General features: G+C 40.7%; 3 protein-coding genes across 6 annotated transcripts in view; 2 read left to right on the plus strand and 1 right to left on the minus strand.

Annotated features, from left to right (window-relative positions):
* The first annotated feature begins 6,536 nt into the window (after positions 1-6,536).
* On the plus strand, positions 6,537-46,152 carry klf7a (Kruppel like factor 7a). Its single transcript, XM_086148400.1, has 4 exons — positions 6,537-6,860; positions 27,042-27,663; positions 34,997-35,120; positions 40,861-46,152. The coding sequence occupies exons 1-4, from the start codon at positions 6,759-6,761 to the stop codon at positions 40,910-40,912; spliced, it is 900 nt and encodes a 299-aa protein (XP_086004526.1). The 5' UTR covers positions 6,537-6,758; the 3' UTR covers positions 40,913-46,152.
* A 13,999-nt stretch (positions 46,153-60,151) lies between these two features.
* LOC147233513 (receptor activity-modifying protein 1-like) lies at positions 60,152-66,608 on the minus strand. Its single transcript, XM_086147505.1, has 3 exons — positions 66,321-66,608; positions 64,216-64,354; positions 60,152-60,675 (listed from the first exon to the last, which is right to left on the minus strand). Exons 1-3 carry the CDS (start codon positions 66,370-66,372, stop codon positions 60,420-60,422), a joined length of 447 nt encoding a protein of 148 aa, XP_086003631.1. The 5' UTR covers positions 66,373-66,608; the 3' UTR covers positions 60,152-60,419.
* Positions 66,609-68,438: 1,830 nt separating this feature from the next.
* LOC147233514 (receptor tyrosine-protein kinase erbB-4-like) overlaps positions 68,439-72,089 on the plus strand; it is a 281,545-nt gene continuing 277,894 nt past the window's right edge. For all 4 annotated transcript variants that reach the window (XM_086148401.1, XM_086148402.1, XM_086148403.1 and 1 more), the window contains exon 1: positions 68,439-68,736. In XM_086148401.1, the coding sequence (XP_086004527.1) occupies positions 68,673-68,736 (64 nt within the window). In that variant the 5' untranslated portion in view covers positions 68,439-68,672. The remainder of the gene's footprint in view (positions 68,737-72,089) is intronic.

The following is a 72,089-nucleotide window of genomic DNA, read 5'->3' on the forward strand; positions in this document are numbered from 1 at the left end:
TGTGTCGCTGCAAGGAAATGGGACTAAACCTCATTCCATAGGTTAAGATGCAATAAAAGCAGCACGACATGTGCACATAAGCCAACTGCAGCCACCTTCAGATGATTGCTCCTGACAGTCTAAGAGTAACATTTAGCATTTACATAGATTCCCAGCGTGGATTGTTTTCCTACACATCCCTCATTGAATTCAGCTTCAAAACTGAATCTAGTGTGCGCTAAGCCCTTATACTGATCGCTGATGCGGTGGGCGTGCTGTCAATATTGGCCCTTTCACTGTGAGTGAGCAAATCTCCCCTTGACATGGCCAGCCATGCGAGTAATAGCAAGGATTAAGATAGGAAGGTACACACATGAATATACAAAACGCAGTACGGTGCGGGTGGATCGGAGGTGGCAGCCAAGGGAAATTACCGAGGCCTCAGATGTGTGGCATGCATAGAAACAAGATTGACTAGGAGCCTGGACATGAAAAGACTCATTTATTGTCAGCGGCCCTGATGACAAATGACACTTTTCGATTTGGAGCCATTGTGAATCCATCAAGGTAATTTGGACTGTTATATGATTTGATATGAATGAAAAAAAAACGGTCGCTTTATATGTCTCTTCATGAGATGGTGTGTGCTGTATTTGTAGGTGCTGGATTAAGATAATGTCTTTTGCTGCAAACAAGGTCAGTTGCCTCTCTATGGCTACTGTTGCCATAGCGCCCCATTGAAGAGGTATGATATTCCTGACCTCAAGGCTCCTGTTTTATGCCAAGTCACCCTCTGAAATCCACAACCTCAAATAATCATGCGCTTCGTGTTCTCTTGGTGATGCCGGTTTTAAGAATTACAGCAGAATTTGTATCATGTGCTACAGTGGTATTCTTGGATGTTAAGAGCGGTATTGGGAACACAAGAAAGTCAAGCTTTACATTAATTTATTTTTCACTATAGTGTGTGTTTTTTGTTCCCTATGTAATGGGCTTGTTCATTTCTCAGGTCATCCCTGCTGAGACTTTTTTGACGAGATATGCTAAAGGCATTACACTGGCTAAGGAAGAAACATTAAATTTTGAAACCTTTAGTTGTTTTTGTGGTTGATGGAGCTTTGTGTAAGCTTTGACTCTTTCTGCTTAGAAATGGAAAAAGAAAATCCCAAAAGAAAAACTGGTCTAGCAAATATGCTCATTCAATATAAAGATGGAATGGAGAAAACATGTGGATATCAACTCTAAGTGGGCTGCACAATTTATATAGATGGAGCAGGGTTCCTGTTTGTTTTCCGGATCCTTTTAGTCTGTATATTAATCAAGTTTTCATTTTATAAAATCTATTTTCTACTGCTTTTTGAAACAATTGATTATACAAATCAAGGTGTTTTTTTTTATATTAACTAACCCATGCCATCAATTTGTTTCTTGTTTTGGCCAGGCCTCTCTCTGACTCCAAATCAAACTTAAATAATAGAAAGAGCATATCTAGTGTTCCCTTTTCATTCCTCTCTTGACCAGGTTTGGTTTTCACTCAGATCCTGTCTCCCAAGAGATGTGAATATACAAATCTGAAAACAGAGACAAGTTGTAGTAATTTATCGGTATGACTGTCATCCCGAGGACCAATGGTGTGGTCTCTTATATATCCTTATTTTTTTTTATTGATTTTGATAGACAGTGAAACAGAAATAATAGAATGTACTTTATTAATCCCCAAACTGGGAAAAAAAAAAAATCTGTGCCGCAGCACAACATGCAGAGCACAAGGAATATACTAAACATATTCAAATAAAAAAATGCGGGTTATTCATATAGACATTGTACATATTTAAAAAAAGATACCAAAATAAATTACAATTAAGCGTTATATTCAGTACAGGATGGAACGATCTAGAAATTATATATCTAAGATTTTGAGAAATGTGGACGGTCTGTGATTCAAAATTAGCGTCAAAAACTACACAAGCTCATCTTCCTAATTCTTCCTTATCAGTTTTCTCTGTCATGGACTAAATTCATGAGTGGATTTGCTCGTTAATTGGATGCCTGACACTGGGCATTTTTATTTAGCATAATATGACAAGCTTATACAAAATGTTCATTTCGGCTCCCCTCAGAGAAGGTCAGGGCCAGTCGAATCTTAACCCGTGCTTCCAGTTGCCACTGATGTTCCACAACGGGCCGGCTGGCTGATGGAGGGTAAGGAAGACAGTGACTATGGGGAAACTAATGGAGATGAGGTCATTTACTTTTGAATTTCTGTCTTTCCCTCTTCCTATTTGCAATGTCTTGCGTTTGTGTGCGCTTCTGAAAATGTCTCCTGTTCATCATCAACTAATTGACACGTAACACCCCTCCCTCACAGCTTCCTCATCCCCTTGTTTTAGCTCCCAGTCGCAGGAAGCAAAAAGTTATCCCCTACAATCCTACTCTGTTCCCTTTCCTTCGAGCAATCTAGGGAAGGAGTTTGCACCCCAGGCAGCCCATAGCACTCATTATCACTGTTCTGAGCAGGTTTGTCGCACCCGGCACCCCTCAACCCCTCCTCCCCGTTCAAGTCGCCGACCTACATCTCTACCTTCTACCCGCTCCCAAGGATCTTCTCCCGAGCAGCATGAAGATGTCAGAAATGTGAAGATGTTCTGCATCCAGGCGCCGAGCCAAAGCAGACCGTGCATATGGCAGACATATGGTAGCGTTTTCACAATCTTATCTTTATTTAACCGGGCCCATCAGCCATGGGAAAAAAAAATTCTGTTCAGGTGCTGATGGCCAGGCAAAATGGCGGAGAACAGATGTCTGGGGAAAAAAAAAGGGGCTAGTTTTAGTTTCTTTGAACATAAAGGTTATCATGATATTCTGCTGGAGCAATTGGGGCTCAGAGAAAGTGCACCATATTTTTGTAAATGTTATGATCAAAAACATCTGGGAATTTGGATGTCATATTACAGCAAATGAGAGAAAATTAAGCAGTGTTCAAGGTCCCTTGGTTGCAGGAGACTGATGGATTGGGAGACAAGCCACAAAATACCTTGCTGGAAACATCAGGGTGCTATTTTACATGCATCTCCACTTGTCATGAGAAATTTGGTGGCACCGTTTTGAGTAGCTCTTTGTCAAAACAACATTTTTCATTTTTACATGGGAAAAACAAGTCAATAGAATTAAACAGCCATTAAGAAATGAATGGAAAACTAAAAGTTACAGCAAAGTGAACACAACAATAGAATGTCGGTATGAAGTTTTAAACCTGGCAATGTCAGCTACCCATATTAGCATTCCCACATGGGGAAGGGCTGTGAGTTGGAATAGAAATGGGCTGGTTCAGTGAGCACGGGGAGTAGAGGTCCCATTCGTCTTGTCCTGTTTAAATACACTGGTTAACTCCTGCCAACAGGGAAGCCATTCAGCAAAAGGCCAAGGGCATCTGTCATGTGTTCAGCACATTGATATTGTCCCCCTCCATCTCCCTCTTCCCCCTCTCTTCCCCTCCTTCTCTCCATCATCCCCTCTTTCTTTGTTTATATCCGCTTCTCGCCGTCAATTTCCCGTTTTTGCGTATTTATCCCCTCTGTCTTCCTCTCCCTCTGTCGTCCACCACCTCTCCTCCTGTTTTGATGAAAGAAGTGAATATGCACAGAGCTGACATGATTAGCAGCCTCATATCCGCATGATGGATGGTGCCTGCTCCATTATTAATATAGTAAAAGCACCAAGTGCCAGGTAAGAGCAATGTCAGCATCCACAATATAACGCTGTGTGCCCACGGATAATGGTGAGCACTTATTTTTTATCTATGATATGCATGGGCTTGGGGCCGAGGGGGAGGAGAAGAGGCGGTGAAAACAGGCACTAAGACGAGACTTTCAGTTTTCTATTTCCTGGTGATGGCACCGGGGTTCGGCACGCTGCAAAACAAACAGCATCAATAAGTGAGTTTATTCCGCTGCAGGTTTGCCAATTTCACGGATTTGATTAAAAGATAAGAGACTGATAAAATGGAAAGGATGACAAATTGAAATAGATTATTGATTCATTATTTCTAAAGGATGACATATGTAGTAATATGACACAATTCAAACAGGACTTTGGCCTGAAATCTAATCAGCAATATTTATCCACAACCATGCTGGAATTCGAACACACACAGACTATCCATATTATAAAGTACGCCAACAGGTACATACACGTAAGAGTTACAAGAATGGCAATTGAGGTCGGGATGATTTATACAAAAAAAAAAAAAAAAAAAAAGAAAGGCAAGTAGTGGTGAGTAATTGTGAAGGGAGGGAGACCGCAAACTTGAATGTGTCACTAAAGTTACTCCGGAACAGATCCAAACCATTTATTCAGACTTTTATATTACATATTTCTTCAGTTATGTTATCAGTTGTCTCAAAAGCAAAAGACCAAATTCCAACTCCACGCTCCAGAAACATCCCAGCGCGTTTTTTCAACTTAATAATGGGAGAAGTCAATCAAATGAAGCCTCGCTTTTTCTTTTTCCTTGGTTTTTGCATATGCCGTTGCACAAGCTGAAAAGAGAGCACAATTCACAGTAGGACACAACAAAATGAAGGTCATTTGTTGTTTGGAGACAAACTGCTCTAAATCAATTATGGTAACGCTGTTTTTTTTTATATTTTGGTTGCAAAAATGAATACAGTACCTTTTAGACTTCAGATGATCATGCATACGTAATACTGCTTTATATTGTGAAACTTGTTTTACATTGCTTTGCTATTTCCCCGGCAGAGGCATGACCCCGCTGCCACACTTCACTTGAAAGAAGGGACCACAGTTGCGCATAATAAGGTCGGACCTCTTTTAAAGAAATGTCTAAAAACGACTTGTGACGCCATGTGATGAGAGGGAAGACAGTAACCAACCTTTGACATCACATGACAAATAAACCGCCATCAATTTGATAACGTGTTATTTAAAAAAAAGCTTGGGCAGGAATCAGAAACCTTCAATCACCAATTCAAATCCATTAAACATATACATGCTTTTTATTGCTGTTTCTTTGGACTGAGAGAAAGACTGAGAACAGAAACAGTGCATAATGCTAACAGGATTTAAAAATATTGTATATATCCGCCAGTCATGTGGAAAACAGCTAAATAGTGAGGACACAGACATGACAAATTGTCTGCTTTTTTGTAGTTTTGGTCAGTTGACCGCAGCAAAGCACATGGCAACATTTTGATTGTTGCCTCCGTCATGTGTCATATTTCTTTCAAATTTCCCTGCAGCCTGTCCTCGGCTGCTCAACACACGGGGGGGGTGAAGTGTGATAAAGGATTATGGGGGAAGGATGGTAGCGGAAAAAGAGGAAAGATATCAAGAACAAGCAGATGAGGAATAAATGCAGAGGTGCAATCTTAAAGAGCAAAGGCCAGTAAAGGAAAAAAAAATCAAACCAGAAGCAGAGGCGGGTGGGGGGGGGGACAGCCGTCTGGAACAAGAAAAAGGAAAGAGAGTGAGTTGTGTCAAATGGATGAGCGTCAGCAGGAGCTTCACTGTACATCTGAGCTCTCCCACCCAAAATGCCATCCGTAAATCGTGTCGCCGGGGCCCTCGGCCAGCCTCTCTTTGCTCCGTAATGAGATTACAGACCTCTATAAGACTCTGTGAGTGTGAGTGAGACAGAGCGAATTCTATTGAGCCCGTGTAGAAGTGTGCAATTTTGATGGCTTACAAGCAGAGACCAAATAAGCAGCATTACTCACCCCACCAAACAAGATGTATCAAGGATGATTATGCTACTTGTTTATCGACACACACGGGGCTTTTCTTCAACGATCTTTTCTTACACCCTACACTTGCTGCATAATGTCCACAGGTGGAATTCTGGCAAAGGATGTCACCCGCGTAAACCTGTCATTGGTGTGACATCTTCTGATGATCATCAATATCATTATTTTATGATTATCATTTTTTTATCATGACACTTTTACAAAAGTGAACTTGTATTTGAGTGTGAAAGAGCTACCGTAAGGGAATATCAAGCAAAATATACAGCCTCCGCTTTGGAGCAGCTCTGCAATAAAGTCATTTAAAAAGGAAAAAAAATAAAATAAAATTGTAAACTCATTGCAGTGCTGGAGTTTGTTTCCTTGTTGCAGCTAAACAGCAAACCAGTTTCTAATAACCCACAGCCTCATCCTGTATCTCCTTATTATTAAATATTTACACTGTGGAACGATATAACAGCCCTTGTTTGTGGGCACATGATGTTTACAGCGTGGCTTCTCCTCTCAGATTAGGCTTCCAGACCGTTTTCCAAATCTAATATACCCATCCATAAATAGCTCACCTATCGAGCCCTTATTTGGTATGAGTGACGGAGAACCGGAGCCAATCCTGTCCGGTGATTCTCCGTGGCCCCGCCTCTCCACGGTCCACCGCCGCTTTAATAGCTCCCAAACCGCCCATTTGCCTTAAATGGACAAACGGGGGAGTTGATTGACAAAACAAACCACGCCTTTTCACTTACAGTAGCCCCTCCCCTCCCCTGGCTCCCTATCAGTGTCTATTTTGGCAACACGGTTGCGCATGGATCCTCCATCACTTCCAGTCTCTTTTACGCACCAAGCCCGATAATGCGCCCAGGTACCGGGACACACATCACCTCATACCCAGTCACTATACTCCGCAATTAATCGCCTCTTATGGACTAATATGAAAGAAGTGCACGTAGAGGTCTGACACTGACAAGAAAGGAGGCACATTTCTTGTGGATCATTCTTGTTTTTCCATAACCGAGCTCAAGCATGGATGTCTTGGCGAACCACAGTATCTTTCAGGAACTTCAGCTCGTCCACGACACCGGCTACTTCTCTGCCATGCCTTCACTGGAAGAAAACTGGCAGCAGGTACGTGTCAGTTGAGCGCTCCATCCGCCGTGCATCCATCTCTCAGAGCCTCTCCTCGCCTCTTCGCTCGCCACCTGGCTGACGCGCACACGGGATGCGGGCGTCAACTTTCCCCGCCGCCAAAGCCCGGAGATATAGTTGAGGGAGGAAGTGGTGGTGATGAGGAGGGAGGGGGTGAAATGGCTTTTTATATCACTCATACATCTGACAGTTTTCTGAGAGATTGCAAAGTGGATACGACGCGAACGCACGCCGGCGCGTAATAAAGCTGTCAAGTGCGATTTGGGGAAGATGAAGATCCGAATCCCATTAGAGAGACAGAATTGGTTGTGAATCATACATCCGCATCTCTCACATTACCTTGTTATGAAACCTTCCGCCGCGCAAAGAAAAATCTCCCACCTTTGTAATAACAGATATTTCTAATAAATCTATCTTTGGATCAGTTTTTGAACGAAGCGGTGATGAAAAAAAAAAAGAAAAAGAAATGGTTACGGTGGAGCGAACCACATGGCGATGGACGCGTGGGAGACGCACCGGCGTTTTGCGTGGCATTTTTTATCCCCCACTCTCAGAATCACACCTCCCATTACCGCTGAATCTAACGCTCGTCCACGATTTGCGCACGTTTTTAGGGATGAACTCAGTCATTTCTAGATATTTCAACAGTAAAACTATCACCACTTGTGCGCTATCACAATACTGTAAAATCATATTTATAGTATAACACGCTGACTATTAAAACAGCAGACTTTTAAAACAGCAGCTGAAGGAAAATCTCCTCACATTCCACATTTTTTTAATTTTCTTTTTTTTTTTTTTTTTTTTAGTTATGTGTTTTAAGTCACATTCCCTTTATCCCACCGTCACTGCTTCGCTGATGATGCTTTCTATGCCATGCTGCACTTCACTGACCAGACTAAAAAAAATAAAAAAAATAATAATTCCATGGAAATTTGATGCCGGTATTGTTCTCCCCCTCCTCCCCGCTCCCCTCATGCCCAAAGGGAGGGGGAGAGAGGAAAAAAAAAAAAACGTGTGTATGACGGTGGATCCATTCGTTGTGGCCAAGCAGCCTAATTGGCATCCCACTGTTCGCCACCGACGCATCTTTTCATAACAAGTTTCCAAACTCCGCGGAAATTCACTGTCCGTGAACTGAATATTGCTCAGGCCCATGTGTGCTCCTGCTCCTCAGCCACAGCATGTAATTCAGAATCAATAGGCAATGCAAAGAAAGTGTGTGTGTGTGTGTGTGTGTGTGTGTGTGTGTGTGTTCGCGCGTTCTAAGCTATGGCGAGTGCAATATGAGTTGGTTTTGTTTTTTTTTTCTTGGTATGGCTCAAATGTATAGCGTCTCTGTCGATGGCTTTTATTCTCCTAAACGCAACATACATTTTTAGATAAAAAAAAAAAAAATCACTTAAAAACGCCTGTCATGAATGTTCACCCACTGTTGTTTAGTCAATTTTCAGCACTTTCTGTTAAGGATATCAATGTAATCTGGATGGAAATCATCATATTGAACACTGATTTTGATGTAAAATAAACAAAGAAATGAAACCTCTGTAATGATTGGTTTCTTTCTAAAGATAAACATCAAATCTTGTGAGTTGACTATTTTTTACTGCTCAAGGGTGCATATTTATACGCTGATGCTCACGCAGAAGGTGAAGAAATAACACATTCCTTCCTAAAGAGTAAGCTTCTCCACAAAACCACTCTTACTTGGGGGAAGATTTTTGAAACACTCAGCCTGACATGTTCTTTGAAAACACCCTCTCCCATGCAGAGCTGTGTTGGTCTTTGCAATGCCACACTTTGTTTTCGTTGGAACAACATGAAGATGCCACTGAGTCCCCCAGAATACAGGAATTATGAGTTGCGGCTCGCCTTAAAAGCTCTGTCTCCAGCCGTGACCTACCGTTTGAGCAATCCCCTCTGTATTCCAGGCACAATTTAGAATTTGATGCTTTTATGGGGTCTGATAGTGAGATAGGAGGCCGTTGTTGTCTGCCCTAAATGGCTCCCTGAGATGCGATGGCAAGAATGATGACTGTGTCCCCTGTTGGGGTCTGTGAGACATGATTCAGGCAGTTATAGGGGGATGGGGAGCAGGAAAGGAGGAAAGTGTTTTGGAGGTCTGCAGATGGTACATTTGTGGTTGCTATTTGTTCCATTATTGGGCCTAACTGCGCCAAACTGATATGTGCTGTCTTGTCTCCAAATCCCCGTACAGTTTGGTTGTGTGGGCTTGGAACGAACCGCAGCGCCGAGCTAGATCTGGAACAACCGGAGTTTGTCAGGATTTACTCATTATTTGTGTAGCCCAGATTCTCCTCAAAGAAAAGTATACATGTTATTTTGCATCTTAATGGAGAGCCTTGTTATCTTGGCTTCGATTTACAGGCCTTGTTATGCTCTTTTGTAAGCTTGCGTTTACTCTGATGAAGCCTCATTTGTTGGGCTGTCCAACAATTATCTGCGTCTTTGGTGCACTTCCATGCTCGGACTAATATTTTGAAAAGGCTGATAGAGTAGAATTTCCAGTTGCCTTCAGGGGCGGCTGATGATGCGCCTTCAACCAAAATACTTGACCCTGATGTGCAGGATGTAACGGGACACTGCAAATGAATGTCCGTCATTGACCTCAGGATACATTTCGTATTCCGAAACATATATGTTATTCCTTGGGCATTCAAACATACACACACAGACACAGATACACACACATACCGGCATATATTCATTTAGTCTGGGTCCCTGATGCTCATTCAAGCGAGATGTCTGTACATGGCAATATGACGCATTATGGGTTTCTATATGCGGATTAGGATAGACTGCATATCGCTAAGGTGTTTCTAAATGTGGAAGGAGCAGCAGGGGTGCTCCGACTCGACCTCCACATGCAAATCCAGATGCATTCACTCAAAACCACTTCTTGCTTGAGACTCTGATCGCACGCACATTTCTCAGGCAGCAGCAGCAGCAGCAGCAGCAGCAGCCCCGTCTGGGGGTGGTGGTGTGTGTGTGTGTGTGTGTGGGGGTGGGGTGGTTGGGTGGGGTGGGGGGGGGGGACGTTGAGGTGGAGGAAGTTGCAGAGCACGCACATTCTCCTCGCTGCAGGGTTTCGCATTTCACAGTCCAGTGGGCTTGAAACCCCCCAGGACTGACAAGCAAATGCAGATAGTCTGAGTAGAGTATGGTGAAATGTCCAGAAGAAGTGGGTTAAGAGGTGGTCACTTCTTTTTGGTGTTCTTTCGAAGCCCTGACAGAAAAGTCAAGGCCAAGGAGGAAGGCTGACCCTCACTCTCAAAGAGCAGCAGTTCAATGTGAAGAGTAAACATAAGTACATATGGACACTTCCATATGAAGCTCTGTGTGTGTGTGTGTGTGTGTGTGTGTGTGTGTGTGCTGGCGTGCACGATATGTCTCACTGTGTTATGTAATCCTCGGTAGGCCACAGCTGCTTTCTCACACACAGCGGGCATGATTGGGAGTGCAGCCAACTGGCCCCCGCCTTCCTGTGTCTGTCTTCCTCATCCCTCGTTCCTCCTTCCATTCTCCCTCCCCTCCTTCCTCCCGTTCTCCTCTTATAGAAGTAACAGAGTATGGATTTTTGATCTCCGCAGAGCTGTTGTGTAAGCACTGGACTTGGTGTGTTTTCCCTTCGGTGGCTGGCAGGAAGCAACGTGCTCCGAGCAGCTCCCTGCTTTGTAGCTCACCTGCCCCGAGATTGAATGACGCTCAGCACCTTTTTCCCCGAGTGAAAAGTTAAAATAGGACAACCACGTTAGAAAACACACCTTATACACCCGCCGTGACCTTTTGCTCACTGCGATTCGGTGTAATTTTATGCAAATTAAAATTAAATCAATTCGGTAATGGGCACAGTTCAGTATTCCGAGAGCAGGAGGAGGAAGGACAAACTGGGACTTAATCTTATTTGTCTCAAAGATGCCCTGGGTAGTGTCTCTGTTCTGTGCCGGGAGCTTTATTAAAATGTCACATCGAACTGTAAGTATTGAACATGAAATTCCTGAAATAGAGGTTGGGTTCTTTCCCGAACGTAATCTCATTAATCGTAATTATTTTACCGACGTCCCTTTTGCTTAAAGGCCCGGCAGATGCGAAGCCACCTCAGACGAGATGCCGCGAATAGATATATGGATAATTATAGTCGCTGGTAACTTCTGAAGATGCTAAAAGTATTGAAAGAAGTCTGTGCATCCTCATGATGTTCAGATGTCGAATATAAAATTGATTTCTCGCAGTATTCTTGTGCTCGCCTCTAGCCCGATAGCAGTCAGAAGAAGATCTTGAAGATGGATGCCACGTAGAATCTATTTGACATGGCCTGGCCCATGATGCACTGAGGCATGAAAGGGAGCCTTTGTGCAGTGGTGCACAATGCAGCATCTCTGCTGGATGCTTTTAAGTTTCCGAGCCACAAGGTTATTACTCAATTCATCGATTCTTAGAAGAGATGCACATGTGTTTGTGAAAGAGGGAGAGCGAGATAGACTGTAATAAAAGAATTATGACTTCGACCAATTAGAATAAACAGATAAATGAGCTGTGACTGGAAAAACTCAATCGGGCTCACTGGCAGTTATGTTAACAAGCCGGTCGTTGTTGATTTCTAGCAAGTGGCTGCTCGCGTCACTTTCGCAGGCTTTTGTTTTTCCAAATCGTCTTCGTTTTCGTCTCCGGTGTACAACACGCACGTATATATTCGCGTCTGCTCATTTAATTGCCTTTTTTTTCCTCTTGAGATCACCCTCTATTTCATGCATATATCCACGCGTGACGGCGCCCAGGTTTGTGCGTCTGTGTATGTTGTGTAATGAGATGTGCGAGCGACCCCCTGACCTAGTAACATCCATTCTGCCATAAGAGTGCTCAGTGAACTCTGCCACCTCTGTCTCATCATTCAGGCAGCTGAGAGGCGATTGCCAGTGATAGGTGCCTGCTACTGCTTTATGGGCGCTGATGAAAAGGTGGGAAGCGCTGATGAAAGAGAGCACGGCGGTGGAGGTATTCATTTGTCTGACACTCTGGTGACTTGCCCATCAGGGAAAGAGAAGAAGGAGAGCAGCGCGAGGAGGTGGTGTAGGCAGAGGAGTGGCGAGAGCGAGCGTAGCGAACAAGCACATCTTTTTTTATGGCTTCCGTCTGCGAAACGCTCTGCCACCCCAGGTTTGATTAACAGTGAGAAGAGGAGCCAGTCATTTTTTTCTCCTCACACCAGCACACATGGCTTGGCAATGACTTTCACATCATTTGAGCCGAAATTGTGAAGCCGTTACAGCACCTTACAGTGATCGGACATGCTTCACTGCTGCCATCCGGCTTGGCAACCGCAGGGAGGAGAGAGAAAAGCTCAGGCACTCGTTTTATGCCTCAAAATCACTCTCGCTTACGTTCTCTGTCTTTGACAAATTCTGAGAAGACAGTTTTAACAAAGGCGCCGCTGCCTTGTTTGACTTGCTCTTCCGCAACCCCTATTTAAATTCAGACCCTGCAAACTTCAGCTCGGGAGAGTCGTTCAAATCAAATTTTGCACAACACTAAAATAAACCCCTTTTAGGATGAGTGTTTCAGCCATCGGGGGAAGTTGTGTATTTATATGCATCTCAATAACATTTCCAGGAGGAAAATGCAGTCTGTTGACCGGTTTACAATCAAAATTCCAAATAATTGTGCGTATTATTTTCCCCAAAAAACATTCCATGATGTCTCCTATGCATGAGATGCAATAGTGTTGTTCTTTTTAAAAGATATAGATCACTTTCGCTCTATGCACGACAAGAATTAGTCTTGTTTTTCACGTGTGGCGGTTAAGACCTTTAAGGCCCCTGAAACACAAAGTCCACGACAAGAGATACCTGCTGCACCGCCTCATGTCAAATGGCAAAGTTACGCAGAAAGGCTTTGCCTTGAATCTGTCATTCAAAACATAATAAGAGAAGACCTTGAATATCATGTTAATGTAATGTAATGTTAGTGTTGCAGTCCGTTTCTGGACAAGTCTCATAGTGTTTCAAGGGCTTTTAAGGTTAAACTGATGGTTTGGTAAACTGTGAAAAAAAACATTATTCCTTCTTGACAAGATACTGTTTCTGTTTTGGTCAACTTTTCCCTTCTTGTGCACTGAGTAGTCAATAATAGTGACTTGCCCCCTTGTCTCAGCAGCTGATTCAACAGACTCTGTTGCCGTAAAAAGGACTTTGCTACAGGAAAACAAAGTTCATGGCTAAGACTAGAACCTCAGAAACGGTCTTATTTGTATGTTTGTTTTTATTTAGTTGTAACTATTTAGATTAAAATATACTGAATATATATAATATTTTAATATGAATTCAATCTGGATGAGCATCCCAGGGATAGAGTTTGTATGAATTCAGTTTTGCACTTTAATTTGTTGGCATAGTTGTATATGTTAAAGTTGACAGCTGGGTAAACATTTACATAATATACATAAAATGACAAGACATCTGTGTTTGTTTGTTTGTTTAAAAGGTGATTGTTCAACCTGTAAAGGAAGAACTCTTGACTCTAGGAAAGCAATTTGTTAGTTACTTTGCCAGGAATATCAAGTGAGGTAGAAAGGTTAACAGCAGGCAGACCAAGAACTGAGAATGGAAAGAAATGGTAAGACATATCATTTTCTGGTATTGAATAGCTCCTTTTTAATGTCTTTTTGTAACCTCGCCCTCCCTATTCATCCACTTATCTCATTTATTATTTTTGCCGTCGACATACTTGTACTCCTTTTGCTTCAGTGACAGGTAAATGCAAACCAAATGCTCAAACGTTTCATTGGCATCACTGGTTGTGGCATAACAAGAGTTCCAGCCCATCTTACTGCCTACCTGTTGCTAGGCAGCTTTGGCACACAGAAAGATGAGACTTGGCCTATTTGCTTGTTTAGCTGTCAGTCCAGGATGCTAATCCCACCCCGAGGGACTGCGAGGCTTCCAGAAGCCAAACATTCAGCCATGTGGACCATCTCCCTCCCGAGATTGAGAGGAAAAAAAAATGTTGAAGAAAGAGATGGAAGGAGGAGAGAGACAAGGGCAATTTGCCCTGAGTAAACACCACTGCTTGTTGTCATCTAAAGCCAGTCATCAATCACTGCCTTAAGCTCTTAGTGGTAACAGCCACAAGGACATACCACGCATTGAAGCTGGTTGGATAGTTTATAAACCACGGCGCTCACTTGTGATGATCACAAGCACATTTGAGTTTGAGGTCTTGCTCCCTTTTTGGTTAAGAGCGTGCCTTTGTAAAGAATTTCACTCGCGGTTACTTTCGAGGTGTCGCAGAGTGCAGCATAGACAGAACCTTGTCAGTTATCAGTTTTGGGCAGCCGTGCGTGTGTGTGTGTGTGTGTGTGTGTGTGTGTGTGTGTGTGTGTGTGTGTGTGTGTGTGTGTGTGTGTGTGATTTGAAGATTATGTAAGCACCAGCCAGTTTTTTAGGATTCATGAGAGTGTATGCAGTCAAATGTCTGTCGTCTTTGCATGATAGTCCAACATGCCAAAGCCAATGGTGGACAAGCCCCCTTGGATCCTGTTACTGCCCAAAGCTTTTCCAAAAACACACCAGCTGAATGTGTGCTTGGAGAGAAATTCTACTTTTTATTTCTTCATCGGCCTTTATAATTTCTCAGCATTCTCGCTTCATTCTCGTGGCCCCCCCAAATCCAGTCATTTTATATGACGCCTAAGCTTGATGTGCTTTTCATAATAATGACCGTAGATAAACATAGATTAGTTTTAAATGCTGTATCTACAAATTCAGTGGAATATTAAATTCGGTCTGAGATTACCTCAAAGGCTCTGGTATCTGGAGCCAACTTGCTACGTCATATCATTTCAGTCATTCCAAGACCCCTGCAGGGTAATGTTGTCTGAATAAGATACGACTTGTATCCTCAAAACCAGGCGGATTCAACTTGAATAGGGATTAGCCTACATGTCAAATCCTGGGAGCGCAAATTTTCATCGTGAAAAAATATTATTTTGACACGCGCCCGAAGAAAAAATGGTCACATAAGTGTCAAAGTAGACAGAGAGAAGGAATCAGGAGATTCTGCATCATGCTTAACTCCTTAAAGGGCCTGGGAAGTGTCCTTGTGTGATTTAATGAGACATGTGGGAAGAGTCATTGATCAGCATGACATCACACCTCCGTTTCTGCATTGTTCCAGTCTGGTATGTATGGAAGGCACAGTGTGTTTCAGGCTGAACAATGTTCTGGCAGCACTTTAATTGGATGAATCTCCAGGTGCTGCCAAAAGAAACTTGTGTTCATAGCTTGATGGTTTGCTCCCTCACTTTACCTGTACTGTAGGTGGAAAATGGGATCCTGATGTTAAGACACACTACTACTAGTACTACGACTAACAACAACTATAAGAAAAAGACATGAGGATACACACACAAACACACACATACACAGACACCTGTTATATATGCATATATATATATATATATGTATACGGGGAGAGAGAGAGCAAGTTGTTTTCCTTGGTCATCCCCTCGTCCCAATCGTGACACTGAATTTTTGTTTTAAAACTAATGGCTCAATCAAATGGCTTGTTCCAAGATTTGTTCATTCTGTAAAATCAATCAGATTTTCCTTGGAATATGAACAAAAATCTCCAAGGCTAATCGAAAATTTATTTTCTAAACCCTTTTCTTTCCTTGCATAGATGGTCGACCATATTTCTTTATAATCATGCATCGGCTGTTGGTAGTTAGTAGTTGTTTGTGTTTCCACGTTCAGGTTGTAGTCCCTGAAGACTTTATAAGAACGTAAAAACTTTTTTTTTTTTCAAAACTTTCCATCAAAAACCTCAATGTTTGATTTGTTCTATCGTTCTCTCATATAAAGTACAGAAGTGTCTTCATCTGAATTGTGAAAAAAAAAAATCCATAAATACAAGGTTTTTTCATACACATGGAACAAATCTTTACTTGACTTGAAAGTATTTAAAAGCCCCCGCTCGAGATGTTTTTTTTTTTCAGTCTTAACTAAACTGATGGTGTCACATAAATGTTTCTCTGCCCAATTCCCCCTTGTGTACTTTCAGGGAAAAAGAATTTGATAACTTATGCTAACAAGAACCTAGGCCTCCCCACCCCTCCGCCAAACCCTCCCCGCCTCACATCATCTCTGCAAGGGCTTGTGTGGCGACGCAGCACATCCTCCTGAACTTGAGTTTACTGCTATGTGTTATTCAGTCTATTGCCCCAGATATTATTTCATTGTAAAATGATGCCAATTAGTAAAGCCAGTTGCCGGTGGCTCTGGTCTGGCTCCTTCTTCATTCCGGCGGGGAAAGTTATTTGGGTCGGCAGCTATTTTCAGCCTGTGATGTTGCCAGGAATACTTCAGGGAGCAGCCACTGTTTTATAAGAGAGCACATCAATAATTTTCATTGGTGTGTGTATGTGTGTGTGTGTGAGTATAAGCAAGAAAGAAAAAAGCTTAAGAGTTTATTGGGTTTATACAGTATGTGTGCATGTGAAGTAGAAAAGTGTCTGTTGTTTTCCTATGAATATTCAGCTGAGCAGGTGGTGTGCGTAGTGTCTGTGCTTGCAAACATATGCACATATTCCTCTGCACCTGTCATGACCTCCTATTTAACTTAAGCGCATGACTTTAAAAACCTTTAACCTTAAATCTCAGCATTTATTTTCAGCGTTACCCTTTGGCCCCCAATCAACGGATTTATGAAACAGAATATTGGGAATAGTTGCCAGACGTACCGAAAGACGCTCAAGGCAAACGTCGATGAGTTTGGGTGCTTTTGTTTACGCACATAAACACTCTGTGTTTCGCAGCTGCACATTATCAGGGCAAAATTGGGGTTTGTGCTTCCCGCTGAAAAGTCAGCCACTCAGCAGGGAGGGGGTGAATGGGTTCAGTCTGCCATTCTGCCTCCGCCCATCTTTGTACAACTAAAAACTCACACAACCTCACTCCCTGCACTCTATCTCTTGGAGGACAGCCTGCAGCAGAAGTGGTGGCGAGGAGCCGTCTTTCAATATTTTAAGCGGCTTGGGCTAATCTTTGTCACTCAGGTTTGTTTTGAAAGCATTGCTGCGGGAATAAAAATGACAGCGCTCCACCTCCCGATCGCGCGGTCCCATGAAATCACACGCTCTTGCGTAACTGCATAAAACACACACATGCCAAGGCGCATGTGACCCGTGAGCTAATCCACCTTGGCCTTCCAAGACTGTGCCACTGACCTGCTTTCATTGCGTGTTTTCTGTAAGCTAACAAGCACGCCAAGCCTCGCTATTGCCGTTAAGACTGAAACTGTGGCCTATTGAGTGTTTTGCGAAACAATGATGTGGCACTGCACAAATGCACCAGTTGAGATTCATCTAAGAATGGACCGTTCTGGCTGTTACCAGTGCGGGCACAGCGCCACATTTGCACTTCATCGTTTGTGGACGTGATTGGGGTACCGAACGGCCTTTCTGACTGGCACTGTATGAGGAGGAAGCAGAGTTTTTCCGCTTCACTGTTCCCTTTATCTCTCCCCCCCCCCTCTCCCCTCTGTTATTTTCGGCCCTCCTCCCCTCCCTCTCTCTCTTTCTCTCCCTCTTTCACTGCTCGCCGCTCTTTTGTTTCTCCGTGCCTTTTTCAGCCAAGGCCCCATTCTCTTGCCCCATCATTGTGTGCGGTAATGAAGATTAGCCAGCCTGCCCCACACAATGGGGTCTCCACATCCGGAGCACAGATTCCCCAAATCCTGCTGCAAGCTGCTAACCCCAGTGTAAAACCACTGTTGTCACCGACCCCCTTCTATCTGCGCACCCACACACATAAACATTGTTCCATTCACATGAACGTGTCCAATATGCAGTCTGCCATGTTGAAAGCAAATGGCTGAAATGTCCTCTGATTAGATTAGGCTGGGTTTGACAGCTGAGAGGGAGCGCTTGGCGACTCATACACCGATAAACAGCAGCTCACCCAAATCCAGTTAAAGAGAGACAGAGTTCCCCTCCCCAGCGAGTGAAACACGGCTCCAGTCACTGGGATTATGCCCCTCTTCTTCCCTCCGTCCCCCCGCCACTCTCCCCAGCCCCATCCTGCACTCCATCAATCGTCTTCTTCAGTCTCAAGTGCATCTTCTCTTCTCGCCGCTTCTTTTCTTTCAACCCCGTATCCTCTTTCACACCCACCTCTCCTCTCCTTGTCTTAATTCCAAAACAAAAAGACATTTTTCACACTTTGTCACAAGCGGTTTAGGTGGTGCCACAGAAGTGGTCTTTATACACCACGCACTTGTTGTATCCTGAGCCTCTTAATAATGTCCATATCGCTCTCAAGGTCAGCAGATCTTCTTGAGTTTAATCTGTTCGTATGACATATTCTTTCATCATTTCTAGTTGGTGAATGCAGCTTGGTATGTGTAGAGAGAAAGTACATAAATACGCATACAGATCTGCGCATTAAAGAAATGTTCTTGCCTTTGTAAATCACTTTTATATTTATCCTTTGTAAAGCAGGAAGAGCAAGGAAGGATTTGATTTCATTAAGACTCCAAACAGGAGGAAAGATCTGTCATTTATCATCTCATTATCTCGCTTAACTAGTTTACAAGCTGGAGTTCAAGAAAAATCAGATGTGGTTTTACAGGCAACCATGAATCATTCTGCTTTTTGGTCTTGAAGGCGCCAAGTAAAGACAATAGTAATCAAAAGAAAATCTACTGAGAATTTCATTCACTGTCTTAGTTGCCTGTTCTATAAAATGTCATGATTGTTCAATCAACACATAAATGACAATGGGAATGCTTAGAAACCCGAATCTGCACATATACAGACTAATTACTAATGAAAGACAAAATATGTATTTATATTGCACGTTCACAGATAGGTATCCCAATATGACACACATAAGATGATATGAAACTGAATAAGTTAATGTTTTATATGGAAAGCATGTTAATTATATTTACTGCCCCAGCTAGTACCAAGCTGGACATCATTGTTGCATGGATACCAACAGGTGGGTGACTAAAAGTTGATATGTAAATATCGAAATGTCTGTTGGCATCGATATTAACGTCCGATATTCTCTATCGAACAAGTCCCGTTCATCCGCTAATCACAATTTTGGTTGCGATCCAAACACGGCAGATACCTCGTGATCCATAATCCAAGGCCGTGACAAACACAATGAAATATTCTGCAAACCCCCAATGGTCGCACAGTTGGAATATAAATAATTCTTATCATTGCCCAAGATTTGTGGAGATGTTTTTGATAAGTTAGCCAACAACAGAGACATCTGTCATTCGAATCAACATCGGTGACGTATAATTACCATTTGAAAAATCTGATATTAGAACTGTTTTCCATCCTTGAGCATTCGTCTTTCAAGTCCAGTGTCTTTGCTAATGTAACTGTTTCTTTGTATTGTTCGCATGTTGTGCTATGTGAAGACAGAGGGGATGTCCTTGGTGTCAGGATGAAGTGGATGTTTGCTTTCTGTTGTGTCTGCTGGTGAAAGCAAGGGGAAATGTCTTTCTGGTCCATTAAGCAGAGGTCACCAGGTTTTTGTGCTCTGAGTGCTCCACCATTGTGGTTTTCCCGGGAGATGAAAGGTGCTTTGAAGCCCCGGCATCATTGACACAAGTATAATACGACCAAGTAAGCCACCTCTAACTTAGTGTTTTGCCTCATGAGAGTTAAACTAATCCAAAAAGAAACTAGAGGTTCACTGGCAAAAAGAGCTGAACTGAATTATAGTGTCAACGTAAATGGCTGAAATTTAAATCGAAGCATTATATCGGACGAAACGAAAAAAATAACACGGCCCGCTCACTATATCAAGAGCTCATTGTGCTTATTAGCGAACTCTTCCAACCAAAATTGACTGTGCATAAAGGAGATGTCAGGTTTACAACCAAGTATGCTTTATTCCCTCAAACTCCGTCAGCAAATTGTAATTTAACAACTGCAATGTCTGTTATCAGCTGCAAGCCCACACTGTGTAAAAGCGCCTCAAGGTGCTGCGTTGCCAGGCTTTGACAGAGCGGCTGACGGTGACTCTGATTATTTCTGCGAAGCTAATGTCGTCTGATAAGGCTGTGTGTGTAATTAAGCTGTTTCCACAGTCTGCTATCGCAGGCTAGGTGTGGCTCCAATAGCTGAGAGAGAGTAAGTGGGGAGTCGCCGAGGAAATAGACTCCTAGCTGTGACAGTTTCAGCCCTTATTCTCCGAAAGGATTCTGACCCCTTAAATGGAGGGTCCAGGGTTGTGTGTCTCAAGAAATGATTGCAACATATTAATGCTGCACAACCCATATTTAAATAGGCATAGTGTTTTCCTTTAATAAATTCACGTTTCTCGATCCCCGTTCTGAATAGTTTTGAATATTTTCATGACTGGCAAATTTTCTTGGTTTCTTAAGTCAACCTCTGTCACATTTTACAGGATTGCCCATTTTTTTACATTTACTTTTTAATTACATGTCTAATCATTTTCTGGGTCTTTTATGCTTACATGGCCAAATGTCTAATCATTTTAAAACTGCATTTCTAAAACTCACCAGACCCCAATGGCTTTATTAGGATTCCACAGGGTATTTGAACCCTTCTGTGGGAAACCTTGTTCTGCAATATTCTCCAATATCAAACTTGTGTATCTGTTTGCAGGAATGTTCTCTCACATTTCTGGCTGATCTTAAATCGCAGCATGTTATTTCTTGATGTTTTCTAATTTTCGATCTAATTTAGCTCTTCCCCCAAAAGCCCGATTACTTAACCTTGTTTATCCCCAGTAGCTTCTTTGTGTCTCTGTTTCCGCCGTCTCTACCTTGCTTCTTTGTAATGGAGGCCCATTGGGGCATCAGGAGCTCTAAGATCCCTCCTGGACAAATACAGGACCCCCTGCCAGCACCTCCATTGAGAATAGCAGGGTGATGCAAGGCCGCTTTGCTGTTCGGATCAGTGTCGAGGAAAATGAGGCGTTATCTCCCCTCTTACTCACCACTCCACCCTTTTTCCTCCTCCGGGCCCTGTAGGCAGGTTCCCTACTCAAATGGGGTCCACTGATGACGCCACCTTGCCCTCCAAGGACTCTGAGATCTGCAGCTCTTCGTGGTTGCACGCGAGGAAGGCGTAAGAACCCTGAAGGGGAGCTTAGAGGGGAAGGGGGGATATATTGGAGATAATTGTGTGTGTCTGTTGGTGCAAAGGCGGGGGTTGCTGGGTAAGTATTGCTCAGTGAAGCTATACATTACTGTCTCTGTCAGCTGCGACGGCCACCACTGATGAGCTCCAGCGTGGTATCATTTGGTATCGATTAAGCACTGAGACTCAAACACACACACACACGCACGCACACACACACACATACTCACAAAGGCTGTTGGTGAGATGGCCTACGCTTTAGGCTACTGGTCATTTAGCTGTCACCTCAAAGTGATGGCTTTGCCTGCCGTACCAGATCAATGGGAGACACAGTCAGTAGTACAGACTTTGGCGGAATTAGACACACACACACACACACGCACACACAACTTAAAACTTTCCCTTCTATGTAGGAGTTGCTGAATCATTGAAAACATGTCAAATAATCCGAAAATTAAATCGAAACCAAAGAGGCACAATTCAAATTTTTGCTTTTCATTCCATGTTGATGCTGATGTGATTTTGCAGCAAGAAGTTGGGCAAAACAGAATGATCTTTCAAAAGGATTTTAATCATAGCTTGTTTTGCAACACATTCCCAACCTACAAATCAAATAGAGGAGCATTTTTTTGTTGTGACCAACAACAATACACGATTTAAAAGGAAGCGTGCAACAAGCAATAAACCGACCGTCAGTCAAATGTTAGAAAATAAAGACAGAAAAGTGCTGTTGTGAATCCACAGTTAGACATCCATGACATGAATGTTACTGACTTTCAGAATGACTAATCAAGCCACGGCAAGATGAAAATGTACGGGCCATGTGATTAACATGTCATGCTGGCACTGAAAGGGATTAATTTTCCAGTTATGTGTCACACATTACAATCGAAATAAAGTGCATGCTTTGGTGCATTCAAAGTGGGTACCCTAAATGTGCTTTGCAAAACATTATAACAGAAATATTCTGTTGCGGGTCATTTTTATATTTCACAAACACATGTTTTCAGTATTTTGGGGACATGCCTATATGAGAAGTCAAAAGTCTTGCAGACTTCAAATGCTTTTTTTTAATACTTAAGGAAATGCAAATCTTAAGGTTTACCTCCAGTAGAATAATTAATAGTTTATCGATTGTTGTTCTTATCAGTGCAGAAGGCAGTTCAGAAGCATTTGGATGTTGTGTCTCTTCATCAAAAAAGGTACTTGTAATCATGTCTTTTGTTGACATTTTTTAAAACAGAAGTGCAGGATGGGGGGTTCTGTAATCAGAATTCTGTACATCAACAGTTGCAAAATGTAACTATTGCAATAAATCTAATTTCTTTCTTACTGCACTCTACATCCCCTGCCCATTATTTCTGCAGTACTTTTTTTTACTCTTTTTTTAACACTAACCGCTAGATGTAAACTTACCATTGCACAGTGCAATGAATAATGCAGAATCAATTGTTAATGTGCAATAAATATTTGCAAGAATAAAATCGTTATATTCAGATTTTTTTTTTTTTCTCTGCAGGGAAAGTGCTGCAGATTTGCCCTGGGCCCCTTCAAAAAGCTGCATATAACAGCTATGCAGTATCAAATCTTTTCACGCCTGTGAGGATTAGCCCTGAATATTATTCACAGCACCTTGTCTCTATCATGGCATCTGTAAAAACTAAACATCCTAAAATTAATGAGCCATATCCATCCCATTATATTTATCTGGTTAGTGGTGTTTTGGGCACTCCTTAAGGGCATTATGCATGCTCCTCTGTTCATATTTATAACCCAGGCTTTTTATTAGTGGCGTAGTGGGGTGCTAACAGTTGGGAGGCAGCCTGTGCTTTGATGGTGATGGCAGACAGCTTGGTGTAGGCCAAATGTGAGGGGAGGTGACCGGGGGTGGGCTGGGGTGGGGTGGGGGAGCATCAGCTGCCAGGCCAAGGGGCCCTAAGAAGCAAGGATGTAAGGGTGAGGCGGACAGGAGAGGAGATTTTTTTTTTGTAGCGGTTGAAGAGATGGATGCAAGACTTGCCTCCCTGTCTGCTTGACATTGTGGCAAGAGTGTCTTATGATCAGTGAATGTTTGTCATAACTATTTTAAGCTTCACTTACTGTACCTGTATGTATTTTGGGCCTACCAAGAGGTATTTTTTTTCCATATGTTCAATGATAAAATAACAAAATGACTCATCGTTCACGTGCCCCCCCCACCCCCACGTTATTAGCTTCTGAAGAGTTTGATGGATTCATCTGAATTAGCCACTGCATGAATAAAGCAGAGTGAAATAGACTAATAAGCTATGTTAAACTGTGTAAAAAATAAATAAATAAATGAACAAATACATTGGAAAAAAAAATGCTTGAGCTCATGTAAATATAATGCTAAACCGGACTTAACTGTGCACTTATTAGAATAAAGGAATGACTGTGGCAGTAGATACACGACTTAAAAATCAAAGCATTGCAGTCATTAGTTAGGTCATTTTTAACTTATCAAAGAGCAGCTAAACCTCCAAAATGTATATTTAATTTGTATAATACTCGAGGATTGAATGAAGCCCCAGGTCCAAATCATCAAGGTAATTAATATTTTTGCCCTGTTACACCATCATCTCCTGCTTGAAACAAATAATCGTGGATACAACATGGAAATAACGAGAAAAAGATATATGTAACATGGGCAAATCATTTCTCTGATTATATCATGGGCATTTGTTAATTTCAGCTTGTCAAGTCACATAGAGTACAAATTAGATTCATGTACAAACAGAGAAGAGAAAGGGTTTTAGTGTCTGATCACTCAATGTAGTACCATGGCAAATGTGCGAATACTAAAATGTTTACATATCACCTTCAGAAATGTAAATGATGACCTCAAGTGAAATGCTGTCCATTGCATTTTTTTGGAGACCACTTCCTTCTGTAATCACGTGAGCTGAAAGGCATATCTTGAGAGTGGAAAAGTTAAACCATCACTTATTTAAAAAAAAAAAGACCCACTACTGATAATAATCATCAACCTTGGTGTCATTTTTTTAAGTCATTTTGCTTTGAGAACAAGGAAAAACTATTGAAGTTCCACTGGATTCAAGAAAAGGCAAACCTCCCTACAGCCTATATCTCCATGTTTGTGTTATAGTATTCTGGGTGAACCAACCCTTTAAACTGTATCCAAACCATAAATGTATCATTTTTCACTGTTAGAAAAGTGATAATGTACTATTCTGCTTCAGAGATGCTTGAAGCCAGAATCTGGGTTAAAGGACAGTCACTGCAACACCCATCATAATGTGATTACCTCTGGTTTGGAGGTGGAGGTAGCGGTGGTGGTGTGGCTGCTGGAACAGCCATCAGATTGTTGCCGCTTATCCTGGCTTGTGTGAAGGAATCATCCCAAAACCCCTTTAGGAAAATGGACCCTGGCTTTGTACGAGTTCCAATTGATGTAGCCTCTCCAAATCGGCGTCCGTCCAAATGGATCCGAAGTATACCATGATTGTTCTTTTATCTTGGCTATTTTGCAACGGTTTTGGCTGTGGGTTCCTTGATCTCACACACACACACACACACACACACACGCACACACACACGTATACAAATGCATACATTGCAAGCTACATGCTTACTTTAGGGCAAAAGATCAGCCAATAGATTTGTTTATGCATAAGCGTAGGCGTTCACACAAACACAAGAACTGCATAATTACTCTCTGAGTAACCATAATTATGCTGCTAACACATAAACATGCACTTGCAGTTTTATGAGCGCGCACTCGCAAACTTGCATAATCACATGCAATAATGCAGCCACGTACAGTCCTCCCACACTGCTTGACTGTAGACACACATGAACCACTGATCCACTGCATGACCTTCTCTCAAACAATGTTAATGTCACCACCTGGGGGAGGACGGAGAACAGGGGGAAGGGCCTTGATGGAGTGACGGGAGAAAAGAAGGACACAAATTGAAAGAGAACGGCACAATAGGCTTGTCCTACCTGCCGTCCAATCACTGTTCATCCTCCTTACCTCGTCAAACATACCGTATCTTGGGTGCAAACATATACGTAGACCATTCGCACCTCATGCAGTGTCCCTGCCAACAGCCTAGCGCATCACCATGGGTTGTAACCTAACATTTACTGTGATGAACTCATGTTTTGTGTGTGTGTGTGTGTGTGTGTATGCATGTGCGCATGTGTGTCTGCACTACCCGCTGACAGGATCCGCTTACGCCAAATGTCACACTTCCAAAAAGGATTCACCCCCCTCAGAGAAAATGAAGTCAAGACCTTCCCTCATTCCTTCTCCCTTTCCTGGCTCCTTCACCTTGTCCCTCCATCACTCCTCCTCACCTTCCACTCCCCCACCACACACACACACTTATCCATTTCTATCCTCTTTTCTGCTCCCTTGAACTATCTCTACCTCACACACACTCACCTTGGTTTGCAGTCCTCAGCGTTTTGCTGAATAAAGTCCCCTTTAACGGGCTGTTTTAAGCGGATAATTAGTCCTCGCCTTCGGAAAGGAGCAGCCGACAATGAGATGGTAAAAGAAAAATAGGGGGAGAAATGGGCAATTTTAGGAGAATCGATATTGGTTGAGGCAGAACAAGGGAAATGGTGGAAATGACTGAGAAAGAAAGTGATATGGAGCAGGAGGGCAGGCAGAGTTGAGAGATATAACCAAGCATATTGTCAACCACTCGATCGCCACTCTCCATGTCATCGGCCGGCGCGTGCCATTTCTTTCAGCATGTTTTGATGGGGTTGAATGTTTAATTGTGCTGTGAAAAACCTTTGAGTTCATGATCGCGTGGTTGCAGCCTTCAAGGAAAGAGTAGAGACTTTGCATTGTTTGCGGAAGAAGTTATTTTCTCGATCCTCCACGGAAAAAAAAAAAGAGGAAAAGCAATGTAGGCATGTAGCTTAAGGAGGTGGCACGATGCATTATCTTCCCCCTCTCACTGTTGATCTAGTCCTGAACAGCTTTTTAATTTGATGTCAGTATGCAAATACTATAAACAGTCAAAAAAAGAACAAAAACCCAACAACTCTGAATCTCTTTTTGTTCCTTGAAGACAACAACTTAGAACAGAAATCACACTCCCTGGCAACAATCACCATCCTCCAAAAAAGAAGAGAAATAAAAGCTGATTTATTTTTAGAAGGTGCAAACAAGGAAGCGAGGGTTGGGTGGGGTGGGTGGGTGAAAGATTGTAAATGTCTCAGATGTGTTCAGTCTGTACAACCTTATTCCTGATAATGGAACTAGCTACTCAGTCTGTCAGTGCCTATTCACACACAAATGAAGTGGCGAGTACCACACACCCACTGGAGCTTCTAGCCTCCATCTCAGCTGTCAAAACGGGTTAGTGGCTACAAGCAAAACACAACGATCCCCGGGATCAAACTGGCGCCGTCCATTCAAACGTAATAGCTTCATCCTTGGACACGCGGCACCACTTTCCCTCTCTGACTCTCCTCTTAGAACCTTGCCGGCTTGTTGTAAAGTAATAGACTTCTCAGAATGCCACTTCACACAAATCAGGGATGCACCTTTTTATTTGTCCTCCCTGGATACAGTTGTTAGGAATAATAAGAACGAAGCAGACCGTAACTACACGTGAATATATCTTCCTATCTTGGCTCAGCAAAAGCGGGTGCCCAAAGGGCGGCACATCCGAGCTCCGTAAACATTTTTCTGATCGGCGTTACGTACGGTACTTCCTCTATGCTATCCACTGGCTATGCTCTTGTTCCACACTACAGTTGTTGTAATCAATAAGTGTGTAATCAGCTGTCTTGCTGGATCTGTCAGGTGTTCTTGGCTGTCTCTGTGGCTATCAGTGTGTGCTCTTGTGACAGCTGGCAGGACTGCTAAGTTGTCTCTCTGGGTGAGTGGAGTGCACCATGCAGATTTTCTCTCCACAGTGCGTAAAGGCGTATCGGCTAATCTGATGGCTGTTGAAATTGTCAAGTAGGATTTAAGAATGAGGTTTCTCCCTTTTCTCATTTTACAGACTTGCTTAGAACTGGAGCGTTACCTGCAGACAGAGCCCAAGCGCCTCTCTGAACTCTTCGACCAAGACCTGGATGGTCTCCTAACGCCGGCCTACCTGAAGGAGGATGGCGAGGAGGAGTTGACAGACGGCTTGCTCCCCAGCCTGCCCAGCCTGCCCGAGCCCCCAAGCCCCTCAACGATGATCCTCTGCCCAACAAGGAAGAACTTCCCCTCCACGGGCTCAGTGAAAAGAGACCTCAAATCCAAGGGCCAGGAAAGTGTAGAAGGGATGGAAGGGGTTCATCAGGCTCAGCTGAGCGCGGTCACTTCCCTGACCCCGCCCTCATCACCTGAACTAGGCCGACACCTTGTCAAACCCAACCAGTCACTGACGGCCTCATCTGACGGAACGCTCACTCTGAAGTTAGTGGCCAGAAAGGTGGGGCTTAGTGCAGCCCGACTGGTGGCGGCACATGCACTTCCTGTCAGGATGAAAGATGAGGAGGAGGGAGCTACCTGTGTGACAGGGGTGGGTGAACTACCAGAGAACAAGAAAAGGATCCACCGTTGTCAGTTCAATGGCTGCAGAAAGGTGTACACCAAGAGCTCCCACTTAAAGGCCCATCAGAGGACACACACAGGTGAGAAGCTTGCAGATAAATTCACAAATCATTGTTTAAGTGGACGTTCTGACACGATAAATGGCAAAACAATTGCTTCTGATTGCATGGGTGCTACACACAAGTTACTATTGTCATATGTTGACACTATAAATATATATAAATAGATAAAATAGGTCCTCTGTTTTTTTTTTTTAGGTAAAAAGTGACAACGGATCAGCTTTTTGATACACGTTCTGTAATTTTTGACTGACACTTGAGCATTTGAAATTACTGAGGCAAAAGGACTCTTGCACACACTGGTCCATTTTTATTGTGTTACTAAAGGGAAGAAATTACAAGAAGACAGAGAAAACAAAGCATGCTGACCTTGTTTGTCACTTTGATTGTGCGAAATCAGTCCATTTTTGTCGCTCTCTGGTGTGATGGTTTGTTTATTTGACTTTCATGGCGAATAACCAAATGGTAAATTGTTTAAGCTTTTCCCCCCAAAGAGGTAAGGCTAAACATGATATATCCTTATAGGAGGTGCTTGTTGGCGTTTGCCATTTCACATTGGATAACATAAATACACCCCATCCAATCAATCTATTGAAATTCTGACACAAGCGGTAATTGAAATAGACGCACAAGTTTTACATTGTTGGAACAAGTAAACAGTCATGAGGCCTGTAACCTATTGTATCATCAACTAAGTGAAAAAAACAATGATTTAAGGGAACTGACTTGTCTCATCTTGCTGTTTTGACCTAAGTATTTCCCCGTGCCCAACTAGGCCTCCCTTGTCAAGGTTCTTCTGAGGAAGGAAGGGGGAGGGTTTAGAAGCTATAACTCTCTCACTCTTCCATCTCAATCCCAAACCACTCAGACCCCTGTCGGGGAGCTGTCCTCCGTCTGAGTAACTGCACAGTGATGGATGGATTGACCTGGATAGGGCTGCCATTTCCCAGGTTTATTTCAAGTACTCCTGTCCTCTGTGCATCCTATAAGTCTAGGTCAGTGGTTCTCAATCTGGGGTTGGAGATTTTGCAAAGGCTGTAATAATTTTAAGGCCAAGAAAATATGTTACTGACATAATACTCTATCTTAGCAACGGAGCTGCACCATCTTCAGTAGCCTTTCCAATTAGAAAACAAAAGCTCTTGTTGGCATCGGTGCTGTTCGTAATTTCAGGGTGAGGGTTCAACACTTTTGTTTTTAGATTGCGTTCATAATAGATGTGTTTGGGGTGTTTCTTTAAGGTGTTTGCGCTCTGCTATGATGCTGGCAAATTCAAGTCTTCCCCCCCTCGAGCAAAATTACTCTATAATGAGATGTATATTGACATCTGATAAACAGCCATTGGTCATGCTTGGAAAGACAAGAACAGCACATTAACTGTATGGCAAACAGCTGTCCGGACTGCGGGTAATGTGAGGCTTGTTTGCGTTTTAACCAGCAGGTAGAGTGAAAAGCGTCCATCATGTTAAATGTGTTTACAGTGACTCGAATAAGATTTGTTGAGGGTTGACGGATTACCAAACCTGTCCAAGACAGATGCTGCACATGACTCGTTTGCCACTTCCACCTCAGCAGTATTTAGGGAGTGTGAATTTAAATACAATTGAGCCGTCAGCTGTAGGATTAAGAGGGCAGGCTGTATTTATGATCGCACCCTCAGTGGTGCACGTCAGAGCTAGCCCGGAACAAAGATTAAAAACATGCTTTCAGTGATTTCCTCAGTGAAGTGAGTCTACAACCCATGCGGTGTAACTTCATGGCGACTGAGCCAGCTGTGGGAGTCCGATGGAGCTGATCAGTCCAGCTAGGATATCCGTGGAAGCAACAGCCCCGATGGGATGTCACATAGAACTAAAGTGTCTCATGTGGTTTCTGATTCTGATTTTATGAGATGCAGATAGTGAGATGAATACATTTCTCTAAATACATATACATTGGGCTACATAAGTGGCACCAGTCTCCTGGTATTGTTCAACATCAGTAAACAAATTTAGGATCTTTTTATTTATATGAATACACAGAGAAAATATTCATTCAAGTTTTTCAGGGCATTTCAAAATTGCTGACAGAAACGTGCCAAAATACTTAATGCTGTGCATGTTCCAAACGTGACTTCCCGTACTGTGCCAATCCCTGTCTGGGGACACTCAGACAGCAGTTGCTTAATTTAACATTATTTCAACACATTGATGCGTTCAATAGCAGAAGAGTTTTTACTGAATATGAAAGGTTGGAAAACATCGTGATATGGTCATTATTATGTGTTGCGTTACAAATGACAGTTATCACATACTGACATACTGTATCATCAATGTGGACATCTTTGTCTAATCTTAGTATTGTTGAAAAAGGCCGTTCTTAACTAAAGTGGCATCTTTCCTTTATGTATGATAAATGACATAATGAGTGAATGACACACAATGCTGTCATCCAAAAGAAGCCCTTCCCCCACTGAGCAGATCACTGTCATGTAAGGGTGAGTGGGGAAAAATGTATGTGCCAAGAGAATATCTTTCTTATTATTCCAAACTGCAAAGGTAGAGGGATAAATGTGGAAATGTTCCCTTAAGATGACAGGAGAAAAAACAAAAGCTGAAGATAAGAGGCGAAGAAGTAGAGGATAGAGTGACAAGGAGTGAAACAAAGAGTGGATGAAGACAGGAGAGAGGAATGGGGGAGGTACAGTGGAGCGACCCTCTTCAAAAAAAGACAGCAGTGCCACAGGCTCCCTCATTCACTGAGCCATTATCCTGACAAGTTTAAAGATGTCATTACTCAAATCCTCTTTTTCTTAGTTGTTATTTCCATAAATTACAGACGGAGAAAAGGCTACGATTTAATCTGGAATTAGACAGGCTGAGTTGAAATGACAGTGCCCTGTAGAGCTTTTTCTGAATAGGCTTATGGCAGATAAGGAATGTTACAATTAGATTTTGAGCAGGTTGAGGGAACGGGTAAAACACGAGGCCAGTTGGGTTATTCTGCCTTCGCTTCACTCTTCCCTCATGGTTTCTCATTTGTCTCTCTCTCTCTCTGCGCTTCTAATCTCTCCCTCTTGCTCTCCTTCCTTCCTACGATGTCACAATTCTTTTTGGCAATATCTCACCTCTCCCTTCTGCTCACTCCCTGCGCTTTTGCTTCTATCTCTTCGGTGATAACAATTTTAGGAATTTGCAATTTGATTTAATTTCAATTAATAAAAATTCGTGCCTGTTTTAGCTTGTATGGCGTAGGATGAGGCATATACCTGCACACACAATCCTATGCTGTATCTCTGTATCTCTCCTATAGATAACTGTGACTTCACCCTTTTTCGTCAACAATGCAATTCTATCACTGACTCTTTGGAAAGACCTAAAGGCAACATATCTTGAGTCCATATACTTGGATTACAAAGATGTCAGTTTGTCAGTTTAATGTGGAATAAGCCATACATTTTGTATCCCCTTAGTCACTCAATTGAAACACGCATGGTCACCTGTTTTCTTTGGCTTCCAGTATTATTGATATATAACTGAAGAAGTATTATTTGTAAATTATATCATGATCAACTTTGCATATGTGAACATGTGACATTCTTTATATTCAAGTAAACAATTTGATTCATGTTACATTACTATCAAACTTTCAGTCCAGGAAAAAAAAATGCTCTGCTTCATAGATATTAGATTTTAAACCTCAAATAAAAAACTTAAAAAAAATAGGAAATAAATTCAAACAATACCTTCAAAAGTCCAGTTTGCTTTATTGCTTCCACAGCACAGAGTGGGAGCTGTATTTTTGTAGCCCATTGTACATTAAGTAATCAAACAGATTCTAATTTTAATAAAAATGAATGTATATACCACAGAATTCTACAATAATGGTATGGTGTAATGCTATTAAAAATGTGTGTCTGTGTGGGTCTCCTCCAGGTTCTTTGTTTCCTCTCATTGTTCAAAAAGTGGGTTAACTAAAGAAATAAATGCCTAGATGTGTGAATGAGAGAGTTAATGGTTGTATGCCTCTTGACACGGTCCTGTGATCGGCTGACGACCAGTCCTGGTTGTCCCCCACCTCTCGCCAAATTTCAGCCAGGGTCGGCTCCAAATGTACTTTCAAAACACTGTAATATTTGTCCTTGACAACAAAAAAGGAAGTGTGGTTCCACACTGGCATTACTGATATTTATGACAAAATACCAGACACCAGAGACACACAAAACAATACTTAAGTGGTCAAAAGCGAATACATGTCATGATGTACGAACACGTTGGCAAGTGAGAATAGATTTATGCTTTCAGGCTCCAATATCTGCCGTAAGAAATACCCACAACTGTTACTTTGGTTGATTAATTATGATGAAAAAAATGCTTAAGTCTGTACAGACACATATGTGTACTAGTGAGACTCTGCATAATTAACATTTTAATAGTTATGCCATTTTTGTAAAGGTCATCCTCATGATTTTTAGTTTTTTTGCTGTCATATTTATATATTTATGCACCTGTATATATATGTATGTATGTACAAGTGTATATATGTATATATATGTGTCTGTGTGTGTCTGTACGTGTGTATGTATATATATATATATAGAGAGAGAGAGAGAGAGAGAGAGAGAGAGAGAGACTCATAATATAATAGAGAAGTGATGCACTTTTGATATACATGTTAATAATTTAGCCATTCTTCTTCAACATATGCTTCTGTCTAGTGTTCTTCACTATCAGTTCCCCCATCTATCATGTTTCCCACTCCAACCCAATGCTCTCCCTGTTCATATCAAAGGCTGCAGTGCTCGTTTTGGGCAGAAGCCTATAAAGCTTTCTCCAAGAGCCCCTCTAATGACCTCTGAGACCCAGATGCCCTGCTCCAGCTCCACTTAATGGAGGGAATGCAATTAACTTCAACACTGGCACCTGAGAGGCTGGAGTATATTTTGTATATGTGTGTTAGAGAACATTAGGAAGTAACATATTACACATAATGGGATTACCTTGGTTCAGGAAACACCCAGTAATCAGATTAACAGTGAAGAATGTGTGATGGACTGTTCCAGAATGAATAAATAGAATAATTTTTTTTTTTTTTTAAAAGGATCACAATTTGCAAAAGATGACTGAATGGCATCTGCTCTTGTACTTCTCAGCAGATAATTCAGAATACAATAGCTTTTAATAACACCATCACGATCCCGATTCCAATGAGAAAAAAAAGTAATCCACTTAGCCTCAAAATCTACATTATATGTTTTAGAGGCAAAGTAATCCAAAAGTAACAGAGCATAATCAGATTATGTTGCCGACTTTGGGCTAATCCGCTGGATTAGATTACTGATTGCCATTTTAAACTGCCAATCAGTCCAAATTAATACAATACGGAATTTTGAGAGTTGCCTGTCTAATAGTATGTGTTTTTGAAGGCGAGTGGGTACCTGCTCTTCTTGCCTGTTTGTGCGAGGGCATCTTGAGGGAGAGGATGGTGGGGGAGGAGGTGTTCTGTTGCTAGGCAGCGGGGGCTGGGATGGGGGTGGGGGGCAGTGTATCGTTGGAGGAGTCGGTAGCTGAGTGGTTATGTACTGCTGCAGGCTCTGGTCTCCTAGTGCACCCCCCCCCCCCCCCCCACTACTACCAATACCACCACTCCAGCACTGCCACCCCTCTGCTTGCCCTGTGCAGCTCTACATTTACCGTTGCTAGGCAACTGCCTCCGTGGTCTGCCGGCGTGCTTGGTAATTGGCCGGTGGCATGGCAGCATGCCGCTGCCAGATCCAGCCAGCTGCACTGACTACTGCCTCCTCATGTTTCATGCACCCAACATCCACGCACACATACATCCCGCCCCCTTTGTCCCGTTGCTAGGTAACCCAGTCAGGCATCCTTTTCTCACGGGAATTTCATTGGCCAGAGCCGGATGGTCCAGACCTGCTGCTCTGGGTATTTCTGGGACTCTTCACACCCGAAGTAAGGCAGCACAAAGGGATATGTGTCCCTTCATGTCCTGGACAGGCCTCAACAAATCAATGGGGACAATGTCTTCTATTTCTAAATTGAATCTACATCTTCTATACACCAGCATTTGTGTCAAATCTATTTGGTTGTAGTAATGAATAGATAAAAGCTAATATTACACTAGAATCTTCCTGGGTAATCCATTTTTATTAATTGAGTTTGTTTTTAATTCACATTCCTACTTTGCTTTTCCTTTACTCTTGTTCTTTTACTTGCTGCGGTGACTAATGAACCTCTTATTTCTCACTATATAAGCTCATTTGGGGTTTTCTGGAGCTAGTGATGTGTTATTGAGACCATTTCCTAGGAACAGTTTGCATAACAGAAGATGTTTTTCAATTTGATTTGTGCAATTCAATATTGGATTTCAGTGTTAAATCCATCCATGTCCCTTCCGTGCGAATTTATTTCACAAACTGAAAACTTTATTAACCGGCCTTTTGAATTTTGTATATGTGACATTGTATTGACATTTTGTGCTTTCTTCCCAGTAAACAAGTTGTAAAGAAACAATGAGTGCATTTCTGGGCACCCAGTAGAGATAATAACACCGAACACCATGACGGGTCTTATACAAACACTGTTTCATAATGATTGTCTTCACAGAACATGTGATCTATTGATTGTGCCCTTTTTGATTATCACATTTAAAAAAAAAAAAAAAAAAAAAAATTAAACAAAGCCTGTTAGGTTGCCAAAACCGCTCATGAAGAACTGGTCAGTGTGTCAGTGTGCCTTTATTCAAGCATGAGAATCAGTCCAGATGGGATGTGACTGATGCAGGTGACATGCTCAGAGTTGGACACAGCTGGCAGATTCTGTTTTCCTCGCCATTATGCTGTGAGACTGGCCTAATTATCACCCCTCCTCCCCCCGCTCATATCTGTAGCCTCCTCTGCCTTAATCCATGTCTGCAGCTCTTGTCCCAACTTCCCTCTCCTGGTTTCATCTCATCTCTTCTCCTCACCCTCATCTGACTTTTTCTCCTTGCGTCTAATCCTCCCTTCCTCTCCTCCTCACATCATCCTCCGTTTGTTTCCGTCTTCTGTAACTCAGCACAATTGCCTGCACTCTTTCCAGATCCTAAAAATGAAAAACAAACAAACAAAAAAAAAAAACAAGAAAAACAATCAATAACATTGAAAGGTGGAACACAAATGTTTTTGGAGAAATTAAATTCACATCAACATTTGCACAGTAGTTTAGATAAAGCAGAGCTTCAAACAACTGACTTGAGTTGATGACTTTGCAGCAACTCAGTAACTGGTTATTCACATGACCATAGATGATCAAGAACAAAAAAAAAGCATGTGAGGGTTGGATGAGCTGTGAAACAGGTGTGTGTTTCTTTCATCTCTCAGGTGAGAAGCCGTACAAGTGCTCGTGGGAGGGCTGCGAATGGCGATTCGCCCGGAGCGACGAGCTGACGAGGCACTACCGCAAACACACCGGCGCCAAGCCTTTTAAGTGCAACCACTGTGACAGGTCTGTCAAAATGCCACTCTGCCTCTCCCTTGTATTTTTATCTTCTACTCCGAGGGTTGTTTCATGCACTCACACTCACAGTGTGCTCGTATTGTGTTTTGTACACACTTTAGTTTAGCAAAGAAGTGAGAAAAGATGCTGGTTACACACCCAAATGTGTTTGGTACTGACCCACTTTGAAAGTGTGCTAGCAGGATTACTAATGTGCTGCTCTGCAACACCAGCTAGTCGCAACCTGCTCAGTCTTGCAGTGGGATTCCAAAGGTTTCTCAAACAGCTCCAAGAGGCCCTGTGCAGCATATTAATTGTGCATCTCTTCACATCCCTGTGTTAAGGAGGCTGCTTTTGCACTGGGCCAGAGGTGTGTGACGGTTGTGGAAGCCAGGCATTCTTTCAGTCACCTCTGATCCCAAATGTTATTATGAAAAGACCTTTCAGATTTAAGGTCATCATTTATGCCCCCTTTTTTTTTTTCCAAACTGAACGGGCCATTTCACGGCCAAGTCACTATCGATACTCACACACTTCCCAAGTGGCCTTTTCACCCAAGTTTCAGACAATAACAAACATGCCAACAGTTGAGGTTTCAGTCTTCAATCTATCAGTTAAGAAAAAGGAAAGTGAGAACTTGCAGAGTCCCTTAGTAAGAGTTAATAACAACCATATCTTTTTCCTAACCATTACTGATAAGACGAACATATACTTCTACTCTCACTAAATTGGCCAACAGTCCCCCAAAATAGTTGGTGTTAGTTGTTTGTTTTCACATGTTGTCTCCCAGAACCCAAACACTGAACAAATTAATCTAATATTGACAGATGGCGGGCTACGTACTTGTACCTTTGGTATGTAATCAGAATAGCTAAGCCTTCATTGACACTTGCGCATTATATACACCCATAATTCACATAAACAAGCCACACTTTAATTCAACTTACGTAACTATCATTAATAGGTAATAATAATAATAGCAATAATGATAATTGTCATCCTAATTTCATCATATTTGTTATTATTATTATGCAATTCAAATATTTCAGGAGACTGAACAAGTACTTTTTTTTATTGCCTCGTTACAGCATGATAATATGGATTCTGTCAGCTTCAGCATGAAATACTTACCGTTATAATTTATTGATCATTTTATGAACCATTACTGCAAGCCATTTGTTCCAGCTCATAAGCCATTAACAAAATACTCTTTATTTGAAAATGATACTAGTTTATAGATACCAAACAAGGTAAGACAAAAAAAAAAAAAAAATCATTTATTTCAAAATATCAAATATACAGATTTGTGGGTAGCTGTAAATCATATTTCAAGCTAGTAAGACTTCCCTGTAAACCTCATGATTTCTGATCTCATCTTGGGTGACCTCTGTACTGAGTGTCCTTGAGCAGAGCAAACCAGCAGGCAGTTAGCAGTACCCTGCTAAATATTTAATCATATAGAAGATGGGTCTGTGAACTGGAGCTTTTATCTCTTTTTATTCTCTGCCTAATCTTTCCCATCATTCTCTTTACAAACTTGGGGCGTCACAAAGACCCCCCTTCATCTTCAGCAGAGGTGCTTTGTGAGTTTAAAGAGTTGATCCGATGTCAATTGCCAGAAACTCTACTTGTTAATTAGTCACCACTGCTCCTGTTTAATTATGAAACACAGCAAAATGTTAATTTTTTAAGGTTCCAAAATGGGACTCAGCTGACAAAGTCCTCCAGCATCCAGTGGCCATTATTTGCTATAAAAAGATCAGCTTGACTGGGACAGAAAAATCTTTACTCTAATCTTTACTTTTAATTACAACCTCCTGTCTGTGATCCAACCCCACTGACACCTCTGGGATCTCATAGCAATTTTGTCCACAAGTATAAAAAGGCTAGGGACCAGGTGAATGATTTGATGGAAAGATAATTTACTTTGTCCATATATGAGTCAAATCATAAGAAATTTAGTACCCTACTGTGCTTTTTTTCCTTTTTTTTTTAAATAACCACTTTTAAAGTGGTGAGGTGGTAATAATAAAGATTCATTGCAAAAGGTTGACAAAGCATGACTTCAAGTGACATCAGACAAGATTAGATGTTCGATCAGCCTTTCATTGTATCAGTAAGTTTAAGTGTGACAGATTTTAGAGATAGATATTTTAGGAGACCAAAGAAAGGATAGTGAAACACATGTAAAAGATAAAAAAAGACAGATATATATAAATGTGTGCGTGTGTGTAATATACCAGGTGCATGATTTTTGGTCTAAATAAAGCTGGTCTTTTGTTTGCAGATTAGACCAAGGAAGACAGAAAAAGAAATTTCAAATGGCAATGGTGTGATTTTCTTCCCCCGATACCTTACAGTAGAGTTCAAATGATGAATTGATTAATTGATTTGTTGCGGATGGTGAAATCGATCAGCAACTAAATTGATGATCAATCGTCAGCTGAGAGATATTTTAGAGATGATAGAAATTGCCTCTGATTGTAGTTCATCGTCTTTAATTATATTTCAATTTCTTCATGTATCTCCTGAAATGAGTTTTTAACACCTTTGGGAATGAGGCCATCGTACAGCCTGTACAGTCTCTGATATCATGTGGATCAATCAACTAATAGATTAATTCAGAAAATAACTAGCATATTAAATCAATGATGAAAATTACTGTTAAGCAGCTCTACATTAAATAGGCCGGAAGATAATTCTAAAGGTTTTTTGTTTCATAACAATACACATGGGAACCTCCATCAGACTTTACTTATTGAATTTGTGACCTTTTGAATCATGTATAGGGTCATTATGACACGACAAAAAGAAGCCCCTCTTCACCTTGGGCACTTTTCCTTAATGTTTATGAAAGAGTATGTGTGTTTCTTGGTCAATGGTGCATGAGTTTATGTGTGTGTGTGTGTGTTTGTGAGGTTGAATGTGTGCGTGTTCAAAGCAGCAGAGGGCCAGGCAGTGTCAACTTAATCAGGTCTCAGCTGGACAGACTGTAAATACAGTATACCCCCCCACCCCTTCGTTTCTCACTTCCCCCCACCAGCAGACTCCCCTGCAGGCACATCCCTAATTCTGGCCCACCTCTGTCATGTGTCACAAGGCGCCCAACCCCTCCAGCCCAGCACGCGTGAACACACACATGCGTCCCGCTGAGATGAAGGAGAGGGGAAACAGGGGAGACAGAGAAGATGGGGTAAAAGATTGAGGATGGGGGAGTAGGGGGAAGGAGGAGACAAACCCACGGTGTGCCAGCTGGTGTCGTGCCCCCAAGTCGTGACTCATACTTTACCATCTGTCTCGCTGAGCACACACACACACACACACACACACACACACACATGCATGCACAGACACACACGCAACCACGGCTGAACATCTCCCAAACTATTCATCAAGCCCATGTGTTTGTTGCCGTGCACATGTGCCCCAAAAGCAGAGTGTAGAAACACATGCAGGTGTGTCAGCAAGACAGATGACTGGTGGCTCATCACTGTGTAACTCCCCCTCTCGGCCAAACACTGATTCATCTTGACATCCTAGACAGTTGCTTCTGTCTCAGGGAAAAAAAGGCATATCAAAATCAGTGGTAGGAAATAAAACAACAAGAGAAGTTAAAATGAAAAAAAAAAAAAAAAAAAAAACTGTCACAGAGAAACTGGGGAATTTTGCAATTTGTAACGAGTAAACTGGGGCTTGTTTTTACTAGCCATCGATTTACCTAAATGGGAAGTGCAATAGATGTCCTTACTCTCTTTTTTCTTTTAATGGACCCGAAATTACAGGATTTCGGACAGTCTCGGTGAAAAAAAGGGGACATTACTACCTAGACAATGGCATCGCTATGGAAACAATGTCCATATAAATCAATTAAGACACAGTCACAGTTTTAAACAATGTCACGTGATGGAAGGCTTTTCACTCCTGTCAAGCTCCAGACTTTGCAGCAGGAGGCAGTTGTTTGAGTGCCATTCAAGTCTTACTTATTAAACCATCTTTCATAAAATCAAGCAGCCATGTTATCCATAATATTAACCGCAGGATGACTTTTGTAAGTGGGAAATTTGCAACGTTTCTGCCCCATTCAATTATTATTTACAACCCTTTTTTTTGGGCTTCATTCTATTCTTTATAAATGCGTTATAAAACACTTGAAATCATGTTGTGAATTCCTTTCAAGATAGTAATATGTTTAAATATATTTCTATAACTCTTAAACACAGTGATTGTCACACATTATATTCATACTGTATGCTCTATTTTCATTACAAAAGGATTCTAATCGATATTGATTGACTATATGAACTTAGTGTTGTCATTTGATCGTGAGCTGCCATTTAATTTTGACAGATGCCATTTCACCAATGCATAATGCATTGTGAGGATCATTTCCATAAGTTCGGGCTGATGACATGGCTTACTTCAGTTATCTTTACTTGGTTGCTGACACCAAGCAAAGCAGCCCAAGAGAACACTGTTAAATGAATGTTAAATAAAAACATTTTCTTCAATTTGACACAGAAACACTGCATAAAGAGAGCATAATGCAAATACAGAAACATAAAAATATGAGATGAAAAAAACCTGCAAGACGATAACACAACAAACCTGTTTCCCAAGGACACCTTAAAGCGATGCATGTATTTAATGTAATGTAGTATAATTAAATTAATCAAATGTGCCTTTTTATTAAGCTTATTTCTCATGATGGGTATTTAAGTGCATCCTGCTTTACTCACAGGTTGTTTTTCTTCCCTGACACTTTTTTCCACAATGGATGTTTTTTTGAAGTTATTGAAGATAATCTTATCCAAAAAAATTGAATCTGTTCTATAGTCTATATTACATGAATCTGGAGGAAAGAAAAGCTCTTTTTAATTCTATAACAACCAGAATTAATTTACTCAGTGTCGCTGCATGTGCATTTGTTCATCCTCGGCTCAGATATTGTTCAAAGCATTTCATTCGACATGGCTGACAGGATATTTTACAGTTTTAGGGCACTTTTTTTGTGGAGTGTTTTTCTTATTGTTAATTTAAACGGAAGCACATGAACAGCATGTAAAAAAAAATGCCTCCAAATATTTCCAGACACACTAATCGCTAAAACATACAGCCGGCAATTACCTAAAACAAAGCATGGTTTGCTTTATGCACAGCGAGCCTCATGGGAATAGAACACTCGTTCTGCGCACATGCAACCGAAATGCTGTTGAGCTGGTAAAAGAGATACTAATGTAGGCCTAATATAATGGGCGCATCTGTATGCAAGCATACATAGAATGAAGAAAACATTTATTATGTCATTTTGTGGCTATCAGGTTGAAGTAATCAAACATTTCTAAAACTTGTATGGAAAGAGGCTGGTGCACTTCCAGTGTAATTGAATTTTTCAATGTGCAGCTACACCCTGGCAATTCTGTAAGCCTGACTTCAGATGAGAGGCAACGATTCATCTAATTTAACTATCGTTTTACAGCACATGTTTTGTGTGTTGCCCCCCACCCTCCTGCTGCAGTGTTTCAACGGATCCATCTGCAGGCTCTCTAGTAATTCATGGCACAGCTGAAGTCATTAGGAGTGCTGCTGAAAATGCTGATTATGAATTAGTTACACATATACTAATTGCATCTGCATTAGTGACTCACTGGCTAAAAGCAACATTTAGCTCAATTGACAAAACAAACTTCTTTTCCCCCCTGCATTGGTAAGACACTAACAAGCGGCTCTTTGTTTCTCTCGTTGGTTGCAGGTGTTTCTCGCGGTCAGATCACTTGGCGCTACACATGAAGAGGCATATCTGAAGAATTTGAGAGGTCAGCGGGAGTGGAAGGGGATAGAGGCAGAGTGGAGACAAAAAAGGAACTGCAGAAAAATAACACCATGGATATGAGAGGGAGGCAGTGGGATGGACTCAGAAGATCATCAGTCCTTTTCTAGACTGGAGGGAGCAGCACCACACAGGGACGCTGGCTACAGACAAAAACAAAAGTAGGCAGACAGATGGATCAGAATGGACTCTCTCAATCTGTGCTCGACCAGCACCATGATTTCCAACATGACATACCATCAACTCACAAATTTCTCCTAGTATTGTCCCGTGGACCTCACAGAAGCGCCATCCCGCCCGTCTTATACATCTCAGAGGGGTTTTAAGTCAGTGAATGGTGGACTGCGTGCCTGTAGTTTGCAGCTCTTTATTGTCATTCTTTTTGCAATTATCCTTCAATAAAAAGAAAAAAAAATGTCAGCCCTGTTCATGCAGCAGTGCACCAAAAGCCAAACTGGACCAGTTGTGAATTTAGCACACTAAAATCTTTATAATGCAGTTTTCATCTTCTCTATTAGCTGAGGAGAGAAACTAATTCCCAGTTGTAACTCAACTTCAACTTAAAATTTGCCACAGCCTTTACAATTTGTCATAGGAAAATGTCACTATATTTCATCTGACCTCTCACATCTACCAACTGGATCCATTTCTGAACCATTCCGGTTTGATGGCATCAAAGCACTTGTTTGAACAGAGCGTCAGATTGGATTTCCGAAGACTTGGAAGGCGGCAGTACGTAGCACACGTGTGCTATGAAGACTGATTGGGGTCATCCAGAGTGCTGGTTTGCTTTATGATCATCCGTTGAGGGTTTCCACTGAATGAGGTTTACCAATCTACTCTGGGAAAGACTGTTCATCTCCGAGAATGTCAACTGAAACCAAGGATCTCAAGAGATGCTCCTTTTCTCTCTGGGATCGTGGCTCATATGAGTTGTTGTCAGAAAACTGTTGCACAATTGACTTTTTGCAAACCTTTTGTAAAAAAAAAAAAAAAAAAAAAGCCCAAATATCTTGAACTGGGCTGCAATTTGAGAAACGCTGGCTTTACATGCCGTCAGAGCATGGATGGCCACATGCACATGTCGAAGCAGCTAGCTGACTGCAATAGCACATCGGAAATAAACAAGATCACTATGTATGTAAGGCTATATTGTTTCTAAGAAATATTCCCCGATTTGTTCAAAAAGAAAATTAAAAAAAAACAATTTTGAAGAAAACATTGGGAATTAATCCAGCCAAAAAAAAAAAAAGCATACGTGTCTACTTGAGATGCCTGAAATGATCTCTACGGCTTTTGGGAGTGATTGGCATCAAACTAGCCACTGTGTTGAGGATGTTAACATCACCTTTGCAGAACTCTTCCAAATAAAAAGTTCTTAATCTTCAACATGCAGCATTCAACAGCTCTGCTATTCGGACCCTATGCATATCCAAGAGTACTCCTGCTGATGTTCTGACTATACACATGTAGGCAGGTAAAAAAATTAATGGAAAAAAACACAACGGGACATAAATGATGTCGCTCATATGCTACAACCTTTTCAGTCACCAGATTTCCATTAAAATTGAAAAACGAACAATATTTCAGACTGATTATGCGGCCACCATTAAACATATTTGGATATCGTCTAGAGAATGCTAAAATACATGAATGAATCAATGACAATTGAAAAAAAGAAAAATATGCGAAGGTGCATTGACGCAGTTCCGGTTGTCCAAACCCTTGTTGAGACTCTACAAGTTGGTTTTTCCATTAATTTTTCACCTGCGTGTTCTTCTGGTAGCAGGTTTCTCACCTGCTGGACATAATATGACTTGTTTGAGACACAAATTCAATCAATTGGGTGGCTCTTCTCTGAGCGAATCAATGTGAATGTATCTGTTGTTAGTCTGTACGTGTTACTGAGCCTATGAAATCACTCGGATGGGGTTTTGATCACAATCCATGTGACATCAAGTGTTTTTTTTTGTTGTTTTTTTCACATCAGAAATTAACTTGTAACTAGCTAGTCAATGCAGGTGGCTCTCGTCACATCACCACACATAGTACTGGTCGTGCTGCACCAGCATGAGGTCACAAGTGCAGATTTCCAGTGGGTGGTTAAAGGAGGTTAGGGGGAACAGATCTGCTCAGTCAGCAAAGATAACTGCCCCATCAGCTCATGAAACTGTAATGGAGTGAAAGCCCCCCCCCCTCCACACACACACAGACAGACACACTCACACACACACATACACACAGACTGACACACTCACACATACAAACTGAAAAATAATGACACTGACACCCTGGAGTTAACATTTTTCCTCATTGATGGAACTGCTGTCCGATGTAACAAAGATACAAAAGTTCCGGTTGCTATTCTTTGCTGCGATATGGTAAAAAATAGCATCTTTGAACAAGACAGAATGAACAAATGATTGTCAGGTTTCCTGATTTGTTATAATGTTTTCCTTCTCAAAGCTATCAATTGTTTGTGGCGCATTGAAGGTTGTTTTTCATCAGTCAGGAAATGCATAAACCTCGGTCAGTTCGTAATGCTACAAGACAAATGAACTGTCTTTAAAAATGTAAAAAGGAAAAAAAAAACTTTTTTTTTAACGATAGGCCGAACTGACAAGGAAATCTATGTGCAAAGGCAAGAGAAAATAAGTGATAAAGGTTTTAAAGAGACCAGATTGCAGCTTAACACCCTCAAGTTTTTGTGTTTTGTTTTTTTTTTTCTTTGAGTGAAAGTCCCAGATGCTGACAGAGATTTGTAAAGTGGTTTGCAAATCTGATGGCTTTGAATGCCGTGGGAGTTTTTTTATGAAAAAGGAAATCAATTAATTAATAATGTCTTCAAAAAAGGAAAAAAAGGAAATTCCAGTCCAGCATCTAGGTAAAAATGTACTATTTATTTATGGCAGCTTTACTTTTTCTTTTTTTAATATATCCAAGATGGCGCCAGATGCTTTCCTGTTGAAATGGATCATTGCAATTTTGTGAGAATGTACAGCTTCGGAGGGTTTTTCTTGGCCTTGTCCTGTACAAGTCACAAAGAGCTGAGGATTTTTTTTTTTTTGCCAATTTCTTAAAATTTCATTTCTTTCTTTCTGTATTTATTTATTTATTTATTTATCGTCTCTCCTATTCATCGACACTAAAACGAAAACAAGACCTTAGATAATCCTCAACTTTCCTTAGAAGAAACTGAAATGCAGTACATGTAATTGCCCAAAGGCTTGGTGTCAGTAGATTCATTCAACTCATTCCATAAAACAATATGTTTGATCAGTTGTTTTTACAAATCAAGATACTGTGTTGGTATTAGGTCAGAAGGTTGGGAGGGGGTTGACCTGGACCTAACACTCACCCTAGAGCCGGTGACTGCTTCGTAGCAATTACAAAAAAGGCTTTCCTTTCTCTGTTAAAAAGACAGTTCTACCTAAACTCATACCCTAAAACAAGGTATCCAGATATTCACGATCAAACAAAGATATGTCTCTCAAACGCCTCTGAAATAAGTCAAATGTTGAAACGCCTTCAAATATCAGTGTAATTCATGACTATTTTTGATTTTTCTCTATGAACAACTTATTTACATTCGTTTTGAACATCTTTCACATTACCAAACAATTACTAAATAGAAATTGACTTCTTAAATTTAGCTTAATCCTTTTTTAGCAAGGAAATGAGTTGCCAATGAGCAGAAGATAGTCACAAAATCGCCAACAAAAAAAAACTGAAAATAAAATTGCCTGTCAATATTCTAAATGTGACTTGAAAAAATACAAGCTAAAGCAACTTTTTTTGGTTGTTTTTTGTTTATGTTTGATATATCCAAGATGTTGCACAGAATAATTTTGGTGCAGACATTGTCTCTGGCTGTCTTTCAAAAACACGCCGGCGGCAAAATGGTTCAAAGTCACCACAAAGTTACTTTTGAAAATAAAGTGACTTTTGTGCTTTTGACACATTTGAGACATCTGCTTGTTTGCTGTTACAATCCTGTTTGACTAGCACCTACCCTTACCGTTTTGTTTGTTGTTGTTTTTTCTCTCTTTTTGCCCAAATTTAACAAAGTCTAACTTTGTTGTGTCCAGAAAGGCTTCTGTGGGTGGTACCACTGGTCATCATGTGACTCATTGGCAAAGGACCAGTTCTGAGCACATGTTGAAATATTCCAATAATAGCACAGTTGAAATTGTTCTTACTCTGATGAACTTTACATCCACGTACATTGAGTGAAAATGTGAGGGATTTTTTTTTTTCTTCATTGTCTCAGAGGATAAATTGTGTGTCATCCTAATGAATGATTGTCAATTCTGCTGTGCCTGTGTGTATCGTTTGTTTGTATTTGCACTCTGATTTTTGTTTTTTTAATTAACACAACTACTCACATTTCCGATGTTTTCTGTCCGCCTGTGTGCTACACTTCACAAACTGATCCCTGAGTGATGGAACACTGATCACAGAGTCTGTACAGTAGCTGTTTTATACACAAATCTACACGCATATGCATGCATACATGCAAAAACAATCTTGCCGACACTCCATGTACACACACATTCAGACATGCAGACAAACAGAAAACAAAAAATCTGCACATGATCCTGCACAAGCACATCCCGAATCCATGCAGTCACAGATACACAAACACACATGCTCTCTTAGTTCTCCTTGTGTGTTTTTTCACTGTTTTCCATGCCACCTTGTGAGAGTCAGAGATCCAGACTGCAGCTTTTGCTCTCCGCAGAGGAGGAAGCACACATTGCTATGTGTGACACCACCTCTCTTTCCACCAGGTCTGAATTTCAAATCAAACGCACTCCCCTTTTCTACCAGCATCCCACTCCCACCCTCCCCCATTCCACCCAACCCCACCCTTCCATTTTCTTAGATATGATCCCTTTCAACTCCACTCCTCTGTCCGACTCCTCCGCCCCTTTTCCCCCCTTTCCTGGTTCCCTGTACTGCACCTTTTTCCTCCGTTGTCTTTCTCCTTTCCTTTTGCTGTACAAAGTGTTTCAAATTTATCATTTGTATATTATGACGTATGGGTACGATAATGTTCTTTATTATGGAAAAATGAGAAAGATTTATTTTTGTTACTGGTTTGTTTCATAATTCCTTTTTTAAATTGGTATTGTAATATCTCTATGCAAGGAACTGTTCGGTGAATCGTTTTTATTTAAGAATGTAATTATGTGTAATAAATGGTAGAAGCAGTTTGGCATGGAGTATTCATGGTTCTTGGCTGGTCTGTTAATGGCGATTTAATCGAGCAACAATATACACATAATCATCTGCTCATAGGATATTTAATGACTTCATATCAAGACTCAATCACTGAGCCATTCAGTTTGCTAACAATGAGTGCCCAGAGTGCAGTCACATTCACTTTTACTATCACTGACCAGAGGGCATTTGAAAATTCTTTTTTTTTTTTTTTTCTCCAGCAACTCCTGTGTGAGTAAAACTAGGCAACAAAATACATTTTTAAACTGGCGGAAAAAAAGAGACAAAAAAAAAACCCTCTGATTTACTGCTTCTCTCGATCAACCACAGGAAATCGGCCAACGTGCCTTTACCTTGCCTGAACGTGTTCTCTCTAAGGGAACGTCGGCACGGTAATTACATCTGTTACCATCCAAGGTGATGACTTATCTGCTATTCCTGCCTTTTGACCATGACTAGCTGATAAAAGGGTAATCGAATAACTAATGGCTAATTAGCGAGTAATTACTCCCCAGTAAATGGTCCTATGCAGTGTATTAACTCTCCGCGGATCTCAGAGTGTAAAACTCCCATAAGGTTTTTTGTTTCATTTAATGCTCCTTAATTGAAATGGGCACACTCATCAAGAAGCTTACTTGTATCTGTCCAACTTAATGTTCCATAATCTGTAATTACAGACAGCCACATATTATCTACCTAACTACACCTACTATGTCAATCTCATAGACAAGGTGTGGAATTAGAAGCGATGGAGTCATTTTTCAATAAAGGTCGCACATCCCATGAGTGCTTTTCGATCGTCATTTTCATGGGACAAGATGCAAATGAGGTAGTGCGTGAGCTCACAGGAAGCTAAATGGCTTCATGGACCGCATTGATGTGTGCATAACAAAATGATCAACCCCATCAACATCATGTCACATAATACATATTGAGTGTTAAAACAAAACATCTATCCGCAGTGTTTCTTGGATGAGAACCGCTCTCTTGACCACTGTGACAGAATCTAAGCACGGACACTGGATTTGTTATCCAGCTAATTACACTGGGGATCCAAGCAGAATAATCTGCAAATAATAGAAAGCAGAATTGATAAACACAGCTGGGGACTGCATTGTCACATTCACTCAATAAAACCCTGCCCTGCACTTGTTCCCATTCATGTGCATCACATTACAACATCTAAATGTTGTAGTTTGAGCAGATGAAGCTATTCACTGCTATTATCGCATGGTGTTATTCTACACCATGCTGTTGTATTTAAAAATTAATTTAGCATCAAATATATGTATTTATTTATTTATTTAGCCCCCTTAGCACTCAATTTAAAGTTGAAACAAATACAGAAAAGAGCAAGAAGCATGAGGCAACAAAACCCTAATTTTAACTTTTTGTTGACCCAAGTTTACAGGAGCCATGTTGTAGATAAATCTGGTTGATTAAAACTGACAAACTTAATGAATTAAAGAGACAAGACTGGAGAGAGTGAACTAAACTTGTAAGACTGAAAAAAAGGGTCCGATCAAATAAGAGTCAAATCAAATAAGAAGACCACAATCTCATGTTGATTCCATGTCATTAAGAAAGAGCAAATGTTTCTTTTTTTTTAATTATCAGTCTTTACCAAATAATGAGTAGAGGTGTTATGTTTAAAAAAAAAAAAAAAAAAAAACACAAATAATTTGGGAAGGAGAAAATAAAACCATAAGAGCAAAGAACGTTAAGCCAGAAATAGGCACTATTTTGGTTACTGTATGTTATCATTTAATGTTTGCTCTGCACTTTGCTTAAGACCAGCAGATGCACAGACCACATATCTGAGAGTCATCACAGTGGTTGCCAATGTTTTTTTTTTCCTCTTTATTATCACAGGATTTAAATCCCCGAATGGTCTGGCACCAGCATGTCTCTCGGACTTGATATGAAGATTTATACCCAGCAGGTCCCTCAGATCCTCTGCAGCTGGCCTTCAATCAGCCACCAAAGCTCAACAAAAACACACAGGGGGGGCTTTTTTTAGCCACTTTGGCCCAGGTCTCAGGAAAATCTGGTTGGTTGGCTATTAGACACCCCTTCTTTGGACTTATAAAGAACATAAAGAAAAATGTAGAGGAAAATTGACACCGGATCAGCACTAAAACATATAACCCCTCCATCAAATTTTAGGAAAACCTGTCTGGTAGTGTAATGCATTCCTGCTGACAAACAGATGAGCAAACAACAAAGAAAAAAAAACATAATCTGCCTGCCGGAGGAAGCAAGAATTTAAATTCGACTGACATGTTGAGATGATACTGAACAGGTGGATGGACATGAGGGAGTCAAGCTCTGTTGACAAGGGAATAGAGCTGAGCTGAGAAAGCCTGACTAATGGACAAGCAACAGGTGAATACACAAGAATGGAGAGAATATCAAACAAAAGTAGTACAAAAGAGGCAGAGAGGGAGAGAGAGAGACATATGAGACTAGTTTATTCACAATGACAGGTGTTTCCAAACTTTTCATTCTCAATCCCCAACATTGAGACTTTTGACCACCATTGCCCCTGAGCGGAGCTCACAATTGTTCTGGAAAACCTAGTAAATATATTAATAGAGAACTTGTTTTTAATCATTTACAACACAAAATGAAATGAGTAGAAATAGAGAGCACGTCACAAATTGTTATCCAAATGCTTGTTTCATTCCAAAAGATTATCCAAACCAAATCAGCAAACTGCCATTTTTTATTAATTAAAATCATCTTGATATTTTCTTCTTTAAGTCCTTCGCAAGACACTGAACTCTAAGTTGCTCTCGATGGCCTGGTTTGTGCCTCACATGGCGGCTCTACTGCCGTCAGTGTGTGAGTGTGTGTTGGCGTCAAAGCGCTCTACAAGCTGAGACCATTGTCTTCATTCACAATGTCATTAACATTGTTTTTATTTATGTATTCTTTTATTTTCTGCTCCAAATTTGCTTAATATTTGGAAATCATCCTGCAGCCCCCAACTTCCCATAAGGAACCTTCGGCATGTGATCAAATGTTATCAAAATTCGCAACACAAAATCCACAACTGGAAACTAAATTACAGGCTGAAAAACATTCGGTTCCAAACTAAGCCACAATAATACATAATGTCCTAATAAGATAACGTGTGTCTCAACCAAATATTCAACATTCAGTCGGTGGCAATAAAACATTGAGGGCATTTTACCCGCAGACTTTTCAAATATTGTTTCTTTTGGTCTCTATCATCTGCTCATCTGCCTGTCCTTGAATCATCTATAGTCCCTGCTCCTCTATTCACTACTGAAACACCTGAGCACATCTAGATCTGTTTTTGTTTCTCATACAGTGATTCAGCCAGAGCTCCTGCTATTGAAAGAATGAGCAAAGTGGTGTGACGGCACTGAATTGAGGTAACTGTAATAAAAGAAAGGCTGATTCTTTAGTCAAGGCAGTGATTCACTTAATCAGTGGAACATAAAGCCCTTGTTTTCATCTGGTTCCTGCAGTAGAAGATTTCACCCAGAGAGCTGCCAATGCCTGTGGTTGTCTTGTAGGCGTTTGGCAGCCGTTTAGGGATGTTATTGTCACATCTGGCAACGTGGAGATGTCAGTGCACTGTGAAGCAGAGCTACAAGTTGAAAGCCTCCCTAAACATATCTTATTCCATGCTCAGACCGTCAGTGCATACGGGTACTGATAAGAAGAACTCCTTCCCAAGATTATATAGAGCTACTTAGCAAGTGATCTGCAATCTGAAACGCCACAAAATCTCCTGTTGCACTGCCTCCACTGAGCAGAGTTCATCTAAAATGAGAAAGGGCCTTGTCCTACAAAGGATTGTGAGCCATTGATTCTTTGGTTTCATGCCATGAGCAGCCAAGTGCTTAGATATTTCCAATTATAGGGAATATGTCGAGGTGGCCTCCTGTAATTAAAGCCTAATCATCCTGGTGGATTCAGAGAAGCATCCTCATCAAGCTTTCATTTATCTTCCTCCTTGTAATACGCAGGCAGCAACCCACTCCCATTTTAGTTGGTTGCAGAACAAAACTGAATATTTGGTGTGATAATAATATACCATTAAAGGCATTTTCAGAGCATTTGAGGTAAAAATAAAAAAATAAACATCAAATAAAAATCCACTCTGAGGCTTTTACAGAGACACAACAATTCCTCTTAAATCCCATTAGATCCCATTAGATCCCATTAAAACATATTTCAAAAGTATAGACTTAAGAGTAGAAAAACTCATGGCTGTGCTAACAGAGTAAAGATACAGTTTATGAACTAGAATAAGTTTGCATCGGAAATACGTTGCATAATTTAGTCCAAGACTAAAACAAATGACCAAAATGAATGGAATTAAATGAATTAGAGGGGAGTAGGGCTGAAACACCGCGATGTAGTATTAATGACACTTTACAATGTGTCACAAAATAAACACCAAAATGACTTGCAAGTTATTTTGACTCGAAAATAAAAGTGCCTGTTGTGGAGTCTGAGGTTTTCCAGTATTGAAATGGTTTCCTGTTTTTTGTTTTGTTTTGTTTACTGAACCTTATTATTTGTTTAATTATGATTTTAACATCTTATCTTAACATCATTCCATATATCATATATCGATGTTGAGAGGTGAAATGTATTTTGTTTTCACTGCACGGATCAAAAGGCGGTTCCCAACCCTTAAAAATATGCGTGTGCATGTGCCTCAGGAGCATTACGTTTTTAATGTGCCTCCCTGTTCCACCTGGGCGTGACGCATAATGTGCATTGGTACTAGTTTCCCTCACCATCTTCTGATAGCTCTCATAGTTGAGAGGAAAAGGAAAGAAAATGCCAGCGGGATCCTTTGTGTGCAGAGGTGACGTGCACCTGGATAGACTGGCGGTCTTATGCTGTGAGACACACCACCTGGCTCTCCTATTCGCTGCCTGTTTGATCGACAGCAGACACACCTGGAAGCCCGGTGAGAGTGCAGTGTAAAAGCCACCGCCGCTCTACAGGGCCATGCATTATGCAGGAACTCCCCTGCCCCCTGTTCTGCAGTAAAAATAGATCAACAGACCTAAGAATTCAGCTCTTTTTTTATGCTTCTCACTTTCACTTGGATCTCATCAGGTACTGTGGCTGCCTGTGTGAATCTCTGTATATTTGTGATATTTGTGGACATGTGTGCATATCAGCCACGGTTTAAGTGTTTCATCAGTTTGCTGCTGCATCAGGATTTTAATAAAAAGCGGAATATTGGTCTGCCAGTGCTGTTTCCTGCCATTATATTCTATAATATGGTTTCATGGCACAATCATTCACTCAGTGGGGGGGTACAGTTTGTAAAATGCACAATAGTATTCACATCAAAGGAGTCTAGACACTTCATTTTCTTCAAGGATTTGGGTGTGTGAGGCCATTATTTTCTACCTTACCCCTGTTTTCTCACAGATGTACATTTTGATAGTTTTTGATGATAAATAACTTCACTTCCCTTCTCAAACGCCTGATTTAACCCTGGATGAACTGAAACACTTCTTGCAGAAACTGAGCTATTCCCGCTGGGAGCCTTTGCAATGTGCTCTGCCTGATTATGCGTATGTGTTGTCATTTTCTCATGAAATTTTCTGAGAAGATTGCAAAGTAAGAAAAAAAAAATCCTGGTGTGAAAAAATACATGATCATAAAAAGGAATTTAATCACACAAAAAGCAACATATACTGCTGCACACTTTATACATATGCACACTTCCTCTCTTCCTTTAGGCTACTCCTTTCAGGGGTCGCCACAGCAAATCAACCTCCTCCACCTACTCCTTTTCTCTTCTCTCACACCAACTAACTTCATGTCCACTTTCGCTACATTCATAAATCTTCTCTTTGGTTTTCCTCTAGGCCTCCAGCCTGCCAGCTCCAACTTCAGCCTCCTTCTACCAATATATTCACTATCCCTTCTCTGTACATGACCAAACCATCTCAGTCTGGCTTCTCTGACCTTCTCTCCAAAATGTCTAACATGTGCTGTCCTTTTTATCTGTATGCACAGAATACATATGAACCAAATTATTAAACACCATCCACTCCGTGTTTCCTCATTAAATAATCCAAAACGTGTCTCATGCATTTAACCCCGGGGGAATTATAAAGTTAGTGCTTATCTTTATCTCTTCAGAACTAAGTAGATGAACAAAGTCAACCAAAACAGAAAGTAACGCTCAAAGTATGTATAAGATGCATGTGTAAGTATGCATCGGGTTAATGTATGCACAGCGTATGTGTAAACGTCCCCTGTTGCTGAGTGCCAAGGCTCCCCGAAGACCATTGATCCATGTCTATGAGCGCCGAGGTCCCCGACACATCCTTGATTGCCACTCTGTTGCTAATTAAACAGTCCTGGTTAATGACTTCACATTGCTAACAAGGTTGGAAGGAAAGGTCAGCCTATCATGCTCACTTCAACTGGACACCGTCAATAATGACCCTGGCAGAGGGAGACAGGTACATGTGTGGAAGGATCATTAGGAAGGTGGGGAAGATGCAAAGGATACGTGCTGATACGTCCAATCTAGTCTTCACATCTTTAAGTTTTAAGATGCATGTCATGCCATCACAGTTGAACTACATGTGCCGCGCGGCACAAGTCGCTGTGGCTGTAGGCATTGATAACATAAATTTATGGCTGCTATTTCGATCCAACCACTAAAAAAAGGTAATCGGCTTTTAATTTTTTTTTTATTATTATTAATTGACGCCACACTGGCAAAAGGCATAGCATTCCACCTTACAGTGAGTAGGTTTCTGGTTCAATTCTGACCGGTGGCCTGTCTGTGGGGAGTTTGCATGTTCTCCCCTTGATTTTGAGGGTTTCCTTTCACAGTCCAAAAACATGCAGTAGATAAATTGGAGACATCTAGCACCATCATGTCCCCGACTGTAGGATAGGCAGGATAGATAATGAATGAATGTTTCATTGTGTCCTAATCTTTTCTTCTTGTCTGTACCGTACTTTGATGGAAGGCACATTATAAATACATTTATCATGATTATTATTCATGTTGTTACTATAATGTAGTGAGTTGGATATTATTTTGATCTGTTAATTACAATTGAATCTCTTGGGAGGTGATGCTTTTCACCAGCAAGCCATCTGCTGACTGAGGCATTATGTCAATCACTATTATGGTGTGTTTGTGTGTATTTGTGAGTGTGTATGTTATCCCCCCCCCCCCCAAGAAGCATGCACAGGTAGCAGCACTGTAAGCATTCTTACTTTAGGTCGAAGAGCAGGTGAAGAGGTGTGTTTATCTTTTGATACTTGAAGTTTTGCATTGTTTCAAGCTTCCACTAACCGTTTATCTCAACACAAAGGCTCTTACTGAGCATTTTTTTGCTTTTCACACCCAGTTAAACTGAGGACATGTACTTGAAAATATGAACGTGGACGATAATTCAGTAGTTCATAGGTAACTCCTCCGAAATTCTTTCAAATGTACTTTTCGTTCAACTTTTCAAGGATGAGGAATATTTAAGGGGTTAGCTGCAAAATAAATGAATAAGTAAATAAATAATCCTATTTTTTTCAAAAAAGTTAATCTGTGAAGTGGAATTTGATAAAATTATACTATTGCTAGTTTTTGTTATACTTGTTCTTCAGCTCTATGCAACCAAACTCTATATTTGATATATACTATTTGTACTCACTTCATTTCTTTCATTTTATCTTTACAAAAATGAATTTATTGAATAAAGAATAAAGAAAATGCACATCTAAATTTTAAGTCAATGCAGCAAAAGTGCTTCTTTTGCCATATTTCCCAAGTGAGCCTCTAAAAGTGTCCACAGAAAAACCCTGAGCCAGATACACAAACACACGACCTATATATACTATCTGGTCCTCTCATCATTTATCTTACAGCGGCAGAATCAGGATAGATTGGTTCAATTAGACTGGCCTTTAATGTAATCTGTTTAATCCATTTCTATCATCAAACCCAATACCTAGCACTCCCCTCCGAGAGCGGGATTAGTCCGCAGAGTGCATTACAGAATGAGCGTCTCGACTACACAAACGCAGCCTCGCAGCCACTAACATCTCCTTGATATTTGTACTTTACAGCTGGCTGTGGAGATGACTGCAGAGTGTCTCCGGTGAAGTTTTTATGTCTAAAGATTTAAGGTATTCATACCCTAGCAGAGATTGTAAACTCTGTAGGGCACAATGCACAGCACCGACATAAAAAAAGAAAAAAAAACACACTTTGTTTTTTTTTCCCTCTATCTTTCCCTTCAAAGATGGCTGAGCTGATCGTTAAAATGATTGTTTTTTCTGTTTGAAATCATATATAAACTCCAAATACACATAAAACATGATGAATTTTGTTCTTTCTTCGGGGAGACAGAAGTCAGTGTAGGATTACAAATGTAACTTCCAAAGAAAATTTCAGTGCATTGCACACAGTGAACAATCCCATGTCCAATCCGTTTTAAATCCATATGACTTCATTCAGATGCATGTGTGCATTTCAGTGGACTCATAACACTTATAGAAACATACGTTGCAAACATGAATAAGAAGCAAAATATGAAAAACTAGTCAATTTTGGATTATGGTTTGGTTTTGGGCTTATATCATTCTGTTTCTATGCTTAAATGAATGTGTTTTGAATGATTGCATTTATATCCATTTTTTGTGATGCGGTATGTGGCAAGTATTCAATACACTTGTCCCTTTGCAGTTAAATTTCAAATAAATGGAGCATTCAAAAGAACTATTTGCATGAAGTGGATTCAACAAGCAGTAAAGAGCTGGTGCGCATATTTTGAAAAGAATTAATAGGGAGATGAAAAAGTGGGCAACATGAACAACTTTCTTTTTTTCCTCACTTTTTAAAACCATTATCTTCACCGCCATATTTACAAAAAGTTCATGAACCGTCAAGTTTGATACTCTGGCAGCACTGTGATATTTCTACAACTGCCTGACTGTCTATTTTTGCAAATCACAGAGGAAATGATCAGAAAAAAATCAAGCCTGCCCTCAAAGAATGTTGCCTTTCCATAACCAAATATATGCCTTACTTTGACGGTACAATATTGGTTCAAATCAAGTAATAACATATATTGTAACAATATATTTTTAAAAGCATATTTTCACATATTTGGATTACAATATACAGTGGACTGACAGCTACTTAACCTAAATCACCAAACACTCATCGGTTGCACAGAACATTTTTTTCTGTGATTACATGTTTAACTTTTTAAGATACTTCAGCAGTTGTCATCTTTTGGATGTTGTATTTGTAAGTCATCCAACCTACTACATGCAGGGAATTGCTGGTAAATTAACACAATTTAATTCCATTTCCTATTATATTCACATATAATACTTGTTTTTTTTTATCTTAACTGTATGTCGTTAATGTCTTCCCACATGCTTGTGAAAGTCTTTTCAAGGCATGAAACACAGCACCTTAAAAAAATATGAGGCGAATGTACAATTTTTTCTTTTATGGATTCCATCCAACAGTTGCACTCTGCTTTTACCTGCCTAGATTTCCAGTGGGAAGTAGGATTTTATTCTCAATACCCATCTATCCTTCCCCCTACCCTGCATGTCTTTGTACTCGCACTGTCAGGAGGATGAAGAAAATTGGTGTGCCTGCATTTACAACTGCAGACATATCTATTTTAGGTTAAAAATATTTTTTAAGATGTGTGCTGCATATTCCTACCGTGCTGAATAGCATGTTCTTATGGTGAGTTCTATCCTTTTCCCTCTTTCTAGTCCAACCCATTCGGAATGTCTTCCACTTTTTTTTTACGGAGGGGAATCAAGATGCCTCCCTGCACTTTGATTCCTTCTTGAGGAAAAAAAGAAAAAGGAAAAGACAAAAGAAAAAAAAAAGTTTAAGCACAATATTTTTACTCCTAGGATGGATTACCTATGTGATTGCCTTTCAGGAGAATTCCCCTCACAGTATTAGTAGCACTGCTCGTCACAGTCGATGGAAGCAGTCCCATAGCTCTTTTTTATTGTAGCCAGAATGCCTGCAGATATTAAAGCAATACGTGAGGCTGCTTGTCTTAGTCCATTGACTTTGTGTTTTTAATGGTGTGTGTGTGTGTGTATGTGTGTGTGTGTGCATGTGTGTGTGTGAAACAGAGAGAGAGAATGTTTGAGGACCCTGTCATCAGGCTTGATCGTAAATTGGTTATGTCTAGTATGACACATGCATGCAGGAAACACACATGCTCATACAAAAATGCAAACGCACACCTATACAAACACACACACACACACACACACACACATACAATGCAGCAGAGTGGTATGACTTGAGTGCAGCTGACAGCTTTGATCAAAGCTGATTGATTAGATGACACAAGGCATGGCGGCACAGAGCAACACAGTGGGGTTAAGGGTTGGGGCTCTTGTGATGTTTGAGGACAGCGCCCACCCCCCTTTTGTTAACACACTACCTATTGCAAACCATATAAGTATTGATCGGATGAATGCAAAGGATCAATGCATGTTGATTAGGGAGGAAACACATGGGCTACGACTGGTTGCCGTGATACAAGAGTATAATCATAGAATATATTATGTAAGTTTTTCTCTCGAGTTACAAAGAGATTTTATTTACTTATTTAAGAAGGAATTATAGAGATGAAGAATGAAACATTTGCATCAGGATATCGTTCCTGAATTAATCAGGGTCAATTTTTTCTTCATGTAGAAGTTTAGACAATACATCACTAACATATTCACAGCCATTTTACCTTAAAATAAACAAGGTATAGTTTAAAATTGTGTTTTTCATTTTTAAACTTTGCAAGAACATTGAGGAGAGGAAATGCATGTGTGTGCATGTAAAGTATGTACATAATTGGGCTGGTGTGTGTGTGTGTGTAGGGGGGGGGGGGGCATAAAGCACCAACACTTGTGTGGTCATTTTTATAATATAGACAATATGAGTTCAAAATTTGGAGAACTCTTACGAGTTTGGGGTCATGATTATTTGTAAATTGAAATATCTAATTATGCTGTGTATATCCAGTTTTTGACAACTAAACTCCATTTGAGTCATGCAGGTTTGGCCCACAAGTGGTTTCCTCTGGCCCCTGTAAAGTGACACTGAAAACAGTCCATGTTTGACCCTAAAACCTGGTTCCTCTAGTCCGCACCTGGCCCCGGTCACTCGTGAGTGCTGTGCATGCCTGAGTCTCAGTGTAGGAACCTGGATGTAAAGGTTGCATGGGAGAGGAAGATAAGGGAAGCCACTTATGACTGCAGGGTTGCAGGTTCACTCACTATACTTGCTGAATAAATCTAGCCGGGGCTGGTGAAAAAGCAGCCTTTAACCCTCCCTCATTATCACCACTGCCTTTCAGCAAGGCCTTTAACTCCCTCTGCTTCTTGGTGTGAACGTGATAAGAGTACCTCTAAAAAGGCAACACTTCCCTCCCTCGTGATTTAATAAATGTCAAAAACATAATGATCTGGATAATAGCTCGGTCATTCAGATGGTGTGTGACATTTCATTTTGTGAATGGCGTTCACAGTTCAGTTTTACCTTCACTTTTTTTGATGATCATATGAGTGACTAAAAATTCAGTGTGCAGAGGAAACATAAAGCAACAGAATGGACTGGTGAGCTCACTTAGTGCACACGAGGAATAACAACTAACGCAATTCATTTCCGTGCATCTCCACTCTCAGGTCCCTTGTTTTACCTCAAAGTATCACATGTGTGCTTACTGCCATCTGTGGCCTGTTTTTAGAAAGTACATCTGCTACAAATCCTTGGAACAGGATTAGTCATGGTTGTTCATCTTGTAGATCGTCTACACCTGTTTCCATCATTCTAGCATTTTAGTATATGGGTTTAATCCCTTGGTGGGTCTCATGTTTCCTGGTTTGGACTGATTCTCTGTCATGCCATGTTCATGTCAGAGTCAGGTATGTAGATTTTATGGTTTTCCGCTTGTGACTTTTTCCCATTGAGAGAATTTTCCTTTGGTCCTTATTCAATCCTGTTAGGTTTTACATTGGCCCTGAGTCATGCATTTGGGTTCTATCTTTCTAGTTGAGTCACCCTCCTGCTTTTAGTCTTTACGGCGACGCTTTCGGAAATACTGGAAATACTATTTGTATCCCAATCCCAAACTTGGTGTCAATAAGCAATTTTTTTTTTGCTCTTATTAATAGCACCTATTGCTGTGGTTATTGGAAATCAATCTAATTGCATTTTGTTACTCTGAAGATTTTCATAAAGCATTAAAAACTGAATTTCAACATGCTGTGAATACAGTACATACATACAGCTGAAAAATATGTCAGTAACTCCAAAAACGATTTGGTCAGTGCCCATGGACCTCTTTTGGTACACTCAAACTTTTCCATGTTTTAAAATAATTGATTCCTATTGATTATTTATACACACATATACATGTTGTCACTAGGTTGAAATTAACAACAAACTGACTACAAACACCAGACACAGTGGCTACTATGACTGTAACGTATTCCTACTGACTTGCAATTTTCAGGGGAAAAAACATTTTTATCAGTCATTTTTAAAGAAAAATAATCACAGTACATGCATATGTATATATGCATAACAGTACTTTATTTATTTATCTGAATATGCAAAGATCAATTTCAGTGTTTATATACTATCTTCCACAAAGGTACGCTGCCCTGTGTTCATATTTGGACAATAGATGGCGCTACATCCTCAAGAATGGAAGCAATCTGTGACTGAAAACTTTCACAGTCGTCAGTTTCATTGGATTAAAATCAAATTATTATTTTTTTTGAATCGAATGTTTTCATGATTTATTTAAAAAGTGACCATAGCAGAAATTTATGCAATCAGAGTTTTGAAGTGATGATAGGTTGACCTTGTGGCACAATGTTTTTAAAATGTCATGGAGGAGGTGGAGGAGACTCAAACTATTTTGGCTTGTTCTTCTACTTTAGATACTCATCCTATTATAATTTTCTGGTAACTTTCATTATTTTATGCAAATTTACAAGAGACTTCATGGATTAGTTTTTCAAAGTAAACAGAGGGTGGCGTTTGAGGTGTTTTGTTTTTCTAGCCTTCAGCTGCTTGACTGAACACACCAAATACAGCATTTAAAATTGAGGGTTTGCCCTTAATCCTTATTCGATGACCTTCATTTTGTAACTCTTTTCATCGCTTGCGGTGAATTACAGTTCATGGGGATATGACAAATTTTGAGGATCTAGTTATTGTCTCAATCACTTGGTCCCACACAATGCCTCATGCCCATGGCCGTTCATCCAACGTTATATAATCCTGGGTAAATTTCCATTATGTTTGTCATTTCATTCTTTCTGTTATTTTCCTTGGTCACTCTTCACCTCTGGCCTTAATTTAGAGCAAACTTTCATCCAGGTCACAAAGGCCTCCCTGAGCGTACAGTTCCTCACAGCTATTTATACATTCACAGATTGTTTTGGGCAACAGAAACAGATGGTAATTAACATGCATGGCCTCCAAATCCCCCCAGCAGAGGCATTCTAGTAGGTTTACTTATCACTTTGACACTTACACTCCAAACAAATGCTATTTTATTTCAGAATTAACATTCATTAGGAGAATTGTTATGTTTCTTGCCTGTAAGCTTTCTTTTTGATACATTTAAGTCTCAACACAACTTTGTCCAGGATAATCTGTGTTTTGTAGTGCTGACAATAGAAGTTCTTGTTGAAAATGCACAACATTTTTAATGGAAACAGCTATCAATTTCATCTCCAGTTGAGTGTTTCTTTTACTTGTTACTCTCCACTTGGGGTGCTAAAGCAGATTGAGATAGTTTATTCAAATATATGCCCCTATCACTATTGATTTTTCTTGCAAACTTATGATCTTTCAGAAAAAAAAAAAAAAAGAAATATATATATAACCAAATCAGAACAGAAGACCACAACAGAAATAGCAAACCTGAAAGTTTAAGAGTTGTTTATTTTTTCAACTCCATGTTTATTGTCAACTAAAATCATGGCTTTTTTACAGGTTACTCAAACAAATAGCAAAACAGAAAAATCAAAATGTAATTTTATCAGTTTCTCTGAAAAAAGTTAATACTATTTTTGGTTTAAAAAAAAACAACACATAATATAAACCAAAAGTATGCATTTAAATATTTATGAAAATCGCCTTCATGTAGTCACCTTGGCACATTGAAAGTCAACCTCACAGTCCAGTGTGTGTGGGAAGAAAAAAAAAAAGGTAAGAAACCCTGGTACTATAACACGCCTTTAGTGCGTTTACTCCTCCACACCACCAGGGCAGTCATGAGAAGCGTGACGAAGATAGGGACGGCAATGAATGGCGCAAGGATGCTGACGGGCGGATCGTGGATGAGCCGCCCTGTCAGAGGGCAGTCATGAAAGTAGTTTTGGTGAATGTGCATGAAGAACTTGTCAACTATCTGATTGGGCCAGAAGCAGTCCATCCTTGAAGCAACTTGGAAGGTGCAGTTGGTGACTCCCTCATAAATCCTGCAGAGGGTGACAAAACAACAGAATGACTCTTTATCTAAAAGCTATGGCAGCGCTGCGGTTAACGCTTCCACCTCACAGCAAGAATGTTGCTGGTTGGATCCCAACAGGGGTGCCCTTCCATACCCTAATGTGGGTTTGGTAGAGTGGTGACTTCTGAATAACGATTACTGATACTTTGGATCTTTGGTTATTGAATTGCAATTTTTGTAAGTCGCTTTGGATAAAAGCGTCTGCTAAATGACTATAATGTAATGTAATGTGGGTTTCTTCCAGGCCCACATATTTTCTCTCATCATTTCTCAAAACTGTAGTAAGTTCTCTGCAGGCTTTTGACCCCGTAGCATCCCTCTAATATTATTTTTAAAACTCAGATCTAGTATATGTCCAAAAAATTGCTCATTGGGATACTAAAAGACACATTATGCAGATAAACTACTATAATTACAGAGTTCAAAAGGATTATGTTAAAAAGTGACATACACCTGAAATGGTGACATAAACTCCTAATGAAAAAAAAAGTTTCATTATAATTTAAAAGTCAAAAAAGTCATAATGTCATCACTTGAAGATGACAAGTCAAGATTAAAAGATGGACTCTCATGCTGATCAGATAAACAGTAAAACTTCCCCATGAATCAAAAAAATCAACTATGATTGAATATAAGGGATTCGATTTGCAAATGTTTTTTTTTTTTTTCTTGTACCAATTGAAAAGGCCTCATCTTGTTATAATTTACTCCATTTCCCATCTTATTGCTCAGTTTTCAGGAAATCATTTTATAAATTAGTATCTCAAATCTCACAGCGCCTTTGAAATCTCCTTTCGGGGTCATAGCAGAGGGAGGGTTGCTGTTGGTAGGAAAAAAAAAAAGGGCAAAGGGGCGTCTAGAATTACCAGTAAGCTTAACGCAGCTAAATATAACGGCTAGGTGGGAGCGGGCAGGAGAAATAGAGATGCATACCAAAAGCACAGTGAAGCAGTGCAGTACAGATTCTGCTCTGACGTGCCTTCCACTGTTTCATATGACACACTTAAAGACAAAGTCCACCCGCGCCGGAGAGTCGTGACTTCAGTTCCGTGCCGATACCTAATCCTGGTTAACAATATACTTTAAAATTGTTTCCACATTGATTGACTTCGATACTTGAAATCAGCTTATGAAATAGTTGGTGCTCCAGCTGCCACCACTGTGACCAAAATGAATATCTTATTAAGACTAAAATTAAAATTTGGTAGTGTAAGCCAAAATATTTTGCCCTTAGCAGCGCCAGAGGAAAAGTTAGCTCGGATGTCAACTTATTGTGGGTTTGCATGAATGGCTACACAGAATTCATATAAATTGCAATGGTATCGTACTTTTAAGGCTAAATTCTTTTATTGTTGAAGAGGTTTGTCAGTTTACCGTCACTGCCACTGCCAAGGCTAAGTAAGGATTCATCTCATTGCGATGTGGGTAAAGTAACAGGTAAAGTATCTCCTCCAAAGCCAAGGGTGAAGCAAAGGTTACCTTGACAACAAAAATGATCAAGGTGCAGTTGTTTATCGGCTAAGGTCACGCAACACCGCCACCATGAGTTGAGTTTAATTTGTTTCTTTATTTTGTGGTGATTAATCCATATTTTAATGCTGGGGCTGGTCTCACCATATGGGAATTTTCCACCCCAACAAGTTCTCCTCCGGCACTATTTTCCAAGGACATTGTTGCTCTATCCTGGGCTTGGTGCCACAAAAGACAATTGTGATTGAATTTCAAAAGAAAATCTTAAAAAACAAGGTCTCAGTATAACCTTTCTTCTGTCTAAGTTGCAAAGTCATTCAGTAATGTCTGGTCTGGCTATGCAGACCATAACAAAATGGCCAATAATAATCTTTCAATTAGACTGAAAGTTCAAAAATATGTTTGAATCATTTCATACATACACTGGTACAAATGTATCTATGAAATGCCAAAATTAGTTGATAAATCAGAAAGGCTTAATTTAAAGGTTGTGACTAAATCCATGATGACAAAATAATCTTTGATCTCTTGTTTCTGGGTGAAACAACAACCTTTATAATCTATTTTTCTATGCAGCAAAGCTTTCATTATTTTTGCCCCTTAACTACAAACACCATGTTTGCCTTTACAAGTCTGTTAGGAGGATTTATCTCCACACACACTCGCATTGATTGCTGCCATGACCACAAATCGGCCAAATGTGGAGAGTGTGTTGAGACAGTGAGCCGGAAGGCAAATCACACAAATTTGACAGCAGCGGCTCATTCAGGCTTCCAGCTCTCCTGACTTACCCTGAGACTCAGTGACACACAAAAAAGTGTCAAACACATCCAGGCCATGGACAAGTTGTATAGATCTGGTAACGGCCGAAAGCCAAACAGGCATGTTGGAGAGGTTTTAACCAGGAAGAAAACTTTTATGGGAACATAAGGTTGGGCTAAATGTGTCAAAGAACAAGTTCAAGTCTAGTAGAGATGCCACTGGGCAGAGATACAAAACAAAACATCAGCAACTTCATGTTTTTGACTGTTGGCCTCTGACAAAATATGACTTTCTGCCTTGAACTCTTATTCTGTACTTTTTCAATGCTTCACTTCTTTTAATTTTTTTTAAATCATTTTATGCTGTTTTATCATCAGAATAATCACCATATTATAGGCATTATACTATGTTATTGTAGTTTTCCATTTTCAAATTCCCCAATATCAGAACTCCAATATTACCCGTGGACATAGACCTTTTAAAAAACAGTTTTATACATTTGACGGGGCGATGTGGGGGTCAATTATTAAATCAAGTAGAAATGCAAAAAGAGGTAAATCAAAACATAATGTGTCTCTAGTGCCAGCCATATGGCTGCTGATTAATGCCCTTTTCACAAACAGATTGTGAGGGTTGTTCTTTTTGTTGCTCCTATGATTACACATATTTTACACATTGATAGTGAGACCGTTTGTGGATGATTATTTTTGTGTTACATGCAGATGACACTGCATGTACAAGCTGACAGAGAGAGGGTGACACTGAATATCAGGTTAAGTTGATCGGTTTGGCTGTTACATAAAAGCCCACTGAAAATGGCAAGAACTTTGAAGCAGGCATGTTCAATATATTGTCCTTTATTATTTTCCTCAAGAGCACTATTTTGAAGGGCTCACACTGATTTCCAGGTATGGATAAAGTACCCAAGATGCTAAGTACCTTTCCATTCCCAATCCAACACAGGCAACCTGACATCTAACATCAACTTTTTCTGTATTTAGCAATAAATGATGACAAAAAGAGCAAATATCAAAGAGAAATTAAATCACAGCTCATTTAAATGGCGACAACTTCAATCATTCTCTTCTTATTTGCATTCGAAAAAGGACTGCATGAAGTTAGCAGTGGCAAACTGTTTTGTGACCCCTTGAGGTCAGAGACCCTTGATGTTGTCCAGTGGGACTTAATGTTCCTATTAATGGCAATTTTAAGATGATGGAGTCCAATAGATTCCCGAGGGGCAAATGGATCTCGAAAATACGTCAGGTGAACTCACTCAGTGGTGTCGGGCCAGCTGCACCACAGGCCTCTGTCCACTCCTACCATCTGAGACTTGAATTTATCCAGGCAGAAATCATTCAGTACCCTCTCGTAGACGCCTCTGTTGCAGCTACACATTAAAAGGCGAGCGTGAGCTACAAATCAGAAGAAAAGGAGAGCAGTCAAGAGAAATTATGTGAAATATATCAGAAAAAGACAAACATTATCATGTGATAGGAGATCCTGTTGGTCCAGCAAGGGACGTGTAAACCTTTCTGCCACTGTTCGGATACAACATATATTACAAAACAATGCAGAGTTTACCAGCTGTGTTCGATTCTTTGTAATCAGGAAAGTGTTTGTGCAACAAACAAGGTCCTATCCTGGCAGTGGTTATTCCTTCTGGACCTTTTCTTCTCTATTACTTTCATTAAGAAACAATTTTAATTTGTAGCCAGAGTCTCAATCCCATTTGTTTACTGCAGAGATGTGTGCTAAGAGAACAGCACAGCCATCCCACTGGACCCAGAGCTCAATGTAACAGCAGTGAGCGGTACAGTAGGCTGGAGTGTTTAAGCTGGTGTAAAATAGCCCACGTGGATCAAACAGGTTGTTGTAATGAGGGGAAAACACAGCGGTGCTCGGCCTGCAGTGGCCTGATAAGGGCTGCTTGTTTGTTGTGCCCCAAACAACTCCTGAGCCTCTGATTCACTTAAAGGAAGATTGAGTGCGCTGACAGGAAGGTTTCAAAAGAGAGGTGCGTTACAACATGCTAAATGCCTTTCTGGCACCCCAGTAACGATGGTAAACCATATCTAAAATTCTGAAGAAATAAACTGTGGTTTTGGGTGTGTATAACTCATAGGGATGGTTTCCCAGGACAGATGAAACATAGCCTTTTACTTGATATAGCAGAAGTCTACTTTTTAATAACTACAATTTATAGCCACAGCATCATTGATGTGATCCTCAAATATGTATATCGTATAATATATGTGTGAAGGTTTCTCAGACTAATTACTTGGTATTTTCTTCATTACATAATTGTTATGTGCAAAGACTGAAGTAAGTATTCCTGGTGATTTCTTGCTAATTTTTAGCTTGGGGATTCTACTTTTCTTGGTCGCTGTAATCTGATTAATTATTCACGTTTTTTCTTTTTTTTCACTGGTGTTGGGAAAAACGCCATGTCTTTACACATCTTTCAATAAACCCAATAGAACAGACAACAAATACTAAATTCAACATGTTACATCCATGTTCCAGTGCTCCTGGTTCTCCACCAAACTGAAATAGAGATAATCTAGCCCGATTTAAGACTTTTCCTCTGTGGTGACCTCAGTTCTTTTTTTTTCAATTTTTTTTTTTTTTTTTTTCAATTTATCAGTATTTGGGATAAAAGGATTATGATTTCTGCCTGCCATTTTGGTATTCAATACTTTTGAATTTGCTCATTAACTCTTGGCTCACATGTCAGTCATATTTATCCAGCTGCCAAGAGCCTCATTTCAACATCCTCATTCTTGCTGGAGTGATATTAATGCCTGTTAAATACCAGAGGAAATGTGTGAAATGCTCTTCATTTTACACTTTGAATGCACATAAGTGTTTTGGAGAGACACTCTTTTCCATGATCAAGGCTAGCGGGTTATAATTTGCAATTATTGTCATTAACATGTCTGGTCTTTCCATATTCATTATTACTAGCCTGTATTTCCTGGCTGGTGCTGCTAAACTAATCTTACCACAACACTACAAATATTGATTTGTTCCAATACGCCGTTTATAAGTTGCTGGTTGAGTTAAAAAAATGGGCTTTATTGTGATTTCTAGTTTGACAGTTCATTTCCAGAGAGGAGACTTGCTAATCAAACATTTTTGACATTTCAAGAGTTCCAATAAAATCCGGAGAAACAAAATGAAAAAAAATCGTCTTAACTCCTTAAGGTTTTTTAAACTGGCATGACTCGTGCTCACCAACCAACTTAAAAATGGATAGATACATATTAATGAAATCCGGTATGAACCAAATGAACCAAAATTTTGTTGCTCTCAAATGTGCAATTCCATGACGCACTTTTTGGAAAGTAATTTTTATGTAAAGCAACAAACCAAACTCACCGGCCATCAGTAAAAGCAACAAAGTCGCCTTCAGGGGCGCCGCGCCCTCCATCCTCCCCGCCGTCCTCGTCCTGTTACTCCCTCTTTACTCCCCGCAGATCAGCTGCTCATCTTTCATTCTCTAACGTCACGGATCAGAGAGGGAAATACACAAAAACAAACAAACAAACAAACAGATAGACCACAACCCTACAAATCAAAGAATCTACCGTTGGCGGACAAAGAGTGCGCCCTTCGTTTGCGCGTAAAAGCCCCGATGACCTTCCCCGGTGAGGACCTCCCTGCGCCCCCCCTTGGCCCCAAATCATAGGAGCCCTGCCCGTCATCTGATGCCCCGGCTGCTTCCTGCGTGGATCCGCTCACTGGGGACAAAACAAAGTCAGACACCCACGATGAATAGTCTGGGAGAGCCAGGAAACACACTCTTGTCCAGCTGTACGCACACATTTCTGTCCTCACATTTGAATGTGTATTATTATATGTATTATTCCTGTTCGGATTACTAATGTACGATTTGTCAGAAAATACACCCCGCCATCTCAGTGATTAGTCAGAAACTTTCCAAGTAAACATCAATCAAGACTCACGCAGGGGTTTAATCGTTGTTTGCATGTCACGCAAACACACACTCCGCGAACCTCGAGCGAGTGTGTATGTGAGATTCGTTGGAGAAGCGGGGTGTTTGTGTTGTCAGCGCTGTGCTGCCGCCCAGCGTGCGTTTACCCGCAACAGGAGGGTGCGTGTGCGTGTGCGTGCGCGCGTACGTGCGCGTTACTGTGTCTGTGTGTGTTTATGTGTCACGTTACAATTTATCAACTAACGTCTGATTTCGTTTAAATCCATTATTGGTGGTTGTTGCAAGGGGTTAAAGCAAAGATTATTTATTTTTCTAACTTTCTCTAAATTATGTATTTATTCATCATTAACGTGAAAAAAATCAGATGACACTGAAAAATGAGGAGTGATTCCAAAAACTGGGGGTTACCTTATTTATGCATTTGTTTGTTTGTTTGTTTTTTTAATTATGCAACATGCCTCAGTAAGATTATTTTCACTGATTATTTTCATTTTGCGTAATATTATCTGCGCAGTTTAAAGAATTGATAGTACGCCGTAGGAATCGCCACTGAAAGTCAGAAGTTCTTCCCAACATCCCCTAGAGAGCAGCAAAGGACACTAAATAAGCAAAGATTGTCAGCTGAAACATTTCTCGGGTTCCTCAAACCTCCTGACTAAACTGCGGTGTAATTCCTTAATACATCCAGTTATGGCGGAGTGCTCGCCTTCCATGCATCACAAACCAATATTATTTTGTCCTCGGGTCGTTTTTTTTTTTTTTCCTCTCTCTCATCAGCTCACAAACTAAGCCGGAGAGCAGAGCGGCTCGGGGTTCCGGGCTGTAAAAGCGAGCGGCCCTGAAAACGGCACACAGCCGGAGCCGTCGTGTTCCGCAGCCTCCCGGACCGCCACCATCAAACTTTATAAGGCGCAGATATTTGCTGAAGGGAGAAAAAAAAAAAAAAAAAAAAAAATTCTCTTAGGCAACTATATTCAAACAACTGAATTCAATTGAGCAAAGTGAGTTTAAATGCCATGCGTGTTCTGAACTTTGTATCTTTATTTCTTTTTTCTCTTAAACCATTATGGAATGTGAGGGTAAACAATTAACATCAATCAATCAATCAATGCAGTGCAGATTGTTACCAATATTTTTTTTCATTTGCATAAACACTATATTAAGAGTATGTGTGTAAATAAAGAGCCGGTTTTGTTAACTCTAGCTGTTGTTTGATCTCCGATTCCGCTGGGAACCGTGGACAGTCCCGACAGGTGTCGTATCAACCGTCACCCGTGGCGATCGGTCACGGCTCCGTGTAACCAATCACCACAGGTGAAAGGTCAGACGGGTGGATTTCCCAAGAAAGAGCCAAAAACGCTCGTAATCTCTCCAGTGGTCGTTTCGATTGGCTTCTAGAAGTGCCAATCTCGGTGGGATGGGCGGGTCCAAGCGCGACAGGCACGCAACTCCCCCCCTCCTCCCCTCCCCCCCGCACCTCCCACCCGCACCCCCCCGCGTTTTCACCCCTCCCCACCCCCGAAGCACCGGCGCCGCGGCTGTGCGCGGAGTAAATGGCTCAGTGTGTCCGCGCTGGAAAGCGATCTGAACGCCGGTTTGTGGGGACCCCTGCCAGACAAACACCGCCGAGCGCTGCGCAAAGAGCTTCCCTCCAAGACGCAGGACGCCGGCGACACCCCAGTTTGGTGATTTTCGTGCGTCTTCGAAAATCGAGGATATCTTAATTGGACATGTGAGTTCCGGGAGTAAACAAGACAAGCAGCCTCCGTTCAAAGATGAAGTTCCCCGTTTGCGTCCTCGTCACTTTGGCGGTGATCCGGATGAGCACGGCGCAGTCAGGTGAGTGCTCGGAAGCGCTCCCGGGTCAGACTTCGGCTGACACACTCTCACCTTTCACCGGATGGTGATGGATGATCGAACCGGCGTTTTTAGTTTTACACATCACTAAATTCAACTTGCTCAACTTTGCAGATGGGACTCATCGCTCACACCTGCGAGCCTGTGGCGCGCAGAGCTCTGCGTAAAAAAGAAAAAAAAAAACAACAAAAAAACACCAAACTCGACCAGACCTTTACACATCCTATGAATATATCCGGGACTCCCTAAACACTGAAGAGCGAACCGTCAATTAAACTACTAACAGGGAGGGGAAACAAACAAATAAAAAAACAAACAAACAAAAAAAAGTATCTTTCAAAACTCCGCGTAAAGGCAGTGCGGCTGAAATGATCTGCGGGTGCTTTTCTGCATCTCCCTCCCGATGAGTGAATGACTCCTTGTTTGAATTGAATCCCCCCGAAGAGCTCGAATCGCGACTGTTTAAGATAATTCACTTCAAATGCGCTCTGTCTCAACTCCGTTTTGATTCCTTACTGTATTTGAATAATTTAGATGGAGCGTGGCGTGCAGGCAGGAGGGGAAAAAAATAAATCGCTTTCATCATTTGGACCCCTGTAGTTTGAGCCCTTGGACGAAACTCTCCCCTAATGACTATGAAATATAACGATAAATCTCTGTAATGCCTCTTTGGCACTTTTATTCTGAGATCTGATACATTTTTATTTTCATTTTGTTGCCCATCAAAACTGTATTTATATGCTCCAGTATTAACGTGTTGGGATCCGGACATTTTCATGATGATTGACTTTTTACTTTGTTTGGATTATCCAAAGTTGAGAACTGACTCTGGGGTGGCTCCTCACCAACTCACTGTTTTATAAGATGAATCAGCACTTTAAGTTCTTCTTACAATGGTGTCTGTGTTTCTTAATTCAGTTATGTTTTATGGTTGATCCCTTGCTGATGAGCCGCATCACAGTTTGCTTCCATAATTGATGGAATCCGTTTTGGCATTGGATCTCAACTGAGGAGAAAAGGAAAGTAAAAGAAAATCAGGAATCTGGAACTGGAGAGATTGTGGATTTGCGTTCTCAGGTGAACTCGGCTGTCGTCCAACTCGGCAGAGGTAGGGATGGGATTCCTGGATGCTTCCAGCCTCCGAGGACCGGTTGAGTTCTGCCTCAATCTCTTGAGACTTTTAGTTCTCAGGCAGAGCCTAACACACACACACACACACATGCACACACACACACGCTCTGGTGTGGATCAGATGGAGGGCACTGAATGCTGCCTATTAAACAGGAGTGGATGCATGGATGGACGGGTGACGGGCGCCATGAATGGGAGAAAAGTGGCACTCTAACTGCTTTATTTATCCTCTCCACACACACACACACACACACACACACACACACACGCGCACGCAGGATATTTGTGATGCAAATATCGCCCAAGAATCTGAGCTATGCCTCTTGGGAAGTTCATTGTGCATTTGAGGGTGTTTGTAGTTGTATCCTATCCGGTCCACTTCTTCTCCATTATTTCCCTCAGATCTGCCAGCATCAAGTTTTAGGAATATTTAGGTGAATTTGGGCTGAAGATTTTTGCTAAATGGTGTTTGATACGAGGATTGAATTTATCTGTTTTCAAATACCGCAACACAAATATCACTGGCATCCAGCCAGTCAGCTTCAATAGCTACACTTGTGTGGCGTGTGTGTGTGTGTGTGTGTGTGTGTGTGCACGCAGTATAATGTTATTCGAGTACAGTGGCTCTAAGACACAAAGCAAGCTTATTGTTGATGAATGTTCTTACAACTAAAGCTGATCCATAATACCTTCAGGTTTTCTGTCCATCCTGTTTGTGTGAATAAAACACATTTGACACGCTTTTAGCGAATGGCCATTTTGACTGAAGGAAGAACTGATTAGTGGTCAAAGATTGCTTGAGCCTCTTCATATTTTAAGTACCATAGCCCATAATGAAAACCCACATTGTGACAAAATTTTAAATAATTTCGGGATGAATATTTGTTCAACGCAGTTTGCACAATTCTACAATACAAGCGCAAAAAATACAACCAAATCCACTTAAAACTGTGATTAAGTGTCCATTTCCTCGCGTGTCTAAAGGGAAATAATTTTTTAGCCCTTTTACCATGTTGTACGTGAACACGGATGTGCACTGGAAATTTGTGATCACAAATTTATGCAGCTGGGATAGGTCTGTGGGGTTGAAGGACCAGAGGCAGCTTCATTTGCAACCAACCGGCATTTTCCCCTCCAGTCCAGAGAATCAGCACATTAATTACATTGTATAAATTCAGTACTTTAAAGTAGATTTTAATAGTAATGATAACTTTTTGACCGGTGCAAAGTCAATGCAGTCTGACTGATCTTAATAAATATAGAAATATTACAATATGTACGACAGTAAACAAAGCTAATGATTAGTCTGACTTTGATAAAAACTTATAATTGTCAGTATATATATATGGAACATTGCCCAGCTGTGATCAGATATCTATAAGAGAACGGTTATTTTCCGAATATTCATGTTTATACATTGAGACGCTGAGATCAGTGATGCATTGTCAAAATGATCTCAATACACTGATTTTGAATCTATTTTGATTCATATCAGTGTCCGGATATGTGCATCTACATCATATACATTCTGTTTCTAATTCTCAGATTATTTCTTGTTTTTAAATCTTTTTTTTTTAATCTTTATTTGGCTGTATCACCCATTTGTTTCCTTTTTATATTGCTGATTTTAGTGCCTTACATACTTTGATTTGATCTGATTTAGTTTGAGAATTTCTCAAATGAATTGAAAAGTTATGAATTTCATTTATGAATAGCAAATCTCAAACTGATTGAAAGCATTCACGACAAGAGTTCTTTTGTAAAGTAAGGATTTGGTCTAAGGACAAAAAAGGGGTGAAAAAAAAAAACATGAAAATTGAGCTATTTCACCCCCTTTAGCTAAATTGCCTCAACATTTAAATTTCCAAAGCGTTTTGAGTGTGTATGACAAATGTGGCATTCACACTCGTGTGCTTGGGTGACATTTGGAGATGTGGTCTTCTGTGAAATAGACTGGCGGGGGGGAAGGCGCTGAATACCGGTATCAAATTACTGGGCGTCCATCAGATGGGACATAGGGAGCTGCAGAGCCAGCCGAGGCTTTGTGGAAAGACTAGCGGAAATGAGAATTTATTACAAGCTAATTAAGCTTTTTTTGATAGCATCAGTCTAGACCACGGGGCCTTTATTTGACAGCATGAGAGATGAAGGGGGGGGGGGGGGGGGGGGGGGGTTGATGGAATTCAATCGTGTTCTAAATTAGT

The sequence above is a fragment of the Fistularia commersonii genome, chromosome 6 (genome assembly GCF_037954325.1).
Source record: "Fistularia commersonii isolate RoL2024-O1a breed Wild chromosome 6, RoL_Fcom_v1.0, whole genome shotgun sequence".
NCBI lineage: Eukaryota > Metazoa > Chordata > Actinopteri > Syngnathiformes > Fistulariidae > Fistularia > Fistularia commersonii.

Coding starts and splice junctions, on each gene's coding strand:
- LOC147233513 (XM_086147505.1), bottom strand. CDS start 66,372: ATGGAGGGCGCGGCGCCCCTGAAGGCGACTTTGTTGCTTTTACTGATG. Junction 64,355..66,320: donor GTTGCTTTTACTGATGGCCG/GTGAGTTTGGTT, acceptor TCTGATTTGTAG/CTCACGCTCGCCTTTTAATG. Junction 60,676..64,215: donor AGCTGGCCCGACACCACTGA/GTGAGTTCACCT, acceptor CACCCTCTGCAG/GATTTATGAGGGAGTCACCA.
- klf7a (XM_086148400.1), top strand. CDS start 6,759: ATGGATGTCTTGGCGAACCACAGTATCTTTCAGGAACTTCAGCTCGTC. Junction 6,861..27,041: donor TGGAAGAAAACTGGCAGCAG/GTACGTGTCAGT, acceptor CTCATTTTACAG/ACTTGCTTAGAACTGGAGCG. Junction 35,121..40,860: donor AAGTGCAACCACTGTGACAG/GTCTGTCAAAAT, acceptor CGTTGGTTGCAG/GTGTTTCTCGCGGTCAGATC.